Genomic DNA, 72,089 nt, shown 5'->3' on the forward strand with positions numbered 1-72,089 from the left:
AAGATCTGGAAAGAGGGACATGGGAAGATGAGAGGATCATTTAGGGGGATTATCAAATGAGGTCCATAATGATTAAAGGCTTCATATTACACTATTTTCTGATCTTGATCTTGATCACACAAACTCTGCATATTTAAGCTGAGTTCTTTTCTCAAACAGAAAATGCTCTTGTGATTTCACGTGGTCATACAGGAAGTGCTCCACTGTGTTAAAGTCCATACACCTTTGCTAAAATCGTCTGGATAATTTCAGCCCTGGAATTTCAAATCTCTCCTAAACAAAAGGTAAAAGGAGCTGTTAACTTAACTTAACTTAACTTAACTACTGCTTCATGACATCACAAGGTGGAACAGAGCATTTTGAGCTTTAAAGATGCAGACAGACAAAAAGTTAAGGATTACTCAAACAACTCCAAGTCAGTTTTTGATGAGGTAACAACATTCTAACACAGTTTAAAGCTCACAAGAGTCAATTTTTCACAGTATAGGACCTATAATAAAATATAAAAGGTGCTTTCCACTTGTGATCCAACAATAACTATATATTACAACAATTTTGAGAAATTTATACTACACAATGATACAAACTTTGAACTATATCTGTACTCAATATGTTATTCTTTTTGAAGTCCTCTCTGGTTCATTTGTTTTCCCTGTAGGCTTTCGAAAAATTCAAAAACGTATTAAGGAATGATAGGAATGATTAAGGAATGATGAAACTATCGATGTGGTAAGTACTGCTGTCACTTTACTAAAAAGCTTGATTTTGATACTAAGGAATACATCCGATACTCATTCTGATACCACAATGATAATAGAAACACTACTTTCTTTTATATTACCATGAGTTATATCTGTGTCTGGTCCATGGGTGTATACTAGTCTCTGCGCTCTTATACTTGTTCTGATACAGCTCAAGATCATTCTAAAGCTATTCAGGAAAAGTATATTTCTGTCCTGTGAATGTGACTCTTTTAGTATTGATACTGGATCAAATAAGTATCTAGTCTCAATTAGTATCTGACTTTCGATACTTTTGACAACCCTAGTGGTAACTGAGAGACCTGCAGTATATCCATAACAGGGTTGTTTTCAGTACAAAAAATACATTTAAATCCTAAACTTTGGTGTAATGTTTTAATAATGTAGCGCTTTACAAAGTGAGAAACTAATTTTATATAAAATTATAGCTCTTGCTTGTGGTCATTTGTTTCCTGTTTTTTTATTTTTTTTTATTATAAGTCTATGGGAAAAATGAATGGGAAATTGATGGTAAGTGTTGAGCTCCATTCTGCATTGGCTTTCAAAAATCATCAGGAAAAATACTTGTAATCCCTGCAATTTTTTACAAGGGCTTGACTGCTATGCTCATGGGTTTTTTTAATTCATGGCTGTATTTTCAAAAATGGAATTAACATTCTAAAAATAACGCAGCATAATCAACACATCTCGCCACTTCAGCAGCGTATTCCTCATTAAAGCTGAGTGCTATTAAAATGACACGGCCCATTCATAGGAAATTCTGACAGAATATTTTGAGCGTATGGCCCGAAGCGCTCCCCCCACTGTGAACTGTAATGTGCTACTCAATGTACCCCTTCTATGTAGCTCACAGTCTTTGTGCGGACGTCTTCACACATGGAGAAGTGGAGCCGCTATCACCGACATCAGAAAATACTGTACGTTTCATCACACTTACCCAGCAGAAATCTCTCTTTTTTTTTTTTTTTTTTTTTTACAGTGGTACATGTATAAAATGTGTTAATACCACATCTTAACAAGATAGAGTGTTCTTTGCAAAAATGGCATCCTTGAATGAAGTGGTGGTGAAAACCTTCTTTCCCAAAATATAAAAATGCCCCCAATGTTGTAAAAGCAGCTCAAGATCAAATTTAGACTGCTATGTGCTGCTTGCAAACCCAGAAGTACTGGGAGTGTGTTTAAAAGGTAAGGAATTAGTTTGGAACACGGCAAACTATTCAAAATGAATTCAATTTTCAGTTAAAAACAGGAACATATGCCCTTGCAGTATTTGTAAGAGTGTCTCCATTGAAAAGACAGGCCTACATTACATTGATTTCCCTGTAATTTCAACGGGAGACAAAGCTTTAGATTCTCAACACTGCAAACTCTGAAGGACTAGGGCTGTTTTGGTGACTGAAAATCATTTGAACAGATGTAACACCAGAGCCTTGTCAGAAAACACAAGCTTGTATAACATTGTTTTGCGTGATTTCTTGACGCAGCAACTAGCATCAACATGACTATGTAATTAAGGCTCTGTTCAGACTGCTCAGAATGCTCAATTCTGAGGTTTTTTTTTTTTAATCAGATTTTTTTGCGAGGTCGTTCACATTTACAATCAAATGTGACTTGTATATAATCATTTAAAGTTCACTTGTATGTGAACTTTAAATGCTCCAAAAGTGTCCCGCATGTGCATTGGAGGACATGATGATGTCAAACGCAGTGAGCATGCTCAGTGTTTACAGAAGTCTCCTAAAATGCTGGGCTTGTCTCTCAAAATACGGTCCAGTTCTTTGTAAAATGGACAGGTTACACGTCCATGGCCGCTTTGTTTGTTTGAGTCTTTAGCCTATATTTGGTTCACAGGCTCTTTATTTTTTGTTGACATTAGAGCCAGGACGTCTGTAGCCGCGCTCGGACATTTCTCTGGCAATCATTTCAAAAACTGCCCGGTTCCGATAAGGCCCATCCAATTTGGCCTGAACACAGCGATACCCCCAAATATCAATTAACTCGCTAACCTCGCTGTCTCTTCAATGACGAGACTCCGAGCCTGACGTGTAGGTGGAATGAATGCAACCTGACCGTTCAGACTGAAGTCACATGTCAAAAGATCATATATGTATCGTTTTTAGGAGCACATATCCAAGTGGCCTGGGTCGTATTTGAAAAAATCGGATCTGTGTTGTTCAGACTGTCATTAAAAGATCAGATACAGGAGCATGGGGTGAAAAAAATCAGATTTGGGTCACTTCAGGCTGCAGTCTGAACGTAGCCTAAGATTCTATTTGACGTGAGTAACATCAGAGCCTTGTCAGAAAACACAATCATGTAGCCTATTGTATTGTTTTGTGTAATTTAATGTGCAAAAATGACCGTAAATATTAATGACTATGTAATTAACATTTCTTAAAGGTTTGTCTCCATTGAGATGTTATTACTTCATTTGGAATATTTCACAGTTTGGCATTAAACCTTTCTATCTGCATGGAGACCAAACCAGACCAAGTTACAGTTGTTTTTGTAGGTATTTTGGAGCTTTAAAACCACCTGTAATTGAATAAATGTAAGGTAGAGTTTACATTAGTAGTATAGTTTAATGTCATACTGTGGAACATTCCAGGCAAAGCAATGACATATCCATAGAAACAAACAGATGACAGACCCCCAACCAAAAGTTACATAGTGTGCCTTGAAAATTAATGTTAAATTGACACCAAAAAGATAGCAGACAACGACAGTATAATTTTAGCGTGCACCACAAATCTTGTATAACTTTGTAAGCTTTAGAAACTGCAGCTGAAAGTTCGATTTTTACTCTTAATACTTGTCGGCAAATGTCATGAACGTATAAACAACAATTTATCTGCGCTGTCTAGAAACATTGATGTCCTATTAAAGTGAAAGGGATAGAATATCAATATGTGAAAACATTTTAAAGAGCCTATATTATGGTGTTTACGCTGTGTTCTTCTGTCAAACTGAAAACACTCATGTCATGTCCTGTGGCAATACACTGTGTTTTAAAATTCCATACACCTTCACTACAATCATTTGGATGATTTCAGCCCTGGAACTGACAATTTCTACTAAACTAAAGGTAAAGGTAGCAGCTTTTATACTACAACTTGATGTAGGGTGACCAGACGTCCCTATTTACCCGGGACAATCCCAGTTTTGAGCCCTGTGTCCCCTGTCCCAGCAGATTTATCCCAAAACAGTGATTTGTCCCAGTTTTATACAAGAAATGTCCCAAGTGTCCCTATTTTTAACAAATTTAATCCCTGCCAACAATAAAGAGAGGCATAAATTGAGATTTGTTTAGGTAAAATACAGAAAAGCTGCTTAAAAATGACCAAAACACTTATCGACTAAAAATAAAGGGTTACTCAAACGAATGTGCAAATGAATGTTTTTGAGGAGATAATTTTTTTTAACATTAACATTATAACATGTCTTAAAACTCACAAGAATCCATTTTGGGTAATACACAACTTTTAATCTATATGTCAATGTCTACTTTCTCAATTCAAGGATGCCAGTAATAGTGAAGCACACTCACAATCTTTATATACACGCAAGCTACAATATAGAAGCTATGAAAATATCAGTCACTGTACAGTATTGTTGAGTAAAATACTTCTTATGTACAAGTTTCCATGCTCGCAAGGCCAGAGCTACTTTCTTAGAACAGTGTTTGAGTCATTGTACAATTTTATGCCACAATTTTAGCCTGTCTCTTCTGTCCAATTTTATGTTCTATTTCCACTTCTTATCACAAAGTTTCAGAGGGGCTGTTTTCCTTGGCTCCTCTCCACTGAGCCATCCAACCTCACTTATAGACTTGATCTGGTTATGTCCCAAGAACTTAAACTTTTTGTATGACCTGAATTTTCCACAATCCAATAGAATCCATGAAAATATGAATTCTGCTCACAAGTTGGACGTGACTTCTCAACCCTGCAAGCTAGAACAGCACGTTAATGCCATGGTCTGGCATGAGCTCCTCGTACAGTATTGAAAATCACTACGTTTTACTCAAGGCCATGGTGCAAAGTTAGTGGAACGTTGCGTCACTGAGCCAATATTGAATGGGACTCGGTGAACCCTGGTAGCCCCCTTGAAAAATTGTTGGTTTAGGTTCGGACTTTGCCATCTGTAGGAACCATTACATCATATTCCAGCAATGTTTGTCCAGCAATGTAAACATCAGTTCAAATGCTAGTCTGCAATTCGCCGTTTAGCAAAGAAGCATTATGAGTCTCCAAGTTGGCGCCGATGATCACAGCGTCATGCACCATCCTGCTCCGGTCCGCTCTGCTGTCACTGCGCTCCATCTCGTCCAGCCCGGCCACTTTCTTCAAACACAGAACGTTTTGAAAGCTCTTCTTGAAGTTGTCCGATAAGAAGGCATACAGGATGGGGTTAGCGCAACTGTTGGCATAGCCGAGCACCACCACACAGTCAAAGGTGCTCTTGACGACCGGGGTGGGCTTGATGGAGCTGGTTACTGAGGTGACATTGAAGACGTAGAATGGGAGCCAGCAGAGGACGAACACGGCCACCACAATGGACACCATACGGGTGACTTTGCGCTCGGAGCGTTTGCGCTTGGTGGAGCCCACGCGCATGCCCGACGATTTCACCTGGAACAAAGGAACAAAGCCAGATTCAGTTTCCAATTCGATAGATTTACAATAGACTGTCATAGATGCTTTTGTTCATAACGATTAAGTCTAGTCTAGTCTAGTCTAGTCTAGTCTAGTCTAGTCTAGTTTAGTCTAGTCTAGTTTAGTCTAGTCTAGTTAGTCTAGTCTAGTCTAGTCTTAGTCTAGTCTAGTTTAGTCTAGTCTAGTCTAGTGGTTTAATTGAACAGGGACCATGTGCAAACACACCAGCTTTACACCTGATTTAGTTGAAGCTAGTATCTATGTTAAGTCCCTGGGAAGGTTAACAAACTAATAAAATAAATAATAATAAAAAATAAAAAAACTATTCATCCATTTACAATCAAACCATGCACTCTCCCATTCTTTAATTTAAAAACATCACACTCTACATTTCCACATTTGAAATTCAGGCTGTGCATTAGCGTTAAAGTGATTGCACAGCCCAAATTAAACCATGATGAGATGAATATTACATTCTAATATTCATTTAATTAGACAATAATTTTATTGTATTTTTTTTCAGTATTAGCTGTTTAAAATGCATGCCTATACAGTATATAACTTTGTAGAGGTGGCACGTCACCTTCATGATACAGAAAAAAAAAAAAGCTTCAGAACATCCCATGGAATGTATTACAGCCAATGGAGCAATAGTTCCATGGAAACAAGCAGGAGAAGCCCCTCCTCAGGCCAAATAAGTCAGGTTTGTGGAAATACAAGCCCAATAAACAATCAAAATGAACATAATCTTTTGGCTAAAAAGTCACATTCTGGGGCTTTGCATAGTTCTTCTTCTTTTTTTCATTTTATCTTTTTTCCAATAAGACTCATGATATTGAAACAAATATATTTTTGTTTTTTGGCTCAGTGCTCATCAAGATACCTGGGGCTGCGGGTTTGTTCATCTGGCTGTGCTTTTTAATATGACCAGATCAACAAGTTTATTTATCTGTATTATTACAAAAAAACAAGATTCATTATCCTTCGGAGCCTTCTGTTTTTGTATCTCCTTGCTAGGGCTTGAGTGTTGCTTGTCTGTCTGCTTCGGTTATATTTGTTTGCCGTCTGTAGTCCACACTGATTTTGAGCAGCCAACTCGCAGAGATGGAGAGGAGGACTGCAGTGTTTGGAGCTGTGCACAGTGTGGAAGTCCTGCATATGTTAAGGGATTACTGACAGGATCAATATGGACATGTGATCAGCTGACACTCCTCTCTTCTGTCATATGCAACAATCAACACCAATGGTAAACAGCATTCTAATGAGTGTGTGTTTCTGTCTCTAGGCAACATGACCTATAGTTTTCCAATGATCACTCCATACTCAAGAAGGTCAGCTGCATCCATCACACTACTGCAAGTTAGAGGTGGAATAAGTGCACTGAAAATTAGTTCTAAACTAGTAAACTACAGTGGCTGAACATGTTTACAATTACAAGTATTGCTGCTGAATGTGTACTGTTGAAACTTCTAGTGAGTGCATTTAGCATACATACAGTTACTTAAAAAATGTCCAAAATTGCACATACTTGGGACATATACATTAGAAATATGAATAGACCCTAGGTTAAATGGCAGTTAATGTTCAAAAGTTAAAGTTAAAGTTATATTTCTCAGTTTGTTTTGGTAACACATAATTTTAGATTATTTCATATTTGAATAAACAAAGTCTTACTGAAAATGTATTAATCTTCTTACTTAATAATGTTACTTAAAAACTTTTTGGGGGATAAAACTGGCTTGAAATTAGATCAACAAATCCTTCTGTACAATGTGTCATTTATATCTATGAGAAGATGACTTTAGATTCATGTATTAATGACACAAGTGCAAATAAAGCAAAAGTATATCTCCATGTTTCTGATGAGGGGACAGTATAACATGGTATGACAAAGTATTGTATGGTTTCAGATGACATAACATTCTATAGGCCTATATTATTTAATACACATGGGGGGCAGCTAAAATTATTATAGTTGGAATTCAGATTTTTGTTGATCAGGTTCAACATTTGTGCATTTACATTTTGTATATTTCATGGCAAAGTACACTGTACTCAATAGGAAAAATTGTATAGCCCCCATCTGGGAGTTTGGCATCAATCACATTCTAGAATCTGAAAACCATCAATAACTTTTTGAAAGTGGCACATCACGTGCATGATTCCATGGAAATAGTAAAGTAAAATACATACCTTTGGAACATTCTAGATTTAGTTTTATAGTTTTATGCCATACTGTGGAAGATTATTAGCCTGATTCATCAGCCGGTTTCACCGTCTGACCGCATTAGAATTTGTTTGCTCGACAGTAGGCAGGTATTTTTTTTTCATTTAACCGATCGCTGCTATTTGGTCGTGACGTATGTAGTGTGCTGCTAACAGCGCTAACTACGCTAACTGGTATATTAAGCTTTTCCCAAATCCCGTAGAAAGAAGGACAATAACGTCTTTCTCCTTGATAAAATTCACCAAACATTCTCTTTGTTCTGGATTTAAATCCTTGATCTCAGGAATTGTTGCCAACACAGAATGTATGGCTCTTCAATGATTGGCCAGTGCCCAAACTCGCACTTCTGGGGTTTTTGCGAACCGTCTAGTATATTCAGATTCCTGACCTGAGTCGCTGGAGGGAAATTAAATTTAGTGGAGGCACTAAATGGCGCTAGCCTCGCTAGAAGATTATAACCAAAGGAACAACATTTCCATTTCCTAAAAAGTTACATACTGTGGCTTCAAATAAAAGATCTGAAAATTTAGTGTTTGTAGATGCTACTTAGTTCACTATACTTCACAAAATGTGTTCTTGTGAGCTTTAAAGCTTGTCAGAATGCTGTTACTTCATCAAAAACATACTGGGAGTGGTGCTTTGTTTCATTCACACATGGTTGAGTAATCCTGCATTATTAGTCTGTCTACATCTCCAGAGATCCAAATATTCTGTTCAACCTTGTGATGTCATGAAGCAGTCATTTTCAAGTTAACAGTGACCTTTTACTCTTTGTTTAGTAGAAAAGGACAATTCCGGGGCTGAAATTATTCAAACGCACTGCAAGTTTCTCTGATCTGGCCAAGATTTTAAAACTTATATCAGCTTATTCATCTTGTTTTCAGATTTATTATCTACTTACTAGTTCTGGGACTGCTTCATTCTCATCGTTTATTTTAAGATAACTTCTCAAGTAAAATGACCTTGCTGCATGGACAAATCATTTCACTACTTTTAAGTAATTCTCTAATAGATTTAAGTGTTTTTATCTTATATTTTGGCCAAGCTTTTTTGCAGTGTCAGTTTATGGCTATGTTCAGACTGCAGCCTGAAGTGACCCAAATCTGTATCTGATCTTTTAATGACAGTCTGAACGACACAGATCTGATTTTTTTCAAATGCGACCCAGGCCACTTGGATACGTGCTCCTAAACCCACTACATATTCGATTTTTTGACATGCGACTTCAGTCTGAACGGCCAGGTCACATTCATCTCACCTACATGTCAGGCTGGAGGATGGAGGGAATGTGAGGTTAGTGGTTAATTAATATTTGGGGTGATCGCTGTATTCAGGCCAAATTGGAGGGGTCTTATCGGAACCAGGCGATTTTTGAAATGATTGCCAAAGAAATGGCCGAGCGCGGTACAGGCAGTCCTGGCTCCAATGTCAATGAAAAATAAAGAGCCTGTGAGCCAAACTGAAGGAGACTAAAGACTACAAGAAACGAAGTGGCCGTGGACGTGTAACCTGTCCATTTTACGAAGAACTGGACCGTATTTTGGGAGACAAACTCAGCCTTTAGGCTACTTCACAAAACATGCGGGACACTTTTGGGCATTTAAAGTTCACACTGGAGATCGCATACAAGTCGCATTTAATTGGAAATGTGAACGACCTCACAAAAAAAAAATGTATTTCACCAAAAAAAGCTGAATTGAGCATTAAGTTCTGCAGTCTGAACGTAGCCTAAGTCTCAATAAGAAAAAATGCATTATGGCACGACTACTTTTGAATGAGCCCCTTTCCACACCTGTACTGTCTCTGCACTGTTCCCCTCACCTTGATGATGATGAGCAGGTAGCACATACAGATCACCACCAGGGGCATGAAGAACCCGATGAAGAACGTGTAGACGATGAAGGCCGTGTAGTAGACATCTTGAGGCTCTGGCCAGACGATCCCACACACAGGAACGTTATCCAGCCCGCTGAAGATCATGGTGGGCAGGATCACCAGGAGAGAGACGCCCCACACGGTCAGGTTTATCAGCTTAGCAACGCGTGGCTTCCTCCATTTTGTTGACTTTATGGGGTGGACCACTGCCAGGTAGCGATCAATGCTCATCACCATCAGGCAGAAGATACTGGTGAACTGATTGAGAGAATCTAGAAGAGGGAGGTAGGAGTAAAGGATTAGACACGGGAAGGAAGTACGCATCAGTTGCATTAATTAAAAGTCACGCGCCGGGAGATATGATGGCCCACTGTGAAATGAGAGAATATCTGATTTGCATTCTAAAAGTTTAATGGTGAGATTTGAGCAGGTCTGAAAGTGGTGGAGTAGACGGGTCTTTGATGCAAACTGAAAATTGATTGGAGCTGTAATGAGTGGAATACCAAATGGGGGGATTTGGTAGTGAAGGTTAAAGGTACCAAAAGTGTAAGAAAGTTTGAAGTGACTTTAAAACCTCTTACCATTTCGGTCTATTTTTCCAAAAACGTCTCACTAAAATGAGTCAATTTACACTGAACCTGCACCCTTGGGAGCACACAAAAATGGCTGGACCCTTTGTGCAGCTGAGGTTCTGTAGTTTTGGCCCCTGTTTGATCACTTTTTATTTCAAGTGGGCACAAGCTCTACACAGAGGAAAGTCAGGTTTCAAATCTCACCTGAATTCTTTGGAGTAAATCAAAGACTGTATACAGAAGTGGACTAAGAGAGTGTGATGTCACCCATAGTGTTCAGTTTTGGTCAAATAGAGCTCACGAGGTCAGCAGTTATAGTGGCGAATTTGGAGCTAAGTTTCATTTTAGGAATAATAATTGATGTATGGACAAAATAGTGAAATACAAACAACAGGATCATGTAGAGCGGGTTAATACAAACATTTTAAGGCCACAGTAAGGAGCGTCACAGCAACAGTTACAGAGGGAGTAAAGGGTGACATTGTTTCAACACAAGGTGAAATGGAACCAGATTTGATAGAGCCGGAAGCGCGCCCCTGCTTACGTTCTAATTGGAACGCGACTGCTATCAGGTTAGTTGTGTCCATTTAGAGTCTATGGGGTAAATATAAGAAAAGGTATAGCAGGTGTCCCTGGAGATGATCTGACAGACAGCAGAATGAGCAATCAAAGCTGAAGCTAAAAATGAGATTTAGAGACTTGCAATTAATATAAAAGTCACATTTTGGGTTATTTTTTCATTTGTGGGTTTGACATACAGACTCGTCCAGACTTTTTGCAGAATGGTTGATTTGACTGCAGTTTGACTCCCTTTTATCAGAAGGAGAATGCACAGTACAAGGGCCCACGCATGGACATCTCAGAATAAGTACGAAATAAATGATCATACTTACAGCGTATTTAGATTTCACATTTACAGGACTCACATTAAATGTCATCTGAATCTAAGTTTCCTCTCAACTGTTTCACAAACATGTCCTTAAAATCAGCCAGTTTTTAACTTTCAACTGAAAAGCGATGAGTCACGACAGATGAAGAAAATGACGCAAAACTCTTTTACAAACCCAGTTTGAAATTGTGCTGCTTATTGAAGATCTTAGTGAGAAGTTTACTCACCTCAAACTGTATTCATTTTCATGGCACAAATTTGAAATTCGTCATGGAGAAGTTTTCTTTTTATATTTTCTGGTTTGACTGAAGATGCAGCGAACAGAATGAAGTCCACATTTGGATACCTGATTTTCAAACTATGAAATGAAGTGCATAGTTATTTAAATGTAAATGTTATCAGATTTTTACTGTCTTAAAAATGTGAAAAACAGAACTAGTTAATTTTAAAGGGACAGTTTTAAATTTTGGACATAGGACCTCATTTCCTAGTGAGCCAGAGTGTTGGAGACGTGTGGAGACACTTTTTTAAAATATTGCATCCAGTCCTTGTATTTGCAGAGGTCGCTGGTGCTAGGCTAGTGCTTGTCAATGGCCATAGTTAGCCTGCCACTAAAAACAGTCTTACCCACTCCACAAAGCACCCGAAGAAAATCTATTACTACGCCAGACTGTCGATGTAAAGGTCTGTGTTGGTAGAATAATGTCTGAAATAAAACTAACCTTGCATTGCATGAATCGTCACATGTTGAGGGACTATTTTCTCATATATCAGTCCGCTGCTGCCAAGCTTTCTATCAGGAAGTACAACTCGCTGCTGCTGCTCAGACATAAATCCTTCAAATGCAAGGTTGGTTATACTTCTAAAATTATTCTATCAACACAGACATTCGCATCGACAGTCTGGTGTAATAATAGATTTGCTTCGGGTGTTTTGTGGAGTGGGTAAGACTGTTTTTATTGGTAGGATAACTATGGCCAATGACATGCACTAGCTTAGTACTAGCGACTTCTGAAAATACAAGGACTGGATGGAATAATTTAAAAAGTGGCTCCACACGTCTCCAACACTCTGGCTCACTAGGAAATAATGTCCTATGTCCAAAATTCTGAACTGTTATTTTAAACAGTTTACAAGTGCTTTTCCAAACTCTCAGAGCAGTATTTTGCTGTGACTGTAAAGCTGACATCAACTAGCATGCTAACACACATCTCCTAAGTGCCAGCAGCACACAGTGGACTTATTTTCCTCTCAAGAGCAGCTTCTACAATATATCTGTACTGGGGCAAGACACATTTTGCTCAAATACATGGTCAAAAATAGTGTATAGTGTCTTTAAACTTTTTTGCATCACTTTCTATCAAATTGTGCACAAGTGTGGGCAATCAGAAAGAAATCCAATTACACACATCAGAAATCAGATAATGATCAGACTTTTGGTATGCATGTAAACAGGCACTGGTGTATCTGATCAGATTCAACATTAAGCCTGCATCGTCTTAAACGAGATCTATTCTGCAAAATGAACTTTTCAGACATTTTGGTCCTGTTATAGTTGTTATTCCTTCTCATTTCCCCTGTCAAAGTTGTATTTGGAGTTATTCATGCACGTTTGAGTAATCTTTATAATCCTGTATTAGAGATCTCATTGGTTTGATTTTCACCACCGCTGGTACATGTCCACTGCTCTGTGCTTACTTTGCTAGGAGGATAAGTATTGAGTGTAGCCAAATGTGGACTTAATTCTGTTCACCATAACCTCATTCAAACCAGAAAATATTAAAAGAAAATTGTGCTGTGAAAATGAAAATTTGAGGTGAGTAAACTTCTCAGTAAGAGCTTGGATAAGTAGCACAATTCATCTGCTCTTTCAAAACTGGGGTTGTAAAACAGTTTTGCTTCATTTTCTTCAGAAATAACTCATTGATTTTCATCTAAAATCACAATTAAACTGGATTATTTTAAGTTTATGAAAGAGAGGGAATTTATTGAGTAAACCTGAGCAGCCAGAAATAATAACACAGACAGTTAGACAGTTTTAGATCAATATTGTGATTGAAAATGTACCAAATCTCACATAATGATCCACAGGATATAACTACACAAGTAAAAGCACAATATGTCTTCTTTAAAAAACTGAAAACACAGATTTCCATTTGATACATGTAATAATATGACATAACCTAGTGTTACCGAACCAGTAAAAACAGCCATTTATATCAAAGGCAGTATTTTTCATGTATTTATCTCCGTAACCATCATTTTGAGCTATCACAGTCCATTAGGTTGGGCAATTTGTGAAGCGGACAGACTTCCTATGGACTTGCCTGTGCTTTCCGTGCTACTTTAAATGATTGCGTCAAGAAAATAGTACCAGGAGAGGGACCATTATATTTCAAACAGGGGTAATGTGTGTCATTTGCCTGGAGAAATTGCCTGAAAATAAAGGAGCCAACAGGGAAACTATCAATATGTGCTACCACTGTATTTTGAAGATGTTTAAAGGACCTGTATCTGCGTTTTTTCCATGTATTTCAGTAAAATGTGTTGTGGCCCAGTACAGATACAGTATATTTTAAAAGCAGCTCTTTACTGTAAAGCATGTAAGTTGTTGTTATCTTTACTGTGACGCCAGAACTGTACTTTTGTCTCTTACTCAAACTGGATTACTGTGTGAATGAAACAAAACAACTCCTGGTAAGTTTTGACACTGAGAACATTCCAACATCTTTAAAGCTTAGTAAATTTTGTGTAATATAGGACTTTTAAGATTTGGTGTTTACAACTGTATTAGACCTGGTTTTGTCTGACTTTTGAACCTCTGAACTCGAGTCCTCTTCTGTACCCTTTAGAAAAGAACCAGTTTGTGCTGGTTTGTGCTGTATTCTGGTTTACTCATGTTGATATTAATCGTCTAACTGTGGTTTAGAACCTATTTAGTCTTGGACGAGAGGCACATTTACACAGTAGTTAGTCCTCAATATCTAATGCTGGCTTGTAATGCTTTCTACGGGTGCTTAGTAGGGCCTGACTGATATATTGATTGATATGTGCACTTGGAGACATATCAATGTGGGCATTTTATACCTTGTTAGAAAGCTTAGGCTCCATCCACACTAGTACATATTCATTTTTGTTGCAGATGCAGTGTTCGTCCACACTAATCCGATGGAAACAGCTCCAGAGATGGAACGATTTGGTGCCCCCAGCTCCCATGAATTCATCTGAGTACAGATATGAACTGGCACTGTGTGGATGCCTGAAAACACTGATACACTGACGTAGGAGTTCTAGTTGTCATCCTTATTGGACCACGTCACTGTGACTTGCACCTTCCTGATTCGCTGGGCTCATGACATCAGTCACGTGACACTATTGCGGAAAACAGTTTAAACAAACCATAGACAAACGGGAAAAAGTGAAGCTAGAACTACTTGCACAGAACAGACTCACCATTAGCAGAACACCCCTCTGTCACAGAAGGAACACATATAGTCATGTCCTTTTTAAGTCTGACAGAAGTTGCCCGCCTTGGGGCACAAAGCTGTGTGGATAGGGAAGGATTGCGAACACAGAAACAAAGTGTTTTGGACGCAAATCGTTTCCAATACAGACATATGATGATTCGTTTCAGTGTAAACATAACCTTAGACTCTCTATATTGTGTCCATTTAATTAATTTTACAGACAGTTAATGTTCTAATAGCACCTCATCAATATTTATCTGCAGAGTAATTTGTCTGTGACGCTGTACTGTCCCTGAACACACCCCAAGAGTCACATCATGGACTTACGTGCTCTTGTTTACACCAGTGCGATTTCAGCATCCGCTTTACGACAGCACTGAGGTGTTCGGCTTTAAATGCTCACACATAAACAGCCTGTTTTCTTACATTGGCCTACATACGAGAAGCAAACATTTTAGCTTTTAGTCTTGACTCCCGGGACACATGCAGCATGTGTTCATCCATGTTTCACACTGCATTCATCATAGTCCGCGTCATGAGGTGGTCCACTCCTGTGTCCTCCACGTCTTTATTGATGATGTCTGTGTTGCATCATCCTGCATGACAGAAACCATGTCTAATGCTGCAGCAGTATCAGCTCCTCTGCTGTTTGGTACAACACCTTATATGATGCTAACAGAGCTCGGCTGGTTTACTAGGGCAGCATTCACAAAGCGGGATGATTGTTGGCAATAGTCGACACGTTTTGGCTGAAAAAACTCAAGTGTCGTATCAGCGTGATTGCGGTGTAATGTCTTTAAGTGACGCTGTAATTTATTTGGCTTCAAGCTGTCCGCTGCCAACATTTTTAGACACAGTAAACACAGTGGTCTTTCCTCCTTTCCCACTGTAGTCACAATGACGTCAAATGCTACATATGCTTTATATACAGTTTGTTCTCTGCACTTCATATCTCCTGCTCTGTGCTGTGTGTGCTGTGTTTCCTCTGTGCAAAAAACCCAACACTATAGCACTAATACTCTCTGTGCACACTCTGACAATGAGAGCGTCACTGCCAACTACTGTAGTGGATGTACAATTACACTTTATTCTAGTACAGCAAAAAAAAAGGTCACACGGCCCCCCCTGGCATCGCCTCACTATGTGAGAAGGACTGGCCTACTGTAAAGGGACTGTTGTGCCTGTACACACGTTACTGGACCAGCACTAATATGTAAATGAACTGTGAATAGAGGTGTCAATGTATTTATGCACATGATTAATTACCGTGGTGCTCACGCATTAACTGCTAATGGCTGATAGAGGTAGTTTTTACTTTGTTTACTGGCTAGAATGTTATGCACAAAAGCCAATAGGCCAATGTACTATGTTAAAATATGACGTAAAGAGGCAGAACAACAATAAATGTAGCCTAAACAAACCCAACTTAAAATCCAATAGAGCCACACCTAAGTTTTATATTCAGTTGAAGATTCACAGTACATTTTGACACCACTAAATATATTGGCAGTTATATTGGCTATCAGCACCTCCAAAGGCTGTTTTATCGGTATCATATTAGCTCCAAAAAAAAAAAAAAAAAAAAAAAAAAAAAAAATCCATATTGGTTGAGCCCTAGTGCTTAGTATAGAATTATAACTTAAAGGTGCATTGCATAACTTTTCTGGTGGAGTGTCTGTCAAATGCTTTTCTCCATGGAGATGTTATTCCTTTGTCTCGAATGTTTCACAGTATGGCATTAAACCTTTCTGTCTTCATGGAGACCAAACCAGACCAAGTTACAGGTCAGATCTGTGGAGAAGCGACCCTGCTCACAGCCACAATGTTTTTCTAGGTATTTTTGAGCTATAAAACCACCTGTAATTGAATAAATGTAAGGTAGAGCTGTTTAATGTCATACTGTGGAACATTCCAAGCAGAGCAATGACAAAAGTTACATAGCGAACCTTTAAGTGGATCATTCTTTTACATTTTGTTCATCGTAATCTGCAGTTATGATCTAAAACGGCCCAATAAGAGAAGCGGAAACATTGATTTCCTTTTCAAATCTGGATTGCCCAGGCCTTTATGTGTGAAGTTTACACATTTCTCCCCAAAACTAACCAATAGTTCTTCCTATAGATTTTTGCGTCTCATTTTTATCTGGTTCTTCATTTGGGTTTTGTCTGTTCTGAACTGTGTGAAACGTTTTTGAGTGCCAAGAAAAGTGCTAATGTATTGTTATTATTAGGATTTAGGTAAAGTCCTCCAGCTAAGATAGTCTGGATCTGGCAGTAAAGCATGGGTCAAATGAAAGGATGGGTCAAAGGATGAATTTCTCTGCGGGGACAGTAAAGTGCACCTCAACCATATCCTGTTCCAGACCCTCATGCATTCAAAGTAGGAAGAAATGGTTTACCAGGAAAGTGAAAAACAAAAAGAGTGTTGAGGCCATGAATTTCTCAGAATACAACTCTGAGTAAACTAAGGGAAATTTTGCCTGGGATCCAGAATACACATGTCTTTTTAGATGGGAATGACTGACATATGGACTAGCCAAACACGGAAATGGTCCATCCGTATCAGAAAAAATAAAGAAAAGAAAATCATAGGGAGCTGAAAAACCTGGCAGGTTTCAGCAGAATCCTTGAGCGCAACACTAAACCCTCTTAACGTGAGCTGAGAGAAATTTGTTTTTTGTTTGTAAATGATAAGTAACCAGTGAGCTCCTTTGTTTCACATGTGCCACAAAAAAAGAATACATCTGACTGGATGATTACGTTTTGGCTTGAGATGCAACAGAGGACGTGGTGACCAGATTGATGTCAGTCTGTAAGGATGTTCCGATCCATTGCTGTTATCAGTATCGGCCTGCCTCTGCTAACGCTCAGAGCAGCTTAAAAACACACTGAGGAGACTCTAAAACAGCTAAAAACATTATTCATGATGGAGATACTGTTTGTTTTACCTCTGTGATGTCTTCATGGTGAAAATGGAGCTTCAGATAAATTGGTGGGGGAGCAGAACCTATTATGTAAACTTATTTACATAAGTAGCCATGTGCTTGAGGCAGGCTTCTTGTCTTTTTTACAGGGCTCAAACATGAATATGGTTAAAAAAAAAAAAACTGCCATTAGAAACAGATACTAAACATCATCTAATGCCTGTGTCACTATGTGCTGAAGCTGCTGTGCTGTGGAGGAGTTTAAGACATTTTATGAAGCTATTTTTAAGTAGGCCTTTTTATCAGGTAATAATTGTATTAAATCAGATCAGTATTGAGAATAAGAAATATTTAATTAAAAATCTGATTCGTTCGGGAGCCAAAAAAACTGGACATCCCTCTGTATAAAATCTGTATAAAAAGCCCAGAGATATCATTTTGAATTTGCCAAGTGACGGAAAATCATTATTACACGGCAAAAAGGTTAATTATGCACAGTGGTGGAAGGTAACAAAGTACAAAAGTAAAAGTACAATATTTAAGAACAAATTTTAGTTATCTGTACTTTACTTAAGTGCATTTTACAGTGGATACTTTTTACTGTTACTTTACTTCGTCTGAGAACGCACTCCACGCTACTCCACTAGTTAAATCTGGACTGAAAAGTAAAAATATAACCTTTTTTTAATGGTTTGTGACCTGATGAAATGGTGGAGACCTTATTTTTTTTCCACACATTTAGTACACAAAGGCAGCTAGGAAAATTAAAAAATCAGTTCAATCACTTAAAATATGCTAAATTCTTTTTCAAAAATCTCTATATTTCATCTTTTAATTGTTAAAAAAATCTCTGAAAATACTTACTTTTTACTCTTAAAGTACCTTTTAGAGAGGTACTTTAATAATTTTACTTAAGTAGATGTTTTCATGAGATACTTTTGCTTTTACTTGAGTAACTTTTTACCTTTGTATCTGTACTCTTACTAACAAAATGGAGTACTTCATCCACCAGTGATTATTCATAACAACAACACCAAGCATTCCCACTCACCCACACTCATGATGATCCTGCACAGTGCCTCTCCGAAGGGCCAGTGCACCAAAGCTAACTGCAGCGCGATGAACGGCAGACTCATCATACACAACACGTCCGCCACTGCCAGGTTCAGGATGTAGATGTTGGTGACCGTTTTCATCTTGGCGTAGCGCAGGATCACGTAGATGACCAGAGCGTTGCCGCAGAGACCGATGATGCACACCACGAAGTAGATGAGCGTGATCACGACCGAGCTGGTGGTGTCTTGGTGCATGTTGGCCTGCTCCGTCATGTTGTAGTCCGAATCGTTGTCCGGGAAGTAGCCGTCGTACATCAGCGATTCGGGGAAGGAGATGTTGGGCGGGCTGGTGAGGAAGGGCCACTGTTCCATCGTCATGTTTGTAGTCTGTTTGTAGCACAAGGGGGTTCTGGGTAATGTGGTAGAATGTAGGATGGCGGTTACATTGTTGTTTGGATGGAGACGGAGTTTAAGGTTGAGATAAGGAGATGTTTGGGGGTGTTTTAGATGGATCGTAGAAGTGCTATATACATTTTGTTGGAATCTTCACTTCCCGTTGACCTAGAAACAAAGAAATAAAAATACGTTAAATATTTTTCTCCATATATTTGAGCAAACTTTGACTACGTTCACAGACTGCAGGACTTAAAGTTAATCTCGCGTTCCCTCCATTGACTAGACTCCGAACCTTCAGAGCCTAAAACTTCTCTTGCATTGTCATCTGTCATGGTTGTGGCTTTCTTCCACTTTTCACCTACTTCAGCTCAGAATAGTGACGTTTATGGCTTGTTGATGACGTGTAGGTGGGATGAATGCAACCTGGCCGTTCAGACTGAAGTCGCATGTCAAAAGATCGGATATGTATCGGTTTTAGGAGCACATATCCAAGGCTACGTTCAGACTGCAGCCTGAAGTGACCCAAATCTGATGTTTTTTTTTGCCCCTGTGCGACCTGTATCTTTTAATGACAGTCTGAAGGATACAGACCCAATTTTTTCAAATGCAACCCAGGCCACTTGGATATGTGCCCTTAAAACCAATATATATCTGATCTTTTGACATGCTACTTCAGTCTGAATGGCCAGGTCACATTCATCCCACCTACATGTCAGGCTCGGAGGGGAGGGAAAGCGGGGTTAGTGATTTAATATTTGGGGGGATTGCTGTATTCAGGCCAAACTGGAGGGGTCTTATCAGAGCTGTTTTTGAAATGATTGCCAAAGAAATGACAGAGCACAGCTATAGATGGTCCAGGCTCCAATGTTAAAGCCTGCGAGCCAAATACAAGGAGGCGAAAGACTCAAACAAATGAAGTAGCCGTGGACGTGTAAGCTGTCCATTTTAGAACTGAAGACAAGAACTGGACTGTTTTTTGGAAGACAAGCCCAGTGTTTAGACTACTTCCGTAAACAATGAGTACGCTCGCTGTGTGTGACATTGTCGTGTCCTCCAATGGACATGCGGGACACTTTCGGGGTGTTTAATGTTCACGCTCGAGATCATATACAAGTTGCATTTAATTGGAGATATGAACGACCTTGCAAAAAATAAAATAAAATCAGAAATGAGCCCTGCAGCTTGAACGTAGCCCAAGTGGCCTGGGTCGCGTTTAAAAAAATTGGATCTGTGTCATTCACTTCATTAAAAGATCAGATACAGGTTGCATACAGGTGAAAAAATCGGATTCGGATTTGATATATCATATAAGCAGCTCTTGAGGTCAAAATAGGTCCACTGTGTATTATTTGCTCAAATTAGAAAGTTGTTGTTTTGTTGTCAGTAAAACTCCATAGTGGTTTCTGAAAGTTGTGAAAAGCGCTTATAAACTCATTGCAGTGAATGATTAGGATCTTCTGAATGCATTAAGGTAAGTGAGGACTAAAAACTGTTTCAAATGAACTAGTTTTGATTTTCAAGTTTTTAAGACAGTAAAAATCAGGTACAACACCTTGAGATTTGCTCATCCCAAAGCTGGACAGGAGAACTGCAGCGTGAAATGAAATTCGGCAAAAGGTCAGGGGCAAGTAGATAATAACCACCCATAATGCTTTAAACCAGTTGGATTTTAAAGGAAAGATGGCAGTGTGTAGTATTGGAATATAAACTGTTGTTGTTTATCTTTCTAAACAATCATTATCATTAAAACAAGAAAATAGTTATAGTAGTTATAATTGGCAATATCCAAGTTATCCGATTTATAACTGCTAAAGAAAAGAAACCCAGTGCACCATATAAGTTACCAGACCAGTCAGAACCACACGCTTTGACAAAACGTTTACTAGACAAGAGACACATGATACAAATTAGCAGCTGTGGCTGGATCGTCTCAAGTTTGGACAGAGGATTTTCACCCTCTGTGGTCCAGTTCCAGTTCCTTCTGGATTCAGACAGAATGTAGATGGGACTGATTGCACAGGCAAACATTTAAGGGTTACTCAGAGAGAGATCTGAACTTTTTGGATCTGTTCACCACAAGCAAGCATGTGGTCTCTTTTGGACTAAAAGTCACACCTACAAATAAAGATCAAGTGTATTTTCAGCCTAAAAAACGATACTTTATGGGTGGCTTTGGATCAGTGTTGAGAGTCACACACCCAACACATACAAAGGTTGGTGATTTGATCCCTGCTACGAGCACTGCATACATATTGTCAGTGGGTCCTTGGGCAAGACATTTGGGTTAGACCTACCATGCCAGGTTTGTGAATGCAGCTCCTGTACACCAGCACCAAGAGTGTGGAGTGAATGAATAATGTATGAAATTGTAAAAGTGACATTGAGTGAAAGGGAAAGCGTAACATAATACAGGGTTTATGCTAACTGAGTGTGGGCTGTGGTTTGGGATTCATACAAGACTTAAGTGATTAAAATCTGACCTCCAGCTCGGGTCCAGAGGGAGGAGCAGGTCTACACAAAGAATCCACAATAAGTCTGATTTTCCCTGGATGCCAGCTGTGATCTGGAGCTGTTTTCAGGTTATTAGACAAGTACTTCTGTGTTATTGTATCAGCCTGCACGGCGCTAGGCACAGTGGCTGAGGGGCTACACTCAGGCTTCACAGCAACAGGCCACTCTGGTTTTCAACTCAAAACATGCACCACAGAACAAATCCTCCAGTTGTCCTGACCAAGCCTTGCTCAAGATCTGCAGATGGGCCCTGGGTACTGCTCCTGACAGGTTGCCCCAGTGGTACTGAAGAATGGGTGAAATGCAGAGAACCTGAAGCTCAAGTGCTATCAGTAGTTCTCCACCCCCTTCCAAGAAGCTTGCTAAGGGTCTGATTTATAAATATAGTAACTCAAATTTGATTAATTACCATTGTAAATTTCTATCTAACTGTGCCCTATCTAAGGTAAATATAAGCACAACAGCAAGACTCTTATATTTGCTTAATTTCTTGCCACCGCTAAAATTACTAAGCCAGGCTGGCATCACCTAGTGCCTCCGCTCAATTTCATTTCTCTCCAGTGTAGGTCAGGAATCAGAATACACTAGACAGTTTGCAAGAACTCTGGAAGTTGTAGACTGCGCACTGGCCAATCAGTGAGGAGCTGTGAAGCCGTGTCGTAAAACTCAAGCGCCTGTCTGGGTCCCTTTTGTGGTACAGCACAACAGTAAACAAAGTGGTCGAGATGGATGTAGACGAAGACAGACATTCAGTGTTGGCAAGGGGAAAGACGTTATTGCCCTTCTTCCTACAGGATTCGGAGCATTACATATGTCATGACCAAATGGTAGCGATTGGTTAAATAAAAAAAGTACCTGCTTACCGTTGAATGAACGAATCCTAATGCTGCGAAGTCACACCATTTCCACCAAGTGAAACCGGCTGATGAATAAGGCTAAAAATGAGTAGCACACCAGAGGAAAAAGGTTGGAGACCCCTGATCTCCAGGAACAGTAAAATTTACTTTATAAGGTAAACCTTATTTGAAATAGACTCAAAATAGACTCTTGCCAGTCTACATTATCAGCTTTCAGCTTAACTACCAAACTTATACCTTTTTTAGTAGAGACTGACAATTCCAGAGCTGAAATCATCCACATGATTCTAGAGAAAGTGTATGGAGTTTAAAAACGTAGTGGAGCACTTCCTGTATTACCACAGCATCACAAGGTGGAACAGAGTGTTTTCTGTTTGAGAGGAGAACTCAGCCTCATTATGCAGGATCTGTGTGTTAAACATGTGTGAATGACACAAAACAAAACTCCAGGTCTTGTGATGAGGAAAGAACATAATAACAAATCAGAAAATAGGTTAACATGGGCCCTTAAGCCATAAATATGCGTCTCATTATACTGTAGATGCTATAAAAGGAATTCTGTCACTCACCAGCTCAAATATGCCTGAGCACACATCATACTGAATGTAAATCCAGTAAGACTAATGCATTATGGGAGCTCTGGTGGTCCTCGTTTGGGGCCCTCCTCCCAATTAGACTCCTGTGTCCGGGGTCCCTGTCAAGTTTAAACCAATCTCATATATCCTCACGCTTCTCCCAGTTGTCCACAGTCCAATCCCTTTGCACATTTTCTACTAAATCTTTGATAAATGTTTGTAAAATAAAACACGTCCTTTTTATAATTCTCTCGACAGCCTCCACTTCGCTGCGACCCTCTCAGCCAAGGGTCATATTAAAAGCAGTAGTATTATCTGTCGCTGTCACTCCACCACTGCCTGTGTCTGTGGACCAATTATCCTCTGAGCATTCATTAAAAAAGCACACTTCCTGTTCCATCATTCCACCATTTTAGCTCCATCTCCACCATAGCCGCAGGAACTCTTCGCCAATCTCCATCCCTTTACCTGTGTCTGGTTCTCGGGGGAGTCAGATATTGGCTGAATTTGTCAAAGAACAGACTTGAGGTACCAAACATTTTGCCTAAAAGTGGTTTGTTTCTGTGCCCACTTCGTCTTATTATAAAGAGTTTTTTATCTACATTTCTAGTTGTTGTTAGTATTACCTTGAAACACAAAACCGCGCTCTGATCTCTGAAAGTTGTGTAAAGCACTTATCTTAAGGGACTGTCACGCCTTGACGATTTAGCCAGCGTATGCTGACGTATGAAAAATTTGGCAAATATGCTCAGATAAGTTATAGGTTTTATATAATTTATGAGCACCCGAAGCACATTGGCATACGTCAACATACAGCAAGGTCTTTGAAAAATTTTGAGCATGCTGAAAATTTCTCGGCATATGTAAGTGTATGCTTATACGTCCTGCAAGTTGTAGGTAAGTTATGAGATAATTGACACACGTTCACACACGTTAATTGTAAGTTACTTATAAGTTCAAATACATTGAGATAATGTATAGCGTATCCATAACTTATGAGTAATGTGCTTTGAACCTGTGTGTAACAACACCTATTGACGTATGCAGATGTATCTGACATGTTCTGATGACCACAGAACTTAGTGAATGTGTTTCTAACTTAGATCTACTCTAAAATGGTGTATTGGCAGCAAGTAGGGAAATTTGGTATATAAAAACGGGGAAACCATCAGTCCTCCTCCTGACTTCACAGTGAGCAGATCCCGTGGTACCACCCTCTACACAAATCATTCGAGAGGTGGAGGATCTGGCAAGGCTGAGACCAGAATACATACTAGCTGCCCTACAACATCAGCATGATCTCATCGATTTGTCACTGTAGAAGTTGTGTGCCAGTAGAACCAGGGAAGAAGAGATCACGCTGATTAATGTTGCTACTGCAGTGTCTAGTGCGGTTTTGAATCGTCGAGCAGCAGCCTTTTTATAGGTGGCAATATGTGAGTGTCAGCAATACGCTGCCATGTGCTATGCAAAAGTTAGACTGTCGCTGGGCATAAGTTGTCGACGCTGGCAACACACTAAACATTAGTTGGTTTAAGTTATATATAAGTTATCAAAATGTTCTAGTTACTAAGTTACTAAGTACTAGTAGTTTAGTAACTACTAAGTAGTTACTAAAGTTACTAATACATTATGTACTAATGTTACTAATACATTATGTATTAATGTTACTAATACATTATGTATACGTCCATCTTGTTATGTATATGTCCAGAAACGTTGATAGTTTACCGTATGCCAGCGTTTTAGTTAAGATCTGGTATGTCGGCATATGCTGGCTAAATCGTCAGTGTGACAGGGCCATTAGTGCGATGAATAATTAGTAGAGATGCACCAATACTAATCCTGGTTTGATTGAATATCGGTGCTGATACAGTAAATTTAGCGGGTTCAGGTATCAGTTCAATTCCAGTTCCACTGGTTGAGCCGATACCCTGGTTGGGCCTTTATCTGGATGTAATAAGACTATGCATAGGCTGATTTTATTCTAGAATGTCTTATAATGTTTGAATTTTTTTTGACTCAAAATTTTTGTATTATGGTATTAAAGCTTTCTATCTTCGTAGAGACCAAACCAGACCAAGTTACAGCTCAGAGCTGTCAGAGTGTCAGTTTTCTAGGTGCTTTTGAGCTATAAAAGCTAGAGCTGTTGAATGTCATACTGCGGAATATTTCAGGTGGACCACCGCAACCAAAAAGTTACATAGTGTACATTTCGGGAAATAAATGCCATTTGAACTCCCTACACTGGCATAGCTTAATGTTGGATATCAGCAGGCTTTTTAACTTAGAGTTTTTCTAATCAGAACTGAAACTGCTGAACTCATAATAATTGTGACAGTGAGGAATAAGTTTGGGCAGTCACAAAATAAACTAGTTCTGGTGTTCACATTTTTAAGTAAAAATCAGGCACAGAATCTTTGAATAAAAAAGATTTTGCAAAACCATTTTTTTCCCCATTTTCTACTATTTCACAGCAGAAGAGAGTCTATTATTTAGCACAAAAATATTGCAGACAGCAGAACAGATTTCTGCACAAACTTGCCCCATGCTTACAGTGTGGCAGACTTGTGGGCGTTGGCCATGTTGTTCACACAGAGGGACAGTCTGCAGTGGTCAGTCATTACATTTCTATCTCCATGGAGACAGAAGGTAACACAACCAGGCCAAGTTACAGGTCAGATCTGTGGAGAGGCCAATCTGCTCACAGTAAGATGCATGATTTTCAATGCATTTTCTGAGTAATGCACGCAAGATACAGTATGTAAGGGTCTGTATTACACTATTTTCTGATCTGTTATAATGTTGTTTCCTCATCAAAAATACCAACAGACAATGCATTCCATGTGGTAATACACGAAGTGCTCCACTGTGTTTTTAAACTCCAGATATCTTCGCTAGAATTTTATCATTTCAGCCCTAAAATTACCAATCTCTAGGCTATTAGGTTATTTTTTCAGACCAAGAGTTTGTTTTCATACTTGACAGTTTGAACTGCTCACTAGCGGTTATCGTCAGAGTGGTCACGTGATGTTGCTGTGATGTGTTTAGCCAGCTGATTTATACAGGTTTTGGCTCTATCATCCTAACGGTGGATTCAGGACGACATCTGCAGTCCCACTTCCTCAGGACAGAATCCTGGGTGTGTGAGAGTAAAAAAGCCCCTTTGCCCCAGTTTATAGTCCCGTGGGCACATTTTCATATTATGATAGCCTAGTCAGACTCCTCTGGTTGGAAGACAGCGCCAAAACCTGTTTAAATTATCTGACCGGACACGTCACAGCAACATCACGTGACCACTCTGAGGAAGACTGCAGGGAACATTCCAAACTGTCAGCTACGAAAACAAACTCTTGGTCTGAAAAAATAACGTAATAGCATAAATTATCGGGAGATCAAATGAACCTCATTTGACTACCACCAATCTCTACTGACAAAAAGCATGTAGAAATGACCACACAAGGTGAAACAGGACATTTTGAACTTTGGAGACTGATAACAGGTTTACTCAAACGTGTGTGAATGAAACAAAACACAACTCCAGGTATGTTTTTGATGCTCCATGGACACAAGTAAGTGGGAGAAACTCCAGGAAAAAAAATTGCATATTGCACCTTTAAAAGACTACATGCTTTCAAAATCTGACTTCTTGATTCTGTAACGTACGAGTTGACCAACCAAATTATAGAACAACTCTTAATCTGCATTTAATTGACCATAGTTTCTTGAACAATAATTCTCCTGAGCAGTATTTGGGTTTAGATTGAAGTGAAAATACAGGTACTTTGGTATGTGTTCTACAGTATGGAACTTCACTGTGTTTTTTCCTATACAGGCCTAGAACTACACTAACTCTGGGAGGAAAACAGCATGTAAAAAAAATGTTGAGGAGGGTGTATGTCAGAGAGAGAGCAGTGGGAGTCTGTCTGTATCTGTTAAAATATTTAAAGGAAACTTATATACACCACCAGCCCAAACTCTGGACCTGGGGTGTCAATCGATTTACATTTTTCATTGTCCTGAGTTAAATCACCAAATAATCACATTTAATTTGACTATTTTTTTAATATACATTTGGCTTTTTAATAACATATTCTGCATTTTTCTTTTTTTCTTATTGCTTACTTAACTAATGCTTTTATTTGTAAGTATGAGTACTAGAAATATCTTTTGGAAATAATATCTGACATCCAGTGTTGGGAAGGTTACTTTGAAAATGTATTCCCCTACAGATTACACACCCCAAAATGTAGTTTGTAACATAATCTATTAAATTACTTAAAATGAGTAATGTAATCTGATTACTTTGGATTACTTGATATTGTCATGTTTTTTTAAACGACATGAATGTAGCAACCACATCCTGAAAATTCTTGTTTGTTCTCTTCAAATTGTCTGAGCCCAAGTCTCCATGAATAAGCAACTGTTTGCTGTAGAGAAACAAAGACCACGATATCTTAATATAAGAGGTTTTGTCTGTTAAAAGACAATAACAAGATCAGCCTTTCCTTCACCATATTAAAAAATATTATTGATAGAGAAATTATTTTTTATATGAGATCACCTTAAATTATGTCAACCTACTGTTAGGTGTCATGTTGTTTAGACCTGGTTTTAGTCCTGGTTTTAGTCCTGGTGTTAGTTCTGGTTTAGAGGCGCACAGGAGGAAGCCCGGTTTACGCGAGAAAACACAGTCCACACGCGGCGCACGAGACGGCGGTGTCCGCGCAGTAACTATGGAAGGAGACGGGTTCTCAGGTTGATGACGATGATGAAGGTGTGTGTTTGTGTGTGTTTGTGTGTGTTTGTGTGTGTCTGTCCCCTCATGTGGCAGGTCACTATAGGACAGTGGTGCAGATATTATGAGTCTATGCAGGTTGTTTTCACCAGTGCCAGTAGCTCCTGTTTCACATTTAAGTTGTAGGCGATTTTATATTTGTTTATATATATATATATATATATATATATATATATATATATATATATATATATATAGTATATATATATCACATCAGGAGAAGAATTTCCAAGACACAAATGCGTTTTTACCAGTGCACTGCTGCTTCCACTGTGTGACTGACACCGCCAACTTTAACATGATGTTTACATCGCTCTTACTGTCGCGTTCTGTTTGGGTTTCCGGCAATGAGTGGAATTACCGAAATAAAAAAATAAGTAAATGGGATGCAGCACAAAATGTGAAAACAGGAAATTACCGCCTTGTAATCCACTTATTTCAGCAAAGTAACTGTAATCCAATTACCACTCATTGAAACAGTAACTGTAACGGAATACAGTTACTCATAATTTGTACTCTGATTACGTAACGGCGGTAAATGTAATCCGTTACTCCCCAACACTGCTGACATCTCATATAGGTCTAACTGTAATGTGATCCATTCTTTGAAACACTGCTGTGGATCTACTGTTGCGCAGCAATGTGCTCTGTGACTGTCTGACTCTTTCACAATAAAATTTAGTAGCAGTATGCAGAGATGTTTATTGCGTAAGAGCCCTTAAGGAAGTGATGGTTAAACTAGTGGAGCCTTGACAATGGAACTTGTAGCAGTGATCGTAATTTTGGATGAAAGGCTATTGTTTTGGATATTTTGGATATGAGAGAACAGAGCGCACATTTTGACATTTTGTATGCTGCTTCACGTGTTCGAGATAACCACACATTCTCTGCAATCCAGCACGCACACACACACACAAACCCTGCGAGATCAGAGGCAGCAGAGCCCAGTCTGAACCAACCCAGTCACAGCCACGTTTCAAATGGAGCTGCTAAACTGGGCAGTACCTGGAGGACTGAAGGGGGGAGTGAAGAGGGAAGAGGAGGCATGGTCTGGAGGTGTAAGGAACAGTGTGTTTGGTCTAACAGGTATCCACACTTCAAATTCCAACTCTACAACCAGATTTCACTTAATACTTGAAATTGAAGCGGCACCTGGGGGCAGCACACACTGAGTTTTTGACAGTTTTAGAGCAGAAAGCTGCAAATAGTTTACCCAGTTTGCACAAAAAGGACTAGGAAAAGTTGACAATTCCAGTAAAACACCATATAGTAGCAGAAACGGATGATTTAGTGTCATTCTTACGTACCAAAACTTTGGACATGATGACAAAGTTATGTTATAATTTGGTGTTTTGGTTCTCAAGAGTAAAATTTGTCTGTCTCCATGAAGATAGAAAGGTTTAATGCCATACTGTGAAACATTCCAGACAAAGAAATAACATCTGTCCATGTAAGAAAAGCATTTGATAGAAAAGTAACACAATGCACCTTTACAGTGTTTTTGTTCACGTGGCAATGTACCCCCACTAATTCCCCCATTTATTTGAATTTATACTGAAGTGAGAAGTCACAGTACATTCCACATAATTTTCTTGCAAAATCTGGAAATTCAACCCACAACCTTTTTGCGGGGTGTCTTGCAAGAAATAATACAATGACAATGTGAATGACAGGGCAGCTGGTGGTGAGTGCAGTGGGTAGGAGTCACTGTCACTGTCATGATTGGGACAAATTTCAGTAACACTTAAAAGCCTTCCATTTGTTCCTCAGTTTAACACTAACACCAAAACTTGAGAAATTAGAAAAATGATACAAACTGAATCATCAGAATAATAGTTGCTTTAAAGTGGAGGGTTCTGCCAGCCGTTTGTCTCCATAGCGATGTTAATGCTTTGCCTTTAAAGGTCCGATATTACACAAATCTGACTCTTGTGAGCTTTAAGTCATGACTGAAAGGACAAGATCACGGATACAAACGGTCGAAATGAGTTTCCTCCGCAGGGTGATTGGGAGCTCCCTTAGAAATAGGGTGAGGAGCTTGGTCACATGGAAGGAGCTCCGAGTAGAGCTGCTGTTCCTCCATGTTGAGAGGAGCCAGCTGAGGTGGCACCTGTTCCGGATGTACCATGTCCCACCGCGGAAAACCCAGGACACGCTGGAAGGACTATATCTCTTGGCTGGCCTGGGAACATCTAAAGAAAGTAAAGAAAGTCTGGGAGTCCCTGCTTAGACTGATGCCCCTGCAACCTGGCCTCAGATAAGCAGAAGAAAATGGATGGATAGAATGTTGTTACCTCCTCACAAACATACCTGGAGTTGTGTTTTGTTTCATTCACATATGTTTGAATAATCCTTTATTATTAGTCTGTCTACATCTCCAAAGCCCCATTTCACCTTGTGATGTCACGTAGATGTAGTTTTCAACTTAACAGTTACCTTAAAATTTTTACTCAGTAGAAATAGGCAATTCCAGATCTGAAATGATCGAAATGATTCTAGTGAATGTGTATAGAGTTTAAAAACACAGGGGAGCACTTCCTGTATTACCATATGACATCACAAAGTGGAAAAGAGTGTTTTCAGTTTGAGAAAGAACTAAATAACTATACAGGGTTTGTGTGTTAAACATGTGTGAATGAAACAAAACACAACTCCAGGTCTGTTTGTGATGAGGAAACATTATAACATAGATCAGGAGAGTCAGTTTCACCTCATATAGGACCTTTAAAGGTATATTATGTAACTTTTATGGAGGGGTTTTTGTCTGTCTCCATGGAAGTTAAAGGTGCATTGTGGAACTTTTCTGGTGGAAGGTCCTTCAAATATTTTCTCCATGGAGATGACTTTGTCTCGAATGGTTCACAGTATGGTATTAAACCTTTATCTTCAAGTTACAGGTCAGATCTGTGGAGAGGCGACCTCGCTTACAGTCAGAACGTCTGTTTTTCTAGGTATTTTTGAGCTGTAAAACCACCTGTAATTGAATAAGTGTAAGGTAGAGCTGTTTAATGTCATACTGTGGAACATTCCGGGTAGAGCAGTGACACATCCATAGAAACAAGCAGGTGACCAACTCCCCCCCAAAAAATTACATTGTACACTTTTAATGCTGTACCTTCAGTGTTTCACAGTATGGCATAAAACATACATCTATTACTTTATTTGATCTTTATTTGACTAATATAATTCAAAAATACCTTGAAATCATGCATTCTTACTGTGAAAATGACCAAGAATTTCTCTTTGAAATAGCACAAATGTACCAGGATTTTATCAGGCTTAATCTGCAAACATGGTCTTGTCTTTTAGAGCCTCTTAATCTTCTCACACCAACGTAGCTGGCACAATCGAACAGTGACGCCTCCAGCCAAACCCAAGAGTTACACACCACTGACTAAATACTAACAAAATCCTGAGACTAAATAAAAGCTTGTATTTATATTCAGTTACCACAAGTTTCACAAAATAATGATAAAATGGAAGCCCAAGGGAACCCAAGCACCAGGCTATGAGTGAATGAATCTGACAGTTTACAAGAATCCATGTATCATTCGTTCATTCTTTTTTCAATATAAAACCAAAAATAAGAAAACAAAAAACCCCAACTAGTTTCTACATTATTTGTCTCCAAAACCAAAATGAAAAAATGGATAATGATTTGTTTTTTCAGTTTTCGATTTTGAAATGAATCATAGAAAAACGGATAAAGGTCATTTCCTGTTTCTGTGACTTAAACCGGAACCAGGCCAGGTCTGAGTCCGAGACCAGGAAGAGGACTGAGACCGGGACTGAGACTGTGAACAGGACCAGGGTTGAGACTGGGACTGAGACCAGGACCAGACCAGGACTGAGACCGGGACCAGACCAGACTGAAAATGGTTTAGTACTAGTTTATCAATCAATCAATCAAACTTTATTTGTATAGCACTTTTCATAGATTTAAAATGTAGCACAAAGTGCTTCACATGCAACAGAAAAATTACAATACAATAATTAAAATCAAGAGCAACCCCCCACCCTATCCCTTTGTTTCATCCATATATACAACCATTTAAACATAAACATAAAAAAAACATAAAACTCCTAAAGGTTTATTAAAAATCAAAATGTTCAAATGGAGACAAAGTAAAACAGTAATGATAATTAATTTAGAATAAATAAATAAATATAATAATAATAATAATAATAATAATAATAATAATAATAATAATAATTTAAGTTAAGACAGATAAAAGTTTCAATTAAAAGCTAAATTAAAAAGATAGGTTTTGAGCTTACTTTTAAAAATATGAACACTCGCAGCGGACCTCAGATCCTCAGGCAGACAATTGGTTCCACAAACGGGGCCATAAAAGCTGAATGACGCCTCACCGTGAGTTTTAGTCTGGACTCTTAGGACAGTTAAAAGAAGACTATCTGAGGACCTGAGAGTCCGAGAGGCCTCATATGATAAAAGCAGATCAGATAAATAAATAGGGCTAAGTTTAGTCCTGGTTTAGTCCTGTTTTAGTTCTGATTCACTCCTGGTTCAGTCCGGCTTCGCAGTTTAAGTCACAGAAACGGGAAACATTCGTTATACGTTTTTTTTCTATGATTCATTTAAACACTAAAAAAACTGGAAAAAAAAAAATATATATATATATATATATATATATATATATATATATATATCCGTTTTTTTCATTTTGGTTTTGGAGACAAATAATGAAGAAAATCTTTTTTTTTTTGGTTTTATATTGAAAAACGAATGAAAGAATGATACACAGATTTACAAGTCGCAAAAAGGACTCCAATGAACACTTATCTGCAGGCTGAATAAGTGACACTAAAAATCATGTTGCCATTCACAAATAGAAGGTTCAGTGTCAGTGAAACATGCTATCTACATCCAAGTTAGCTTCCACCAATTAGTTGCTTGGAGATGTAGTTTTGCCAGGAATGTTCCACCAAATGTCATAAAAATTGTCAGTGTCCATGGAGACAAGCAGGAGACGTTTTTTTGACAATAAAAACACGTCCATTCTAGTAGATGAAATATAGATATGTTTAAACCACACTAGAGCATCTCCAGGCAAAGCAATAATGTTTTCATGAGACAAGCAGGTGGCAGGTCACCTTGCACAGCGAGATGTCTGACAATATTTGTGACTTCATAAAGTCTTAGTGAAGGTGAAGACATAGACTGTATATATAAAAAGACATCGCAAATAGGAAGTTATGAGGGCACTTGACTTACACTGGAATATTGTGCCCCCTCTCTCTGTAACTGCTGCAGAGATCATCGTGCTTTTGTTTTATTTTCTGCTATTTTGCCCATTAAATCCTATTCAGAATATTGAGCCCGGCTCCAAATTCACCCTGTAACCAGCATCGAGAGTTTCATTTGAGCTATGGGTAATGTCACACATCACAGAAGGTAAAAGCTGGACACAGAAGATGAATCTGTGTATCATTCGTTCATTTGTTTTTCAAAATGAAACCACAAATAAGAAAATGAAAAAACAACTATTTTCTTCATTATTTGTCTCCAAAACCAAAATGAAAAAAATGGATAACGATTTGTTTTTTCAGTTTTTGATTTTGTGTTTAAATGAATAATGGAAAAAATGGATAATGACCATTTCCCGTTTAGTCCTGAACCAGGACTAAAACAGGACTAAAACAGGTCTAAACCAGTCTCAGTCCTAGTCTGGTCCCAGTCTCAGTCCTGGTTTGGTCCTGGTTTCAGTCCTGATCTTGTCCCGTCTCAGTCCCATCTTAGTCCCAGTCTCAGTCCCGGTCTCAGTTCCGGTCTCAGTCTCAGTCCTGGTCCTGGTCTCAGTCCTAAACCAGAACTAAACCAGGAGAGTTGGGAATGATCAGGAAAACCGGCACCAGACCGGGACTGAGACCGAGACCAGACCAGGACTGAGACTGGTTTAGACCTGTTTTAAATTTGATTTAGTCCTGTTTCAGTCCTGGTTCAGTCCCTATGCGGCGCGAAAGTCCGGCATCGCAATTTAAGTCACGGAAACTAGAAACGGACATTATCAGGTTTTTTTTTTTCATTATTCATTTAAACACAAAATCGAAAACTGAAAAAAACAAAACAAAAAACAAACAAACAAACAAACAAAACAAATCATTATTCTTTTTTTTTTTTTTTTTTTACATTTTGGTTTTGAAGAAAATGGTTGTTTTTTCATTTTCTTACTTTTGGTTTTATTTTGAAAAACGAATGAACGAACGATGCACAGATTAAGATGTTAGATGATTAAGAAGTTAGATTTTTTTGGATTGTTCCAATGGTGCAACGCTTCGACCAGTCACATTCAAATAGTCGTCATGACGCACAGTGTGTTCTGATCACTTTGAGCGAGAGCTATTCCAGTTTTATAATGTGAAGAACAGTTCAGAGTGACACACAGCTCAATCTGGCGTGAGCCAGGTTAAGATGACAGACAGAAAACTTACACAGTGTACCTTTAAAGGATCTGTCCACAGTAAACTCCACTGTGGTCTCTGAAAGTTGTGAAAAATCTATAAACTCAGCATGGTGAATAATAGTCAGAAATGCATATAAGCAACAAATACGGATCACTGCAAACTTTTTTCTTTTTTTTTAATTTGCTAATGAAATGTAAGATATTAACTCTCCATTTTCTTTGTTACTTTATTGTCTGTCTGAGCCCAGTCACTCAATAGATTTTGGAAACATAATCCTGTCTAAATCCTTGTAGCTGGTCAAATGTGTGCTGTGTGCTGGTCAGGTTTGCATACATGTAAAACTACACCTACACCACACACACTCCTGTTTATTCAATCGATCCATGAGACAAACAGCAGGTCCAGGGAGAGCTGACGATCAAAACCCTGGCTCTGCTCTTGTCCCTGGCTCCCACAGGAGAGCAGGAGGTGGCCTGGTGAAGGGAGGCATGAGCTACGGTCTTATTATTGGGAAATTAAAGAGCGGGTATTATGAAGAATTTACTTTTTGGAGCTTTCTACCATGTTACAATGTGGTTTCCTCATCCAGAATAAGCCTAAAGAGGTTTGAGATGACGTTCATGCATGTTTAAGTAATCTAGTGATCTCACGCAGGGCCTATTCAAACTCTATTCAGTCCACAGGTCATCCAACCTCACACATGACAATTAGTATGATACAAAACAATACACTACAACTCTACAAACCTGATGCGATGTGCAGTATAGCAGGATGCATGCTGTTTGTTGTATTTTCTTTTTTTATTAAGTGCTCAGTAGATTTCTGTCCTCACCTACAGCTCTGTTTTTGTGATTCAGACTCCAGGTCAAAAAACATGCATGCCTTATTTAAACCAGTACAGAGTAACTTTAGTGACTCTCTGTAAGCCTGCTCACAGCAAGGGCACATGTTTTTCAATCAAATAAAAACATCCAAATGAATAAACTAACTTTATTTTTGAGTATTTTTTATGCAAAAAGTTTCAATGTAGCACTCTCCAGTTTTCCTGGCCATTCCAAGTTGTCGTGGCCTGATGTTGTCAGATCTCAGAAGCTAAGCAGGGCTGGGGAGGTCTCCGTTTTTGGTTTTGTTTTGTTTTTTTTGGCAGTAAAAATGGTACTGGCCGAGGACTGGGCAATGACATGTACAGATGCAGCAGGCTCTGGAGAATAGAATTATACAAATAAGTCAATTTGGCCAAAAAAATGAATGAAGCAGTCATGTCCAATCAGGCCAGATCCTGAATGATACATTCATTTAGTTGGATGAGAACTATAAAGAACCAGGGCCACACAATTTTATCCAAACATTGTTCAAAGGGAATTTTGTGGAAACAACTGTGCCTACTAACTACCAGTGTCTATGTCAATCCTTCTCCGATCATTTACAATGGCTCTGGTGTGAAGGTGCTGAAATTGCCTGTCGCCCTCAGCCAGACGACAAGCAGAAGTAAAAGGTAAATGGTCACAGCATTTTTCCACCTCCAAGGCACTCAAAGCGTTTTATATCAAAGAACCACTCACCCGTTCACACACACAGTCAGGTGGGTTTAGTATTTTGCCCAAGGACACAACAACGGCATCCATCTGTGCGAGCTGGAATCACATCGCCAACCTGTGGGTCAGTGGATCTGTCCGCTCAAGCAGTGATGTTTATGTCGAGAGCGGGATTTGAACCGCCAACCTTCAGATCAGTGGACAAACACTGAGTAATTCTATCATGAAAGTAGAAAAAATGTTTTGCTTTTGTTGCTGATAACATTCACTGAATCCAATTTCCCACCCTGTATATTTTTCTAAAAGACTACCAGTTTTTAGATTCAGGTTAATCTTTATCCAAATTAATAAATATATTTCAGTGAATTTGCGCATAAACCTTGAGGCACTTTACACATGCAGTTTTCACCCCTCACATGCTTTAATACAGTAAAATACTGTTCAAACCTCAAATTCCACAGCCAATCAAATGTGTGGGAGACATGCAATCATCTCTTCCTTTCAGTGTGTGGGATTTTGAACCTGAGGCCTGTTAGAATACACTTGCAAAGTTTTTATTTTAGCAAAGTTACTTGATACATAGGTTAAAAGTCCTATCTCACACAACTTAGACAAACTTTATTGATTTACAAGGGAAATTACTTAATTACAACATTGGTTCTTTTGAGTTTTCAGCCATGTTATAATGTTTTACCTCCTCAAAAACAGACCAGGAGTTGTGTTTTGTTTCATTCACACATGTTTGATTAACTCTTTATTATTAGTCTGTCTATTTTTCTAAAGCTCAAAATACTGTATTCCACCTTGTGATGTCATGTAGTGGTAGTTTTCAAGTTACCAGCTACCTTTTACCATCCAAATAATTCTAATGAAAGTGTATGGAGTTTAAAAACACAGTTCAGCACTTCCTATATTACCACATGGCATCACAAGGGCTGTTTTAAGAGAAGAACTCAGCCTAAATCTGCAGGGTTTGTCTGTTAAACCTGTGTGAATGAAACGAAACACAACTCCAGGTCTGTTCATGATGAGGAAACATTATAACATAGATCAGAAAATAGTGTAATATGGGATCTTTAACTCTGTAATGAGGAACATTCTAGACCAGAAGTCTCCAACTTTTTTTTACTCTGGTGAGCTACCTTCACAAAACGAAAATGCCAAAGAGCTACTTTTAGCACTTACAAGCAAGCTTTATATGGGGTACAGTTAATCTTGTGCACTAATCGAGACCAAGACCTGTCCGAGACCACATGGTCCAAAGACCAGGACAAGACCAAGACCTCTGAGGGTCGAGACCGAGACAAGACCAAGACTTTTAAAGTCCGAGACCTAGACAAGACCGAGACAAGACCAAGACCACAGCCCACCGAGACCAAATCAAGACCGTCTTTGTCATTTTCTACATCTATTTTTATTTTACAGTTATTTTGGCACATTTACTGTATATCAGTGTTTTAAGAATCTATCTCCGTTTTATCTGATAAATGATCATTTAAGCCTAACATAGGCCAAGCAAACTGTACTGCACTTAAACACTCTGCGCCCCTTTTTTGGACCCTCACCCACAGTTTGAGAACCCCTTCTTTAATCCCACTTCCACGGACACGTTACAGAAAACAACTTCAAAATGAATCAAGTGGGTTTTTTCAAGTTTGTAACATTTATAGTTACATTATCTTACTATCTTACTTTGCAGTGATATTTAGCAGCTTCTGCACATTTACTGGCCCTAATGAAATACAATGGCACTCGTCAAGTGTTAGATCTCGAGTCCTAGTGCCATCAAGACTGAGACCAATACCGGTCTCAAGTACTACGACACTAGTTAATAAAACATAAACCATTTTTCATTTATGAGTGCACAAATCAGAAATCAAAGTGATACACTTAGAATAGAAATAAATGTAATTTGAGTAATTCATCACAATATATATAATTCATAAACCCCTTGGCGGGCAGGAGGTGGAAAGCTACTGGCAGATTTTCTCTACATTATGTTCATTTAATCCAATTTACAGACAGATAAATGTCCTAATATGTGGCTCTGCGTCAGTATTTATCTGCGGAGTCATTTGTCTGTGTCTGTGTCTGTACTGTCCCTGAACACACCCCCAGAGTCACGTGTGTTTGTTTACACCCGCAGACACAGATCCAAACACTGGGATTATATTCTTTTTACAGACAATCGGTTTGAGTCTGGATTAAAAGGACATTTATTAGTGCAGACTTGTGATGTGAGGAGAAGCCTGTGTGAGCGGTGAGTGTTGGAAATATGTCGACTTTGAAGCTAGTTTTTGGTTAGCGATTAGCTGCTGTAGCTCCCGCACATAAACAGGCTGTTTTCTATTGGCCTATTGTAAAGTGACTATATTGGCCATATATTTGTTACTGGACCTGCATTGATCTGTAAATGAGCTGTGAATAGAGGTGTGAATTATGAAATTTGCGCATATAATTAATTACCGCGGCGCACACGCATTTACGGCTAAAGGATAATAGCGATTGTTTATTTACTCACTAGCAGTGAACGGTAAGCGGAACTGGCTCTTAGAGAAGGCTCTTTGAACGACGGGAGCCTGATCCTTATTGGGAGTCGTGTTTTCTCTTTCTCTCACTTTTTTCTCTTCACGTCGTGTGCAGACTTGTGGTAGTTTGACAGCGGCAGCGGCTAAAAACAAAACTTTCAAAAATCTGCGTGTGCATAGGGTTAAAAAAAAAAAAACGTGCATAAATATATTCAGCATAAAATAAATAAACCAGGACTAATCTTGGGGTCGAGAGAGGGAGAGAGATAGAGACCGAGTCCCGACACTCAGTCCTGGTTAAGTTCTGGTTTAGTCCTGTTTTACACATGGTTTAGATCTGTTTTAGTCCTGGTTTAGTCCTTTTTCAGTCCTGGTTCAGTTCTGGTTTAGACCTGCTTTAGACCTGCTTTAGTCCTATGACATATCATGTAAAGAGGCAGAATAACAATAAATGTTGCCTAAATAAACACAGTTTAAAATCCACAAGAGCCAAACCTAAGTTTTTTTTAAATAATTCAAGATTTACACTGAATTTTTACATCACTAAATATATCGGCGATTATATCGGCTATCGGCAGCTTCGACTCACATTATATCAGTATCATATCGGCCACAACAATCAATCGGTCGGGCTGTACCTTTAATGCTCAAACAGCTACCTATTTTTACTCCATCCACAGTAAAAAATGAAATAAATCATTTTTGTTTAGGCCTAAGAGCAGGTCCATATAGGTCCCTAGCCCCTTTGAGTAAAGTGCATGGGGGACCACTGGCTCCTTTCAAATCTCCATAGACTCAATTAGTCCAGTCACTTCCCTCCACTGCATGCCATTAACCAGTGCAAGTCCTGAGAAATTATATATTTATATATAAAACTATGTATTCAACCATAATGTTAAGACTAGCATTTCAGTGACGTGAGGGACAGTGTTAAAGGTCCATTGTGTAATTTTGCCTGATATAACAGTTTGACAGTATGACATTAATTATATTTATTTCCATGGTAACGCCACCAGGCCAAGTTAAAGTAATATCTATGGAAATGCTTCCATGCGTACAGTATGAATACATGTTTTTTGTAGAACTTAGGAGCAGTAAAAACACATATTTCCATGGTAGTCCAGTGAGGTTCATTTGGTCTTCCCATAATTTATGTTGTTGTCCAAACAAAAGACAAAATAAAACTGGAGCATAAATGTAATGTACATATATTGGGAAAACAGAGAGGGCGTTCAGTGCACGGAAAAAGGAACATATTACAGAATGTGAGAAGGAAACAGCAAAGGCATTATGGACTGGAACAGCACAAACATCACTGGGACAAAGAAAAACAAACACTGTTGCTATATTAAAGAGACAATCGAAATGTGTAAACGTGGCCACAGGACTATAAACCGTGACGAGCGGGCTTTTTTACTCTCACACACCTGGAATACTGTCCTGCAGGAAGTGGGACTACAGATGGCGCTGTCGTCCTGCCTCCACCAGTAGGAAGACAGCGCCAAAACCTGTATAAATCAGCTGAGTGACATGACACATCAACATCATGTGAGCACTCTGAGGAAGTCCCCAGGGAGCAGTCCAAACCGTCAAACCGTCAACCGCCATGAAAACAAACTCTTGGTCTGAACATACAGGTATTTCCATGGTACGTAAGATACATGGACATGTTAACGTGCTTACAGTGAATGCATGTTTTTTTGTAGAACTTAGGAGCAATAAAAAGATGAATGTGATACCATTCAAGGCAAAGCAATATCATCACCATGGAGACAAGCAAGGGGCAAAGCCTCTGCCACAAACATTACACAGTGCACCTTTAAAGAGCGTATAACAGGTTTTCATGTTTTTCTAACTATTATTTAGTTTGGTGGTAAATTTTCTTCATAGTTTTACATTTAATTAGCAATTTGTGCAGAAAAAAATGCTTTTGATAAGGAAATACCATTATAACATAGATCAGAATGTAGAGTGATATGGGCTGTTTAAGTACATACAAGTCCACAGGGGGCTGTCATTCTGCGGTTACAGCAGGTTTGTTTCCTTGCTTTGTCAATAACTAGGTGATAAAATGGTGTGTAGAGACCGCTGACCTCCTAATTAAAAGTCAGGGTTAATGACTGAGTGGTTAAGCCTGTAAACTAATGGCGTAATTAGACCTCCTGACAACAGCCACAGATCAGTCATTTATTATAAGACTGATGGGTAAAAAGTTAGGAAGGAAAAGATTAAAGTACGAGTTTGAAAACTTCTGTTCTTGGAGATGTTCTTGTTTAAAAATAAAATGAAAATAAAATTGGCACAAAACTTTTAGAGACCAACAAGCAGCCATAGGTATGAAGAGTAGACAAAAATTGTACTCAAAAAAGTAAGATTAATGTTACTTAAAAATAGTATTACTCAAGTAGAAGGACAAAGTAGCTGCTGGTGAATGAGCTGGATTTTTGTGGTGGAAAATGAGGCCAAGGTGTCACAGAAATCAGAAGAATAGAGGTGAATTGGAAGAGAGTCAGGAGGTTTTGTGACGTTAGTGATGAGAGAGAAAAGGGCTTTGGAATTCTCTTCGTTTGTGCTGATTAAACTGGCAAAATAAGTGAGTTTGGCTTTGGAGATGCTGTCTTTGTAGTGGAGAGAACGGTTTGTGTACGTGTCTTTGTGAACAGTCAGTTTGGGTCAGTTAGAGTCTTTCGAGTTGGCGGCCTTTTGCTGCGAGTGAACTAAAGTACTGTGTGAGTGAATGAGACAGATCTGGTTTTGAGTGGTGCAAGAGTGTTGAGAATGTTTTGGAGAAGCATGTTGTAATTTAAGACTAGGTGATCTGGAGCTGCAAAACTGTTAGGGTTGGATAGGCTTCTGATCTGATCCTTAAAGAGACAGTTTGGAATTTTGGACATAGGACCTCATTTCCTAGTGAGCCAGAGTGTTGGAGACGTGGGGAGACACTTTTTAAAAGATTCCATCCAATCCTTGTATTTGCAGAGGTCGCTGGTGCTAGGCTAGCCCATGTCAATGGCCATAGTTAGCCTGCCACTAAAAAAGTCTTACTCACTCCACAAAGGACCCAAACCAAAACAATTATAACGCCAGACTGTCGATGTGAATGTTTGTGTTGATAGAATAATTTTACAAGTATAACCAACCTTGCATTTGAAGATTTATGGATTTATGGATGTAAACAAGTCATATATGAATTTTATCAAGGGGAAAGACGTTATTGCTCTTCTTCCTACGGGATTTGGTGCATTACGTATGTCACGACCAAATAGCAGCGATTGGTTAAATTAAAAATATATCGGCTTACTGTCGAGTGAACGAATCTTAATGCTGCAAGGTCAGACGGTTTCCACGAAATGAAACCGACTGATGAATCAGGCTAATTGTATACTGGTAAATGGTCACATTTTTCCACCTTCAGGGCATTCAAAAGTCTTCACAACAAGGAACCACTCACCAATTCACACATTCACACACCAGTGTACGCAGACACTAGAGGCAAGGTGGGTTGCCAAAGGACACAAGGACAGCATTCACCTGTGGGAGCTGAGATCTCACTGCCCACCTTCCGATCAGAGGACAAACGCTCTTACCAATTGAACTACTGTCGCCCAACACTGTGTCCACAGTTATTAGGCAAATGGGTATTTTGAGGATATCATAATTTTGATGCATATTCTCCAACTCCAAGCTGTATAAACTTGAATTCTTAATGGATTTAAGCGGATCCGGTGATGTGTATTTGTCTGAAGAGGGAGAGTGTGGAGATCAACACCCTATACCAAGATGTGCAGAATTATTACACTGCTTCTTTTCCTCTGGCAAAATGGAACAAAAAAGCAATTTAACTGTCTCTGAAAAGTCAACAATTGTTAAAAGTTCTTCAGAGGGATGCAGCACTCTTGAAACTGCAAAGATATTGGGGTGTGATCACAGAACCATCAAACGTATGCTGGAACTGCAACCTACCTGGAGTGCCCAGAAGTACAAGGTATTTCTTGCTCAGAGATGTGGCCAAGGTAAAGAAGGCTGAAACATGACCACCAGTGGACAAGAAACATAAACTGAAGCGTCAAGACTGAGCCAAGAAAAAACTGAAGACATATTTTTCAAAGGTTTAATTGATTGATGAGATTAGAGTGACTCTTGACGGACCAGACGGATAGGCCTGTGGCTGGATCATTAATGGGCACAGAGCTCCACTTTGACTCAGACGCTGGCAAGGAGGTGGAGGTGGGGGTACTGGTACTGGCTGGTATGATTAAAGATGAGCTTGTTGGACGTTTTCAGGTTGAAGACTCAAAACAAACTCCCAAACCTACTGCCAGTTTTTAGAAGACTCTTTCTTCCATGGCATGCACCCAAGTACTCCACTGTGTGTCTAGCCAGTAAAGGCCTTTTGGATGAAAAAATAATGACAAGGCCTTCGCCTGACCTAAACCTTACTGAGAACTTTCTTTCACCTATTGATTTACGGTGAAATACAGTGTCTGGAGGTTAGAAAAGCTGACATCAACAGATCAAGAAAGAGACAGACTCCATGAATGGAAGGCTTATGACCAATTGAGAAGAAGGGCAGCTATATTGGTCACAGATTTTTTTATTTTTAAATGTCAGAAATGCACATAAATAGCTTCCTGATAATTGTGCACACATAGATTTTCTCCTACAAAAGCCACAACTTCTCTTTTACTTTCTTAAATATTCAGTTTTGAGGTTTATGAACATTTTACATTGACCCAGAGCACTCTAGTTGTTCAGTTATAAAATGAATCCTCATAAATACAACTTGCTTAATAAGTATGCACACAGTATAATTGACATTTAAAGGTGCTATATTACACAAAATTGACTCCTGTGAGCTTTTAGCCATGTTAGAATGCTATTACCAAATCAAAACATACATGGAGTTGTGTTTTGTTTCATTCACACATGTTTCAGTAATGCTGCTATTAGTCTGTCTACATTTCCAAAGCTCAGAATGCCTTGTGATGTCATGAAGTGGTAGTTAACAGCGACCATTTACCTTTACTTCAGCAGAGATTGGCAATTCAAGCACTGAAAATCGCTCATAAACTCATCACAGTGAATAATTAAGATACTCAAAATGTATAAAGTTAAATGATGAATAACTTTGGACCACCGCAAACTATTTCAAATGAACTACTTCTGTTTTACACGTTTTTAAAGCTGTGTTCAGGTACACTGCCTTTAATTGGAGAGGTTCAGAAACTTGACGGTGTACAAACCCACATAGACATATTTTTACCAGTTAAATATATTCCAGAGGCTGCTGTGAGTCATGCTGGGTGCACTCAAGGTTAAAATGCACTTCCAAGGCATAAATTACCAACAACCTTTGAAAGGGCTATTACTCCAGCTGTCATTAAAAACTAAAAGACAGACCATTTATAAAGTTAAAGATTTGGGGAAAATATTTAATAGTGATTTTTTGACAGATTGCGATTGTATTTGCTATTTACTGTGGTTTAATAATAGAATACTGTTTGAAGTAAGGTCTCCAAAAATCAAATACTACTCGATACAAAAACGAGGAACTACAAAAAAACACTCAGACTTATTTGAACAGGTATCAATACTAAAAAAAAGTCACAGATATAAGGCCACATGGGACTATAAAAGAACACACTCAAATTTAATGTTGGAAATCACATTCTATTGTCTAAAGAAACAGCATTTTTATGATCATTGTTGTAATGAAAAGCGTTTATACACTAATTGTGGTAAATAAGAAGCATATTCGGAATGCATAAGCTAAGTGAGGAATAACTTTGGACCACTGCAACCATTTAAAATAAACTACTTCTGTTTTTCACATTTTTAAGACAGTAAAAATCAGGGTGTAGGTTTAAATAAGAGAAGTTCCAGACCCACCATTTTATTATAGACTACTGTTTGTTCTGTATTCATTGTTCAATTTAATTATTACTTTTTCATTCTTACAATAATTAGTAGCCGATACCATATACAACAATAATTTTCAAAAATACCTTTGTCTTTATCACATCATTGACATCAGTACCTGCTAGGAACAAGACACCAAAGTTCACCCACTGAATAAACATGCACCCACTCTATTTGCATTACAAGACATTATGAAACACTCGGAAATGAACTCTGAATGAATGAATACAAATAAATAAATGGGAATGTTCTGTTGTTTGATATTAAAGCTCCCATATTACAAAAAAAATGACTGGAGTGAGTTTTAAGCCATGTTATAATGTTACTTCATTAAAAATATACCTGGAGTTGTGTTTTGTTTCAATCACACATGTTTGAGTAACCTGTTATTAGTCTGTTTACATCTCTAAAGCTCAAAATGTTCTATTCCACATTCTGATGTCATGAAGTGGCAGTTTCCAAGTCAATAGCTACCTTTTACCTTTACGTCAGTAGAGATTGGCAATTCCAGAGCTGAAATTGATCCAAATGATTCTAGTGAAGGTCTATGGAGTTTAAAAACACACTGGAGCACATTCTATATCACCACATGACATCACAAGGTATAACAGGGTGTTTTTCATTTGAAAGAAGAGCCATATTTGCAAGGTTAGTGTGTTAAACGGGAATGAGACTTATGTTTGTGATGAGGAAACAACATTATAACATAGATCCGTTCAAAAATATAGTAATATGGGCCCTTTAAAAGTATCTGTCTTGTATTTATCTTTTTATAGCTCAAAAATACCTTCAAAATCATGTATTTTTAGAGTGAGTGAGGTTGCTGCTCCACAGATTTGAGCTGTAACTTAGCCTGGTTGGCATCACCTTGTCTCCATAGAAGTAAATATGTTTAATGTCATACTACGAAACACTCCAAAGCAATCACATCTCCATGGAGATAAACAGGCAGCTGACCCTCTTTTTTTCCCTGAACATTAACAATACAGACTTTTAATAATTGCAATTTAACACAAAATAGTCTGAATTTTGCTCCAAACCACATACTTTTACTGACAGAAGATTAGGTGTACACTTCTCCATTACAACTTATTGAAAATCTGGAAAATCAAACAGACTTACTAATCAATATGAGAACTAGGATTGAAACTAGACTCATTTGAGCTGGTATTGATACTAAAAAAGTCACATTCACAGGACAGAAAAGAGCCTTTTGAATGATCTTGAGCTGTATCAGAACAAGTATAAGAGCACATAGACTAGTATATGCTCACTGACCACTATGGAACCTACCTGGACCACTGAGGGATTACACAGATGCAAGACCAAATGTGAATATAACAAAAAAAAGTACAGATTTAATTTAAAGATTGTGGTATTGGAATCGGTATCGAGTCCATTCCCTAGTATTGAGAATAGCCTATCTCCTTTTTAGGGCAATGACATAAGCAGGTGACATTTAGTGCAAAGGTACAAATCACGTCTTCTGTCACTGGACTCTGATCCATACGGGGAAATCATTCACTAATACGCGCGTTTTTATGCGTTAAACCCAAAAACTAGTTAAGTACTGCTTCTGTTTTAACGCGAATGTTGACGTGTTGGTTCAAATTAACGTAAATTTTTTTTTTTTTTAAATAGCTAAATAAAAATAGGCCTATATGTTACGTAAAATATTGTTTAAAATACGTGACAGTGGCGGGGATTGATGAGTATAACCAGTCTGAAAGAACATTGTTGAAGGAAAAAAAAAAAAAAAAAAAAAACTAAAAAAAAAAATAAATATTCAAAATACACAATCAAAACACATTACCAATCATTTAAAAAATAAAAATTAAAAATTTCTAATTAGTTTAATGTGCAAAGTCGTTATAGGTCATTCAGAGTTGTTGCCAAATAACGTCAATTTTATCTTTCTTTTTTTTTTTTTTTTCTGTTTTTCCCAATTACAGTGAAGTGAAGTAAGTAATTTTAGGCTATATATTGTATCTTTAAATATAAAATGCGTGGTTATAGTTATTTAGGCTCAATAATCAGTGCGCAAAAAGTTCGTGCCAAGCCTTGTGAGAATGGTGCGAATCCACGGACAATCTGGCACGCGTGAAACCTCCACAAATCGTTATCTAAAAGCTAAATTTGCTCAACATAACATTCCCCTCATCATATTTATAGCTCCCAAACCGAAACATACATTTTTACGCACTTACTTCAACCGCCGCGCTTCATCCGTGCGTCAGATCCATCGCTGCGTGTCCTCCTTCAATGGCACACGAACCTCTCCATCTATGCACCTGCTCCGATGCGCCGACCTTTACGCACGGACGTTTGCCAGAAGTCGCGCGCTCCCCTTCTCCCCTTCACCTTCACGACAAGCGAGTTTCTCTGAGCGTTTTTTTTTTTTTTTTTTTTTTTTTTTTTTTAACGAAGCATCCGCGCGTAAATCCGAGTGGGCTTTTTTGGAGAGGAGCGAGCGCGTGGTGTTGGAGAGTGCGCGCGAGTGGGAACAGGGACGTTTTGGCACTGAAGCGGCAATAGAGGAGAGGAAGAGAGGGATAGAGGGATAGAGAGAGAGAAAAAGAGAGAGAGAGGGAGAGAGAGCTCGTACGTCACCATATACGTGCTGCGTCGGTGTTCTTCGGCACATCCACACTTTTGAGTCACGCATGAGTTACGTATCGGTGACAGAACGATCAGCGGGACACCACACCAGCGGAGTGGCATCAGACCGTAACGCGCCTCTCTGAACTGGCCCCGGACTTCGCGCTCGACAGGCTCCTATGATTTTTTTATTTTTTTTTTCCTGCAGATTGCGTAAAAGCTATGACCAAAGTGCTCCCAAAACTCAATTTATGCCTTAAGCGATAGTGGAGACAAGAAGGAGGAGACGTTTATACAAAAATTGCATAAAAATAATTTGTAGATGTCAGATTTATTAACATGCAATAAATCAAATTGACTGTAAACAATAACAGGCAAGAAAGTTAAAGTTAAGTATATCCATTGTAGGCTAAACACTGTCCAAAAAGCTATCTTTGGTTTTGATCTTAAATCCATGTTTTAATTTGTTATCTCCTCAAAAACAGTTTGAGTAACTCTGGTTTATGGTCTGTTCCAACTTGTGATGTCATGGAGTGGTAGTTTTCAAGTTAACAGTTACCTTTTACTTACGGTTCAGTGGCACAAGGCTGAAATCATCCAAATGATTCTAATGAATGTGGATGGAGTTTATAAACACAGTGGAGCACTTGTATAAGAACATGACATCACAAGGTGGAACAGAGTGTTTTCTCAGCCTATAAATGTGCACGATTTGTGTGTTAAACATGTGTGAATGAAACAAAACACAACTCCAGGTCTGTTTGTGATGAGGAAACAACATTATAACATAAATCAGAAAATTGTGTAATTGGGCCTTTAATTTGTGATTTTTTTATTAAATCATTTGCATAATGGTTTGACAGGATGCATGCTACATGCCCTTCTAGCTCTTGGTGAAATGTCTTGCCCAAGCACACAACATCAGTAAGCACTACATATTTAGCTCCATAGTACATAGTACTATAGTACTTAAAAATTGTTGCTTTGGTTGAAGTTTCTTAGCTGCATGTTTGGTATTTTGACCACTGTGATTTGTAAATGTCTGTGATAATTTATTATACACTGCTCAAAATAATTAAAGGAACACTTTGATGGATGCCACCTCTTTTACTGGAAATGAACAACAAGTCACTAGAGTGGCAACAATGAGAAAGCCCCTAAAACAAGACTGGAGTTGCATGTGGAGGTCTTTTCAAGTTTCTCCCTCTTGGTCTTTTTTTTGGCTGTTTTTCCACTAGTTCTGCATTGCCTAGAGTGATTATCATTACTGGGAGTATGAGGCCATTCCTTAACCCTGCCGAAATTGCACAGAACAATCTCCAGAACATTGAGGGGCTTTCAGGAGACAGGCAGTTACTGTAGGAGAGCTGGACAGAGCAGCAGAAGGTCCTCAACCCATCAGCAAGACCAATTTCTACTCCTTTGTGCAAGGAGGAACAAACTGAGCAGTGCATTTGCCCTACAAAATGACCTCCAGCCAGCTCACTGGTGTGAATGTCTCTGCCCAAACAATCAGGAACAGACTTCACCAGACCAGAATTGGCCACTTCACCATTGGTGCCGTGTTTTTCTCACAGAGAGTAGGTTCACCTTGAGCACCTGTGATAACTGTGAAAGAGTCTGGAGAAGAAAAGGAGAATGCTCTGCTGCCTGCAACATGGTTCAGCATAAGCGGATTGGTGGTGAGTCAGTAATGGTCTGGGGAGGCAGATCCATGAAGGATACACAGACCTCTATCGGTCAGAAAACAGCAGTCTGACTGACATTAGGTATTGGAATGAAATCCTTGAACCCACTGTCAGATCCTACGCTGGTGCAGTAGGTTCTGGCTTCCTCCTGATGCACGACAATGCCCGGCCTCATGTGGCAAGAGTCTGAATGATGAAGAGATTGTTACCCAGTAGATCACCTCTGGAACATTATGCTTGCTCCTCAAACTCTACAGGAGCTCAGTGATACTCTTACACAGATCTGGGAGGACATCCCACATGACACCATCTGTCGTCTCATTAGGAACATGCCATTACCTTGTCAAACATGCACATAAGCACGTGGGGGCCACACAAGACACTGAGAAGCATTTTGAGAAATAAAATTTTGGTAAAATGGATTAACCTGCCACATCATTATTTCACTTAGATTTCCTGGATGTCTATAAAATGAAACCCTCTGCACACTGTATTTTCATTAGAAGCGATGGCATCCTTTTGTTCCTAAGACATTGCTCTGTCCATATTTGTATATATTCACATTGAGATCTGATGCGTTTTGTGTTCCTTAAATTTTTTTTGGAGCAATGGATATTTGTCATATCCATATAATTTCTCTTGTGGATCAAACAAGTTTGTCAAAGTATGAGTCTGAAGAAAAATATGTCTCACAAAATCAGTGTTGTACATGAACTAAAAGGATCTTGGTCTAACTGGAAAATGCCCTGAAGCCAGTCCCCAAAGTATCTCCCTATAGTCCCCTGTTCCTCCTCTGTGCAAATATGTAAAAAGAGGCCTGTATCAGTGCTATTTTGTGGACTAAAAAATATTTTGTCCTAGTTTTTGTCTACCTTACTTTGTAACCTGGTGTTCACACCAGATTCACCCTATGTGTAGCACTCAAAAATGAAGTACCATTATCAGTCTGCAATGGCTCTCAGGACAAAGCACAACGACCTCAGCCTATTTTAATGTCACAACAGACTATGTTTGGGAAAACATCCACAACGGAAGTGCTTTGTACATTTGTGGACAGGGAAGATGGTTGTGCTTTTCTCTCAGCTGAATGTAACAAAAGTTAGATTTTTCAGCTTGTTCTGCTGTTGTGATGCTTCGACCAATTAGATTCAAATAGTCGTCATTACATTCTGCATTTTCTGATCTCTTTCTTTGAGAGCTGTTTCAGACTGATAATGTGCAGAACTCAATGCAGAGTGACACACAGATCAATCTGCTGTGAGCCAGGTTACAGACACCTTTCCTGTCCACAAATACACAAAGTGCTTCCCTCTGCACATTATTTACAAACTAACTAGTCTGTATTTCTGCTAAAATAAGTTGAAGAATTGTTTTTTTAGTTGATTTGGACACTACACTTTTGGTTTTGCTCACACCACAAAGCTGCCTGTGACTGATCTGGACCAGTAACCAGCAGGTACCTGACCAGATGGATTCTTATGAGTTTGTGACCTCACAAATATTTTGAGAATTAACCCTGCCTCCAGAGCCTCAAGGCAGATTATAAACAAATGCAACATCCATGCAACACGTATTTCCAATAAAACAATGCAATACAATTTAGCAAAGATAAAACAACAAACACATGCCTGACTATTATGATTTTGTGATTTTCATTGACTAAAGCTAACTAAAAAGAATGGTTTGAGGAATGGGCTGGACTCACAGGGATGACGTCACTTCTTCTTCATTCATTTTCAATGGCACTTGTGTGACAATGTGAAAATCACCTGTGTAATTCAGTAGCGCTGCTGAAAACGTAGTGCTTGTGCATGTGGACGTGCACATGAGGACCTGCGACGCAAGATTGAACATTGTTCATCTTTTGTCACTGTGGCCAACCCAAAACATGCTACATAGGTCTCCAAAAACAACTGATAGTCATGGTCAGTTAAATACAAACAATTCAATCATTGTGTCCTTAGGCAAGACACTTCGCCCACATTGCCTAGTATGAAAGTGGTGTGTGTGAGTGTTGGTGGTTGTCAGAGGGACCATTGGCGTCGAGTGGCATGGCAGCCGTGCTTCTGTCAGTGTGCCCCAGGGCAGCTGTGGCTACAATAGTAGCTTATCATCACCAGGGTATAGAATGAATGAATAATGCTGAATAATGCTCTGTAAAGCATCTTTGGGGACAGAAAATGTCTGTGAAAGCGCTATATAAATAAAGACTTACATACTTACTTACTTACTATAGTCAGTTAGAGAAAGTTTCTTTAATAGAGCGATGAGCTCACACAAAAGCGTTATGATTTCGCACACTTTATAATAATAATGATAATAATGCATCAGTTTTATATAGCGCTTTTCTGGACATTGAAAGACGCTTTACAGAGCATTATTGTTTCACTCCACACTCGGTGGTGGTGGGATTATAGGATATTTTTCAAAAGAGATATATGAAAGAAAGCTTCTGCCTTTTAGACCCAGGATCATTTTTTTCTTTCATTTGTGAAGCAGAGTTAATACAAATCTTTCAGTCAGTTTGTGCAAAAACATGTAAATATTCCTAAAATGTCTGAGCCAGTCTAATGCCCCTAACCTGCCCTGGCGTCTGTCTTCTGCAGGTCATCGCTCCCATCCTGTGCGTTGGATTTTTCACCTGACATGATGAGTGTCCCTGTCATTTGCCGCCCGCTGTGTATGGAGCCCATTCATCCACAAATATTCATTAAGGCTTAGTAACAATAAGGGGGTTAAGAGTTAGGATGAAGGTCTTCCATGCTTCATTACAGGTGCACTATATATTGATTTGCTTTGAATGTTCCCCAGGAATCAGACTGGCGCTACCTAGTGCCTCCGCTCAATTTAATTTCTCTCCAGTGACTAGATCAGGAATCAGAATACACTAGAAGGTTTCGCAAAAAAAAAAAAAAACCTGAAGTGCAAGTTCGCGCACCAGCCAATCAGCAAAGAGCCATATATTCTGTGCTGTCAACAATTCCTGAGATTGAGGATTTAAAGCCGGAATAAAGAGAATTTTTGGTGAAGTTTATCAAGGGGAAAGATGTTATTGCCCTTCTTATTATGGGATTTGGGAAAAGCTTAATATACCAGTTAGCCATATTAGCAGCACATTACATACATCACAACCAAATAGCAGCGATTGGTTAAATAAAAAAAGTACCCGCCTACTGTCGAGCAAACAAATTCTAACACTGTGAGGTGAAACCGGCTGATGAATCAGGCTAGTTCCCCAGTATGGCATAAGATAATACCCAGAAAAAATGCAATCTTACTGTGAGAGCAACAGAAAAGTTACATTGTGCACCCTTTAAAAGCTAAGTAATTGAATTTATTATAAAGTGGCACTATTCTTCTCAAAATAATGGCACAGCCCTATAGTCAGATGAGGCCAGTACTCACCTTGAAGTCAATCCAACTCTTTGAGAATGAATGCTCTTTTCAGTTGTACCTCCTTTTGTCGCAGCTCCGGTCTTCTCATCCAAAAAGCCATTCAGATCACAATCTCAATCTCTCATTTCTGTCCAAGCTCCCGGCCGCTTTATACAGGCAGCCTCTCACGCGCCGGCATCTTCCACCTCCTCCATGAGAAAATAGTCCCCTACCATCCGTCTAAAGTGCTTTCTAATAATACCGACATGCATGCAGCTGTGTTCTACGGAGATTGATGGTTGCACGATAAGACACGACGAGATTGGTGATTCACAGAGCGTAGTTTGTTGTGTGTGGAGGTTTGGGGGGTCATTCAATTCCCTGTGTTACTATATTGAAGTGCGTGCATCTGGGAATACAATTTTGGCAAGAGTTTTGAGTGCTGCTGGAGCGGTAAGAGGAGGAGGCTACACTCAGGACAAGACAAGGAAGAGTTTAGTTAAGAATAGGGTTGTGAAAAGCATTGGAAAACTGATACTAATCAATGCTAAAACTAGTATCAAAACTAGACTCTCATTTGAGCAGGTATAGGTACTAAAAAGTCCCATTCACAGGACAGAAATGAACCTTTCCTAAATAGCTTTAGAATGATCTTGAGCTGTATCAGAACAAGTATAAGAGCACGTAGACGGGTATACACTCATGGACCACTATGGAACCTACCTAGACCACTGAGAGATTACACAGCTATAACTCCACATGGTAATACAAAAGAAAGTAGTATGATTTAATGTTGAAAATCACATTCTATTCCCTAAAGAGTGTTTTTTTTTTTTTTTTTTCATTGTTATATTGGAATTGGTATTGAGTATGGAGTTTGAAATTCTATCTACTATCATGACATGCTTTATCCATTGGTACACTCTGGGTTGTACAGGAGATGTTATTCATAGGGGTGTCAAATTATTGCGTTAATTGCGATTAATTAATTACAGTCATATTTAGCGCGTTATGTTTTTTAATCACGTTAATCTCATTTTTAATCTCTAACTTTAGTGTTTCTGTATGTGAGTTTCTTTATTATAAAACCTGTTTTTATGTGTTGTTAGGACAACAACACACACACACACAAAACACATTTATACATTTTTTTATATCGGTAATTCCACTCATTGCCAGAAAGCCACACAAAACGCGCGCAGTAACAGCGTAAGTAAACGTCATGTTAACGTTGGCGGCGTCAGTCGCACAATGGACGAGGTCGTAGAGCCAGTAGAACAGAGTCAGCAGCGCACAGGTAAAAACACATTCGTGTCTTGGAAATTATTCTCCCGACGTGAAATATAAAAGAAAATAACAAATATAAAATTGCCTGAAAATAACCTGCATAGGCTCATGATCTCTGCACTACTGCCCTATAGCGACCTGCCACATGAGGGGACACACGCACACAAACACACACAAACACAACACACACAAACAAACACACCACCTTCATCATCGTCATTAACCTGAGAACACGCGGACCACGTTTCCTTCCGTAGTTACTGCGCGGACATCGCTGTCCTCCCTCCGTGAGCCGCGTGTGGATCGTGTTTTCTCGCGTACGCGGCGTAAACCGCGCTTCCTCCTGTGCGCCTCTAAACCAGAACTAACACCAAGACTAAATCCAGGACTAAACCAGGTCTAAACCAGGTCTAAACCAGGACTAAAACCAGAACTAAAACCAGGACTAAACCAGGACTAAACCAGGACTAAACCAGAACTAAAACCAGAACTAAAACCTGGTCTAAACCAGGTCTAAACCAGGACTAAACCAGGACTAACACCAGGACTAACACCAGGACTAACACCAGGACTAAACCAGGTCTAAACCAGGACTAAACCAGAACTAACACCAGGACTAAAACCAGGACTAACCCATTCCAGGACTAAACTAGGACTAAAGTAGGTCTAAACCAGGTCTAAACCAGGACTAAAACCAGTGATTTCATATATAAAGCATTTCTCTATCAATAATATTTTTAATATGGTTAAGGAAAGACTGGACTTTTTATTGTCTTTAAGTCGACAAAAGTTATTATGTTCAGATTTCCTCGTCTTTGCTACTTTACAACAAACAGTTTCTTATTCATGGAGACTTGGGCTCAACAGCCAATTTGGAGAGATTTGTTAAACAATAAATGACTTTATAAAGTCACTTTTTTAAATCTATATCAGTCTTTTGATCTGCCACAATAATGTAATAATGAATTTAAATGAAAATACCTCAAATTGAAGCTTTTCTCAGCAATTTTTAGGTGAGATTAAAATGAGATTAATTAGATTAATTAATTACAGATCATAATTAATTAATCTCTCAATTTTTTTAATCGCATGACAGCACTAGTTATTCATATGCCTAAAATGTTCCACAGCATGGCATTACAGGGGTGACGGTAGCTCAGTTGGAAGAGCGTTTGTCCACTGATCTAAAGGTTGGTTTGAATCCCGTTCTCAACATAAAAAAAACATCACTGGTTCAGCATCTAGATCCATTGACCCACAGGTTGGCCATGTGATTCCACCTCCCACAGATGAATGTTGTTGATGTGTCCTTGGGCAAGACATCTAACCCAGTGTCTGTGTACACTGGTATGTGAATGTGTGTAGTGCAGTGTTTCTCAAAGACTGGGTTGTGACCTCAAGTGGATCGCAAGAGATTTTTTCTGGTCACTTTTGTCACGATCTGCATCTGACATTGATCTGCTGTTACACTCTCCTCCTGCACCCGGACTGGAACACACTACAAAAACACAGACAGGCCCACCTATCTCATTAGAAATGTTGAAAGACGTGTTTTGTATAATTTCAATTCTTTTTGTATTTACTTTATTGACTATTTTGTTCCAGTATTGCTGGTTCAACTGAATGTTGAAAAGAAAAAGAAATGAGCTACATTTAATGTCTTAATAGGCGACTTATGGATATTTTTATATTTTATTTTATTATACTTTTAGTGACTGTTTTTCATTGTTTAAAGTAATGCTAATTGTTCACAGAGGCACGATCACTCAGTCAACAATAAAATAATATCATTAATGTTCAACAATGGTCAAATCCATGTTTATTTTGTGATTTACAAATAATGTCTATTGACTTGGGCCGCGAAGGTTTGTGACTTTTAAAATACAGGTCCCCAGAAAAAAAAAAAAAAAAGTTTGGGAAACACTGGTATACTGGATGTAAAGTGCTTTGAGTCCCTTAAAGGTGGAAAAGTGCTGTATAAAAATGTGTCCGTTTACCATTACATATACTGTCACACTATTTGGCATTTATGTACAGCACAGGTGTGAAATAAAAATGCTTTCTTTCTGTGAGTGTTACTTTAATGCAATATTGTACATTCAAGGCAAAGCAGTAACATCTTCATGGAGACATTGAGCCTGACCAGCCAGTCCCTTTCATTCTGTTTAAATCCAGAACGGTCTGGACCTCTTTCTTCAAATGCAGAAGACATCTCCTCTTAAAAATTCTTCTAACATTCAGAACAAAAAATATAACATCTTTCATCTGAGAAAAATAAGAGTTTGGTGATTCAACTGATGATTCAGCAGAAATATGCTTCCTCAGAAACAGACCTGGAGCTGTGTTTGTTTTCTTCACACACATTTGAATAACCCTTTGTCTGTCGACATCTCCAAACCTCAAAATTCTCTGTACCACCTAATGATGTCATGAAGCAGTAGTTTTCAAGTTAACGGCTACCTTTTACCTTTCGTTTAGCAGAAATGGGAAATTCCAGAGCTGAAATTATCCAAATGATTCTCGTGAAGGTGTATGGAGTTTAACAACACTTCTTGCATTACCACATGACATCAGAAACACAAGTGTTTTCTGTTTGAGAAAGGGACTATGAGGGACTATGGTTTGTTTTTTAAACGTGTGAAGGAAACACAGCTCCAGGCATGTTTTTGACAAGGAAACATTATGACATAGATCAGAAAACTGTGTAATATGAGCTCTTTAAAAACAATCTCTCTTCTTCTTTCAGATACACACTGCTACCACTGTCTGTCCCAACTCCACCACAGCAGCAGAACCATCATCCACCTCAGTATCCCCACAGGACAATCTATCATTATCACTGATATCTCTAACATGCCAATTCAATGTGGAAATTTCTTCTCCACAAATCTGTTTCCTTTTGCCTTCCCATTAAATCACACCTCATAAGTCCACACAGACCCATACTACATCATCAGGATACATATTACAGCAGTACATGTTTTATGGCCCACTGGTTTTAAAATCCTGAGTGGGTTTATTAGAGTGATTAAAGGCACCACACCTGATTTTTACTGTCTTAAGACATTGAAAAAACAAAACTAGTTCATTTTAAATGGTTTGCAGTTGTCCAAAGTTATTCCTAACTTACTTCATGCTTAACATTACACAGCAAGATGTATTCTCACCATATTTGTGAGTTCACAACTCACGAGAATCCATTTTGGTCCCGCTGGTGTGATAAGGCCTGACAGGTGGTTGCCGGACCAATCACGCAAGCATTGAGGTTTGTGTGGAAGCCAAAAATGAAGCGCCCAAATGAACCAAAACAAACATGGCGATGCTGACAGATGTACTTCAGCCTGTTTTAGCTTCAATATGACTATTGTTTGTGGAAAATGTGCAGAAGATAAGCGCTTTGTGTATTTGTGCACAGGGAAGATGTCTGTGCTTTTCTCTCATCGCTGTTTCATTATGTTCCGCTGTTGTGATGCTTTGACCAATCAGACTCAAATAGTCTTCATGACGCTCTGCAATTTCCGCTCGCTTTCAGTGAGAGAGATTGATAATGTGTAGAACTCAATTGAGAAGGCTAGAATCTGAGAGACGATGTCACATCACAGCCACCACACATAGTGGGATAATCTCACACTTAGTTGTGGGTGGCTGACCTAAAACAAATTGCAAATATTTTTATTGGAGCAGGGAAGAGCAGTTTAAATCTTTGGCACTTCATTGGGCTTTGGGTCACCAGAGTTTTGTCAATTAGCTAACAACACCTTTGGGGGCTTGACAGTGGAACCAGCATCCCATGCGCCTTCCACAACGACTGCCCTGGGAAACCCCAACAACCCACTTCCACTTCCACTGGTGGGTTCCAAGCTTTCCAGCCCTGCTTGATTTCAAAGACCAAGGACTGATATTTCCCTCGCTTTCGCTCATGTGCCTCTTCAATCCTTTCCTCCACGAAAGCCACTTGTTTGGTTGCCTTTGACCAAATGACAATGTCGGGGTGGAGGTTGGTATCAACAATCTCTGCTGGGAATTTAAGCTGTCTTCCAAAAACTACTCTCATGCCCCAATCATCTGCAGATGTGAAAATCCCCATGGTGCCAGTCTCTTTCCCGGCGACCTCCCCTGGTCTAAGAAAAGTGATGAACTGGGATCTTTGGTCTTTAGTCTAGTCCTCTTTTTCTTCCTTTCTTTCTCCAATCCCTCAACACCATGCTGCCATCTAAACTCCCCCTCTGTCAGGCTGGTACTTACTTTTGTACTAATCTGTCGTGAGACGGGTTAATTTATTTATTTCCAGCATCCACTGCAAAGAGTTTGTAAGTGCTTTTCACAACATTCAAAGACCAGAGTAATGTTTTGGTGTGATTGTAAAGTTGACAATAACAAGCATGCTAACGCGCACTTCCAGATGATCTGACAATTCTATACTTTCTTATTAGATGCAGAGGGCATACAGCAGACTTATTCTGTATATCTGTACTGGGGCAAGACACATTATGCTCAATTACACAGGAAAAAAATCTAGTGCAGGACCTTGATTTTCACATACCATAGAATAAAGCTAGAAGTTTCTCTCTTTTATAACTACCTCCACATGAAACTAAAACATGGAAATTTAGCTAATTCTCATGCTAAGTATTCACTCCTCTCCAAGTTCAAATCTCAGTTGCCCTCTGCTGGTTGTTGCCCCAGGAGCCTGGCAGAACGGATCTATCTCCATGGAGACACGTAGGTGACACCACCAGGCCAAGTTACAGGTCAAGTCTGTGGAAAAGCACAAAAAAGGTATTATTGAGCCACAAAAACATCTGTAATTGAATTCCAGAAAGACAAATAATTATTAAACTCATTCCTGTCAAAGCAATAACATCACCATGGAGATAAGCAGGTGGCGGACCCTCCATCAGAAGAGTTACATAAAGCACCTATATGACCGCAGACTCTCGCTTTCTGACACTGGAGCGCTTAATTTTCGAACATATCCCTTCTAATATAAATGTAATCAAAACTGCAGCCTTATATAATGACATACATTATTTAATCAAGAAATGACATTATTAAAACACTATACGCCATTGGAAGCAATAAGCTGGAGTCACGTTGAGTCTTGGTTAATAAGAAGCTGATAGGGTTTGAATTCAGTGCACAGACAGCTCTTAGAATGATGAGTGTCAAACAGAAAGAGCGCGTTTCAAGCTTAACACAATAGACATAAGTGCGCTTTATTCGACTGACCCTTTTAACAGATAATCGCTGCTTTTACTCAAAATACCAAATGTTCCCAAAAAATAATGATGATGAGATAATTGCTTTTTTGGGGTTAAAAAAAAACCAGATATCATGGAGAGATTGTTTTAAATTGGTATATGTTAATTTTCTTTTCTTTATTTTTACATGTTATAATGTGTCTGTTTAATCCTTCAGTCGTCCAGGTACGATCCAAAGCAAAAACATATCTGGAGTTTTGTTTCAGGCATGTTTGTGATGAGGAAACAACATTATAACTAGGGATGTAACAATAACTGAAATATCATGACATTGTACCGTTAAAATCACCCAATAATATCAAAGCACTCACAATATATTGAAATACAAGTCTCTGATTAAATTAGGTTATTTTAATGTTCTTCTTATTCTGTAAAAAACTTGAATTACTTTGTGTTAGAATTGTGCTATACAAATAAACTTGTCTTGCCTCACAATGGTGCAGCAATAGCAAAAAAAAAACAGAGGGAACTACATAGACCATGATCCTTTGGTGTTGTAATTGCAGACTACATGAAGGAATATTATTATTAAGCACTTTTAAATCTTAATTCTTCATATTATAACAGTACCAAAGACTTTTCAAGGCTTTTCCAAGGGTTTAAAAGGAAAAAGTAACATATGAACAATTTGGTAAGCCTTCACAAAATATCACAATAAACATCAAAATATCATGAAAATATCATATTGAGAAATTCTGATACCGTTACATCCCTAATAACAACATAGATCAGAAATTAGTGACCATTCAGATCAGAGAGAAGCAATTTAGGTTTAAACCAACTAGATTTCAGAAATAGAACTGGCAGCTCAAATGAGAGACTGTTGTCATGTTCATTCTTGAGAACCAAAACAAAAAATGCTAAAATAAATAATGTGTTTATATGATGTCCAGTGTTTTTGTAAAGAAGAATAGATCATCATTATAATTGTTAAACAGTTAATTTGATTTGTACATGTTTACCTCATATCTGGAGACACAGGTCAAGTTTATTAAATTAAAATTCTTAACTACAAAAATCTTAAAATTTCTCTAGGCTGTCCCACCACATACAACAGACAGCATGACTTTGTTTGCTGCAATCTGAGGCCTAATACTGTTGTCATGATACTAACATTTCCAAATTCAAAATTTTTATACTAAGAATAATTTAACTAATAATTAATTAACTAATGATTATTAATAATTTAATTTAACACTTATAAATAAAACACTCACATACCTGCGCAGACAGACCCATACTCACCTGCGCAGACAGACCCATACTCACCTGCGCAGACAGACCGATACTCACCTGCGCAGACAGACCCATACTCACCTGCGCAGACAGACCCAGATTCACCTGCGCAGACAGACCCAGACTGAGACAGACTGCGCGCAGATAGACCCAGAGTAACCTGTGCAGACAGATCGATACTCACCTGCGCAGACAGACTCATACTCACCTGCACAGACAGACCCAGACTCACCTGTGCATACAGACCCAGACTCACGTGCCCACACAGACCTATACTCATCTTCGCAGACAGACCCATACTTATCTGCGCAGACAGATCTATACTTATCTGCGCAGACAGACCCATACTCATCTTCGCAGACAGATCTATACTTATCTGCGCAGACAGACCCATACTCATCTTCGCAGACAGATCTATACTTATCTGCGCAGACAGATCTATACTTATCTGCGCAGACAGATCTATACTTATCTGCGCAGACAGACCCATACTCATCTTCGCAGACAGACCCTACTCATCTTCGCAGACAGATCTATACTCAGGTTCGCAGACAGATCCATACTCATCTTCGCAGACAGATCTATACTTATCTGCGCAGACAGATCTATACTTATCTGTGCAGACAGATCTATACTCACCTGTGCATACAGACCCAGACTCACGTGCCTACACAGACCTATACTCATCTTCGCAGACAGACCCATACTCATCTTCGCAGACAGATCTATACTTATCTGCGCAGACAGATCCATACTTATCTGCGCAGACAGATCTATACTTATCTGCGCAGACAGATCCATAACCATCTGCGCAAATAGACCAAAACTCCTGTGCAGACAGAGGCTGTAGAATAGAGTTGTTAAAGAGTGATTAGTTTTATCTTATCCCACCATTTCTATTCACAGATGGATTGTCTTTCCAACTAAAAATAGCCTCTTTGACCCCCTTCTCAAACCACCCAGGACAGCCAGAGTATGCTAGTTGGTGTTAGCTCACCCATAGCATTCATATCCTCTTTGGGAACATGACTCCCAGAAAAAATCCAGTCCATTTGAAGTCGTGAGTCGCTTATGGCACCCTCCGAAATCCATCACAGGGAGTGAACACTGCTGAGAATATAGAACCAAGAACACTTGTGCCCCCCTCTTCCTCTTCCTCCTGTTCCTCCTCTTCCTCTTCTTGAATCTTTCTGCATTTGGAGTAAAAGTCAGCGCACTAATTCATTGCCACGTGAACGCACTAATGGGTATAATTGCGCTTTCACATATCTCTGGCATATCGGAACATAACCTCTGATGAAATGTCTTATTTAAATACTATTAGCACCCCCTGCGGTTACCCCCCACTGCGCTTCCTACCCACTATTACATTGAAACAGATCGGGAGAGATATTGGAAGTGGAAATAATATGGTAATGTGATATTGCTGTGTTCCATCGGTTATATTGCAGAATGAGCGGTGGGAAGTTATATTTACTGTGTAACTTTTGAGCCAAAAAATAGACTACAATTTTAGAAGATTTTTTTTTTTTACACTGAACATTTTTTAATATTGTTCCTTTGGTTATAATATTGGCCTTAAATGTATTTATGTCCACAAATTATTCTGAAGCCCCACATGAAGTTGTAAATAATATTCATGCATGTTTGAGTAAACTTTTTACTACTGTATTCAAGACGTCATTGATGTTCTTGCATTGCTTGAGACAAAAAAGACACCTCCGGGCTAACTTACAGGTAAGATCCGTAGAGAGGCAACCATGCTCACAGTGGGAATGCATGTTTTTTGAGGTATTTTTGAGCAATAAAAACAACTATAACACAACAACTCTTAATATAGTTTGTAACACCGTACTGTGAAACATTTCAGGCGATCAATAATATTTCTATGGAGACAAGCACATGGACCCTCCTCAGTTACAATCCCAGTGCTTTTACCCTACTACAATTTTACCAACATCTGAAAGAGCATAGAGTATATGTGCACACAGTTTGCAGGCCTTGACCTCTGACCCAAACAAGGTCCACTACAGATAAGACAGGCATCAAAAACACACTGTGAACCAGCAGGACTATAGACTCCCGTGGTAAGTAAGAGCCATAGACTGCATATATAAATGGACATAACCTCCTAGCCGTGTTCCAAATAAGAAGTAAGCATAGGCGCACTTATGGCTCCATCGACATTCAGTTTGTATACACGCATCCCGAATTTAGGGCTTCCAGTCATCGCGCAATACATACTCTGAAGGATCCTCTGAAAAGGTGAGCATCAAACCACCATGTTTGTTTTGCCAGTGGGATGTGGGATCTTTTGAACCATATCTCTTTGGTTTTGGGTTCTGATATTGTCATATTTTAATTATGGGATTCAGAAAACGTAATTGTGTGGTTCTTGGATGTTCTAACAATGGAAAATGGCTTGAAAAATCGGCTTCGGAATTTTGCAAACTTCATAACTGCAAAAGGGAATCAGATCTGAGTGACTGCAAACCTCCATTCAAACTATTTCCCTTTCCAACGGAATTGAAAAATAGTGAAAGGCAAATGCGATGGGCAGTATTGATACACAGGAAGTACGAAAAAGGTCACCTTTTGCTGCTTAAGAAATCATCAGTTTATGGCGAACATTTTGTATGTGGAGTGCCATCAAAGCAAAATCCCGATCCCTCGGTCCACCTTGGTTACGAATTTAAAAAGTCAACGCCAAAGCAAAAGGCACCAGCTGTTCTCCAAGAAACACCTTCCACTGCAAAGTGACCAAGACGTGATGTTGCTGTAAAGTCAGTCGAACAAGAAAGTGCGAGCTCAGCCTGTTTGTCTTTTGTACCTCTCACTTAACAAACGGGATCCCGCTTTAATGGGGCTCCACATACAAAATGTTCACTGTAAATTTGGGATGATTTCTTACGCAGCCAAAGGTGACCTTTTTGGTCCTTCCTGTGTATTAATACTGCCCATCACCGTCGCCTTTCACTATTTTTCAATTCTGTTGGGAAGGGAAACAGTTTGAATGGAGGTTTGCAGTCACACACATCTGATTCCCTTTTGCAGTTATGGACTTTGCAAACTTCGGAAGCCCATTTTCCATTGTTAGGACATCCAACAACCACACAATTACAATGTCCGATTCCCATAACTAAAATATGACAATATCAGAACCAGAAACAAAAGCATGGTTTCAAAAGACTTAAAGAGTGGCTTTGACAATAAACACTTCCCTCTGGGAAAACAAACATGGCGGTTTGATGCTCACTTTTTCTGAGAATAATTCCCAGTATGCATTGCGCAATGACAGGAAGTCTGAAATTTGGGACGCATGTACTGAAAAAACGTTGCCTTTCTCTGTAACCACTGCTGCCAGGTTCTTCATTTTACTTCTAAAATGTTCATATTAACCCGCTCTGCATGATCCTGGTGTTTTTATTTCACTATATTGTCCATAATCAGTTTCTATTCCTAATATGAAACTACAAATTCGCCCCATAACTGCGAGCCTCAGTAAGCTTCATTTGACTGGAACTGGAACGGGAAAAAAAAAAAAATGTTGAAGTTCAAGCCATAAATTACAAAAACATTACGATATTCAGTATTTTTCTTGCCTCCATCTCATAGGCCTTTATTTGTCAGCCATGTAAGGGTACAAAATGCTTAGTCATTTTTCATCAATAAAACTGTTTGCTGGAATGAAATGTGACCATGAAGAGGCAGGTCTTATCAGTTCTGCATTTTTATCTGTAAGTCAATGGTCTCATTTCGAATACGTTTTAGATCAATATAGCATGTTATAGTAAACAAAATGTAAAACAAAATAATGATAAGTACTTCGAAGAATGAAGCAGCTTCTTTAAAGGTCATGTATAATTTTGTTACTTCCACGAAAACATCATCCACACATAATCTGTCTAAGAGGTAGTTTTCAAATTTACATTTTTCTTTTGAGAGAAAAACTGCTGTGTGAATGAAACAAAACACAACTCCAGGTATGTTTTTGTTGACGAAAACAGTGTAATACAGGCCCTTTAAAGCATCTGTAAGGGATTGTGAAAGCTCAGAACCTCCAGAATTTCCTCCCTGCAGTTATTGTTGTTGTTAGCAGTAAAACTATAATTGATTGAACACGTTTACATGGTACACTACAATTTGAAGTGGTCACCTGAGTAGTGTTGTCACGATACTAAAACTTCAAACTTGATTTCAATACTTTATTTAGACAACAGAATGATTTTCAACATTAAATCACAGTACTTTCTTTTATTCCCATGTGGTCTTATATCTGTAATTCTTCAGTGGTCCAGGTAGGTTCTGTAGTGGTCCATGGGTGTGTACTTGTCTATGTGCTTTTATACTTTTTCCTGATACTGCTCAAGATCAATCTGAAGCTCTTCAAGAAAGGTTCATTTGTGTCCTTTCAATGTGACTTTTTTGTAGTGATACCTGCTCAAATAAGTGTCTAGTTTTAGTATTGATTAGTATCTGATTTTTCATACTTTTCACAACCTTACACCATAGTTGTACATTGCCTTCGAATTGTAGAACATCACACTGCCAGTTGTCCTTTTTTTTTTTTTTTTCACACACAATGTGTCAGAGTCCAACCTTTTAGTGCAGCTATGTTTGGCCGGAGCCTGTTATTACGGACCTATGTTGAGCCAGATGCCCTCCCCTGAGAAAAGGTAAAGAGGTGAGCGGAGGAGCAAGACAACACCATTGCTGCAACAAGATTCCAAGATGAATTTTTTACCTACTGCTGTGTAAGAAAACAGTTGAAACATGTTTGAAAATTCAATATCCTTGGAATGGAAAACAAGGTTGTGCTGTGAGAAAGGTGTTGTGTTTACGTTCTGTTTTTTGCCTCCTTGTATCCATAGAGATGTTATGGCTTTGTCTGCAATGGCCACAATGGCCACATTTACATGATGTTTTCTGAATTAATTATTTCAAATTAAATCATTTGGAATTAAATTATCATCCTTTGAGTTTACATGGAAATAAATGAAATGAAAAACACGTTAAAACGGCTTTAGTTAATTCCACTCAATGCCTGAGGGTCGGAAAGAGTCCCGACTGGACAGAGACACAAATGTATTTACGTCGACCAGAAGAAAACACACACTTCAGTTGCTACCGACTTTTTTGTCATCTCAGTTTGTCGTTACACCATGGACACAAACATGATTCAAACTTTTTTCACACTCGTTCCGTTGATAATGAAGCAGCAGCTGGAGAATTCTCTCATTGCGCTTTACGTCTGAGCTGAGGAGAAGAAGGGAGGAGTGTCGGAGAAGGGAGGAAGAAGACAAACTGAGTCATCAGCTGCTCTACCTCAGCCCACTCCTGCATCCCGCTCACAAATCCAAAGAGGCGTGGATGAAAGCATCATCAAGCATCATCATAATCATTAGGAATTAAGTGTTTACATGGTCTTTTCAGAATTCATTTTTATTCCAAATTCAATTATTTTTAATCGGAATTAAAGCACTCATGTAAATGTGCCAAATATGGCATTAAACCAATCTATCTTGCATTTATTAAATTACAGGTGTTTATACACTCTCTCCATGGAGATACAGAGGCTTTTGCTAACTGGACCCACTAATGGGTCCGGTCAAGTGGTAACGGAGGGAAACGGGGCAGATTTTTTACATTCAAATAGCTCTTATTCAGAAACTAGAGGGACTATTGAAATAAGTAAAGTATCAGAATGTAGGAAAGAGTTACACTCCAACAGGGTAAAGTTAAACCTGTGATATTCTTTCAAGCTGTTGACAAAAAATTTAAAAACTCATGTCGATAACACAGGGAATGAAATATGCAGCACTTTTTGGGCAATAAACACAAACAGCGATAACTAGTGGTTCTCACTTACATATCCTCAACAAACTGGTTTGAATATTTGCTTCATATAGTTTTCTACCATATGGTACAAGATTAGGTTGAAAAACCTCTTACTTTTTGAGTAATGAGATTTTTTATTAAGAAAGGCCATGGTAACGGAGGGAAAATTGTGCAAACAAGTAGAAGGTGCATGATTTTGCATAATTTGTCGCTTTTTTCTTCTGAATACTTTAATATTACTTCAAAATGAAAGGAAACTATTTCTATAAAATATGTCAGTCCTTCCAAGCTAATTTTTTCATTTTAAATACTTTTTTTTTTTAAAATCCTGTACCTTCATCAACAGTTCAAAGATGGAATAACACAAGATATGATGAAATACATCCATTTATTTACATGATTTGCAGGTCTTTGAAATTTGGGAAATAATTTTTGTTCCATGTTTCATACATGGTCTGTTTAAAACGTATGTAACTTTAGAACCAAAAATGGTACAGAAAAAAGGTAAACAGTTTCATAAACTAGAGTACATATGTATCTGTTAAATACATTTTTATATCAGATGCATTTACTTGAATTTTTGGCCTTGCTGTTTACTTCTGCTTGACCGGGCCCTAATATTTTGCTTGCGTTTTGTTTCATTCACACATGTTTAACTCACAAACCCTGCATATTTAGACTGAGTTCTCTGAAACAGAAAATACTCTGTTCCACCTTGTGATGTCATGTCATAATACAGGAAGTGATCCACTGTGATTAACTTCAGTACACTCATGATGATTTCAGCCCTTGAAATGCCAATCCTTACTTAAAAGGTAAAAGGTAGCTATTGAAAAACTTTCAAACCATCACTACATGACATCACAAGGTAAAACAGCATTTTGAGGTGTGGAGATGTGCACGAACTAATAATAAATGGTTATTCAAACATGTGTGAATGAAACAAAACACAACTCCAGATATGTTTTGAAGAGGTAACAACAATATAACATTGCTAAAAACTTATTTTTGCAACTAATATAGGAGGTTTGAGGTAGCCTTGGGGAGGAATACCTTAGCTGCCAAGTCACTAATAGAAACATATGTGTATTTTTGGATATTTCATGACCTCTCTCCCATCTGACAGTATGACATCATCACATTCTAGTATCTAAAAACCAAATACGCGCTCTCTCCCATTTCACGCTACACTGTCTTGTCTAATAACGCCTATAGGCCCGGTCAGTTCCAATTCAACTTTTTGCTATCTCCCCGTGTGCCGTGCCAGAATAAAGTCCCCAAATGCGAGTGTTTTGAGCCTGTACAAAATGTCCCGGAGAAAAGCAGTCTTCACAGGGACACGGTTTATCTGCTGTTCGTCACCTTGACTTGTGGTGACAGCGATGCACAAACTGCACTGCGGTGTCTGGAGTGCAAGGACCCACAGGTGGAGTGATGCTGTCAGGGAAAATATGAGTGAAAATCTGCATCTGAAAATCTACTGTGAAGGAGACAGTGCACAAAAAAATAACTTTCAGCGAAGTCATAAGTTCTATATAATGAAGTTGTCCCGTTAGAATTTTTTAGTTCTATCAATAAACTGTATAAAAAGTGGACTAAGGGAGTGTGACGTCACCCATAGCGTCCGGCTCTAGTCAAATGAAGCTCACTGAGGCTGACAGTTATAAGGAGAATTTGGAGCTCTATATTTGGAAAAGGAATTGACTTAAAAACACCTGGATAACACCAGGATTAGTTGGCACAGCTTCACAACATGAGTTCTATGAATGAAAACTAAAGTTCACTACACTTGTTGTGCCTAGTTAGATGAAAGAGGAATTTACTGTACTCTACACTGAGGAGTTACTTATGGGCTCAGCTTTAGAGTCACAGTCCACGTAAGTCAGATTTTTCAAGGCAAACTATTTTATTGATTTTTTTCATGTAAGATTTCCCAATGTAGTGGTACTTTTCATAGTAACAGCTCCTTTTACCTTTTGTGCAGTAGAGATTGGCAGTCCCAGGGCTGAGATCACCCAGATGATTCTAGTGAAGGTGTATGGAGCACTTCCTCTATTGTACTTGGCAAGTCGATTGGAATCGATTGAGCTGGATGTGCGCCCATGCTCACTTCCTAGTTGGAACACAGTGGCAAGCAGGTTAACAATGTCCAATTATATATATACAGCCTATGGTTCTATCTGATGTTTTAGTCAAAATTAAGTTATTCATATATTCCTGTTCCTTCTGGACTCTTTTATCACAATTTTGCTGAAAGTGAAACTGCCCTGCGCTGTCTGCATCCATAATTATCCCTGGGTTTCAGAATGATAGAAAATCTAGACCAAATTTCATAGACATTCACTAAAATCATTTGGATTTTCAACACTGGAATTGCCAATCTCTACTGAACTAATGGTAAAAGGAGCTGTTAAAGGAACTTTTAACTTGAAAACTACCACTCCATGACATCATAAGGTGGAACAAAGCATTTTGAGCAACTCCAGGTATGTTTTTAATGAGGTCACAACATTATAACACAGCTTAAATCTCACAAGAGTCCATTTCATGTACATTTTGAATCGGAAAACGTCCTCAAAATGTTGCATATAACAGGAATCTGAAACCTATGAATAAAGTGTGTTATCATCAAAGAACCAGGAAGTGTGCTGTTAGCATGCTGGTTGTATTTAGCTTTACCAATGAAAGTTGTTAAAATGACTTAGAACTCTCTGTAAGAATGCATAAGGTAAGTGAGGAATAACTTTGGACCACTGCAAAAACTGTTTAAGACGAATTAGTTCTGTTTTACTTTTTAAAACAGCATGGTAACCAGGTACAGCACCTTATGTTATTTAAATATTCTTGTTCCTGATTACTTTCTGTACACCTTTTATCACATTTTTGTTTGGTGCATTTTTGTTTATATGAGCAAAACCCCATTTTCCAATTCAAGTATGATCTATGTCTACTCTGAACTTTAAACTTCAATATTCAAAGGTGCACTAACTTTCTGGTAGAGGGTTGGCCATCTGCTTGTCTCCATGGTGAGGTTATTGTTTTGCTTGGGATGTTCCACAGTATGGCATTTAAAAAAAAAGTATATCTTGTATTTATTAAATCAAGGCGTTTTTATTTCTCAAAATTACAGCAAAATCATGCATTATTTCTGTGAGCTGGCCCACTTCTCCACAGATCTGACCGGTAACTTGGCCAGGTGATGTAAATTGTTTGTCTCCATGTAGATAGTGAAATTAAATCTCATACTGTAGAACATTTCAGTTAGAAAAGTTACACAGTGCACCTTTAACAGCTATGTAGCTACACTGGATTTATTTGCAAATAAAAGGATTTCATGCTCTGTACTGATGATCATGTGTCAATATTTATTCTCGGTCACCTCCGTCTTTTCTTTACACTTTCCACTTCTGCGTTTCTCTCTATTGTCTTTTTCTCTCTTTCACTGTGACTATTTCTCACTCATTGTTTACCTTTTGTTTGTTCCAGTGCTGAAATCATCCACATGATTCTAGTGAAGTTGAGTTTAAAAAGCCAGTGGAGCACTTCCTGTATTACCACATGACAACACATATCACTAAGTTTGCAGGATTTGTGTGTCAAACATGTGTGAATGAACCAAAACAAAACTCCAGGTAATTTTTTGATGAGGAAACATAAGATCAGAAAAGACCGTAGTATGTTTAAAAAAAAAATAAATTTATTATTATGTTGTGTTGTGTATTATGTGAGATGCTCCAAAAGAAAGACTCCAGCTGGACTCACGGATCTATTATCAAATCTGGATAAAGTACTGTTTGCTTGAAGATTAGACACAGAACACAGTGTAAACACACACTGTATTGTATTTGCACGTATTTGCATGTATTTAGTTAATTTGTGTTATGTAAGATGATCATTACGAATCACGTTTGTTCAGTGATAATTAACTACACTTGTGTACAGCTGAGGTGGGTAGTACTTAGATACATTTACTCATTTAGTTTTGAAAAGAAGTTGTACATTTTTACTTACTTCAGTAATATTTTTATTGAAGTAACAGTACTTGAGGAATATATTGTACAGTGTAGCAGTACTCTTACTTGAGTAAAAGTTGTGGTTACTCTTCACACTGTGAGTAAGTCTACAAGACAAAGGCTCTTGCATCGCTCTTTAAGATATGATTTACTTTTACATTTGTGGTCTATCTTTGGGAAACAACAGATTTTGTGCTTAATTTGTGTTTTGTCCTTCAAATTACATTCACTTCAAAATAGATGTTATGTCCTGACATTTACTTTTGAAGGTATTCTTACTTGAACAGTAGTTTTCCTAAATACTTTTAAGTTCTACTTTGTACGTTTACTTGTACTATTGGGTGTATTATTTTGAAGTAACGGTACTCTTCCTTAAGCTCAATCTGCACCACTACTTCTAGTAAATAATATGTAAGATAGGTCATTTTGCTTTTATTGTTTGCAGTTTTGTTCACAACCTCTTAATTCTATTCATGTATTCAGTATCATGTTCCTGTCTGGTACAGTAAACATTTTGGTGTGTTTCTTTTATGTTTAAATCAGGTGTTGCCATAGTAACCAATAATCATGCACAATGCATCTTTTCTGGTGGAGGCCACAAAACAAAACTCTAGGTATGTTTTTGATGAGGAAACATTATAAGAAAGATCAGAATTTGGTCGTTTGGGCCCTTTCATTTAATTTTACAGCAAACTCATCTACAAACCTCTACACTGCATCTGTACACTGAAAATGAATAGGTGTTGTTGAAATATTTGAGTGAGAACGAAATAGAAATCATGAGTCAAACAACTGTCTTTGTGTGTTTATTCTCTTGCAAGAGAAAGAGCAAGTAGAGAAGAGAGCAGATGAGGTAGAAGAGGGAGACAGAGAGAGGGAGGGAGGATGTGGCAGCCTCACACTGGGTTTTATACAGGCAGTACAAAGGTATGTACACAGGCCATCGTGACATAAATAATGAAGGGAGGACTGGACAGTGAGGAGATGCACCTGACACAGGAATGCCTGTTTCAAAGGAAAAGTACTGACTGAAACTAGGGCCAGATAATTATAAGATTAAATATGTTTAAGAGCATGTTAAAATGTATTTTGCTACTACATGGGTCCTAGAACAGTCCCTTGTGGTACACCTCAGAATATCTTTGAATTAAAAGATAATTTGCTGTTATTCCTCTGGTAGAAAAGTACACAGATATTTAAACTTTTTGGTAAGTTCAGAGTTTGCAGAATCATGAAAATCCTGGAAAAATCATGGAAATTGAAAATGTCATGGAATTTTGTAATGTGACCAAGACGGATAGAGCGGCTGGATTGCAGTGAGAAACACGGTACAGATGATGGAGGCTGGGTTATTTTTTTTTCAATTCTCCAAAAGTGCTGGTGCAAAAAGTGCAGTGCAAAACAAAAAGATGCAGGGAGGGTAGGGAGCAGGAAATCTCTCCAGCAGCAGAATACAGAATGGTACAATCAGGCACGTAACATACCCCTGGATAAAACCATTAAAACTCCGAGAACTCTGATGTAAAATAACCTTAGCTGCATAAAACTAAGTTAAAATCCTCCACTAAAATACCCATACCAAATAAATCATGTAAAACCCAAATACAAAAGAGAAAACACAACGTGAATGACCTAATTAAAAACAAGCGCCATTTCCCCTCCAATGCCCGCTGTCATGAGTTGGCCCGGAACTCTTAAAACGGTGTCTGGTCCCCCGGGGAATCTTTTAGACAGAAGACAGGACAAAAGCACTAACAAATAACACACACGTACATAACACTCTCACACTTTAAAATATCTACATGACACACACAGGGACACACACAAGACACAACCAATTTAAAATACGGCACATATATTGCATGATTCCCAGTTGTAATGCTCTGGTATATCACCCTAACCCTAACTCGCCATAACAGGAAGTGCCTGTCTGACTGGCCCATGTGACACCCGCTAAAAGTTTTCAATACATATTTTTAAAACAATACAAATGTGCAATTTTTAATATGTGCAAATTAGCGTATCTTTTTAAGTGCTGCATGCTATAAAAGTGCAATGTAAATATATATAAAGTGAATGAAAGTGCATGTGTGAATATTACTATGGCAACAAACAGGCTGTTCGTTACAGTAAATTCAATGAAGGTTTTGGAAAAGTCATAGAATTTTAGTATCTCTTTCATAAAACTGCAGCATTCTGTTAAGTTCTCTTTAGGCTATTATGATTATTTCTGAACGTCTGCGCCCTTTGTTTAAAAGAGACGACAATAAATGCACTGACAGTATTTTGAATGTTAAAAAAACTATAATACCAAACCATAAGGAGAGTGGAAGGAGTTATCATTTCATATTTAGTTCTAAAAGTCTGATCAATTCTACACATGTAAGATGCTGTAAAGTCATGGAAAATTCACTTTAGATCATGAAAAATTCATGGAAAAGTTTAGAAATTTTGTCTGTGAAAAAGAGTGGGAACCCTGTAACACAGCAAACAAATATGTTTTTAATTTCCAATTTCCATTCCTAGCCATCTCATAAGAGGCATATTCACTGACCCACAGAATGACATAAGCCTCTAGAGATCTGGGGATGAATCATGACTTTGGGTGACAGCTGAACTAAGTGCTTAAGTGGTACGACTATCTACGGATTTATTGTGCAACGTATACAACAGACATACAAAAATAGGGCTGTTAAGAGATGATGTCACTTAAGGGCCCAACCAGAAAATTCCCAGCTGATTTTTGTTCTTTTCAAACAAGAGATAGTTACCTGTCAAAAGTGTATGTTTAACTACAAAACCACCAGTGTGTATATTTCACTAA

General features: G+C 38.6%; 1 protein-coding gene across 2 annotated transcripts; it reads right to left on the reverse strand.

The window, feature by feature from the left end:
• Positions 1–694: 694 nt before the first annotated feature.
• Positions 695–46,699, reverse strand: sstr2a (somatostatin receptor 2a). Of its 2 annotated transcripts, none has more exons than XM_020939705.2 (4): positions 46,177–46,699; positions 18,421–18,985; positions 9,465–9,790; positions 695–5,392 (listed from the first exon to the last, which is right to left on the reverse strand). In XM_020939705.2, exons 2-4 carry the CDS (start codon positions 18,800–18,802, stop codon positions 4,961–4,963), a joined length of 1,140 nt encoding a protein of 379 aa, XP_020795364.1. In that variant the 5' UTR covers positions 18,803–18,985; positions 46,177–46,699; the 3' UTR covers positions 695–4,960. The 2 variants fall into 2 exon arrangements, with proteins under 2 accessions (XP_020795364.1, XP_020795365.1); XM_020939706.2 differs by having other exon boundaries at positions 46,173–46,699.
• Between the last annotated feature and the right edge of the window lie 25,390 nt (positions 46,700–72,089).

This window comes from Boleophthalmus pectinirostris, unplaced genomic scaffold (assembly GCF_026225935.1).
Source record: "Boleophthalmus pectinirostris isolate CB_2022bp ecotype Guang Dong unplaced genomic scaffold, ASM2622593v1 HiC_scaffold_14, whole genome shotgun sequence".
Taxonomy (NCBI): domain Eukaryota; kingdom Metazoa; phylum Chordata; class Actinopteri; order Gobiiformes; family Gobiidae; genus Boleophthalmus; species Boleophthalmus pectinirostris.

What these genes read in the sequence shown, in the direction of transcription:
- sstr2a (XM_020939705.2), bottom strand. Translation starts at nt 18,802, where the DNA reads ATGACGATGGAACAGTGGCCCTTCCTCACCAGCCCGCCCAACATCTCC. An exon ending in CAGGATCATCATGAGTGTGG is followed by an intron (nt 9,791 to 18,420) that starts GTGAGTGGGAAT and finishes TCCCTCTTCTAG; the next exon opens with ATTCTCTCAATCAGTTCACC. An exon ending in ACCTGCTCATCATCATCAAG is followed by an intron (nt 5,393 to 9,464) that starts GTGAGGGGAACA and finishes CCTTTGTTCCAG; the next exon opens with GTGAAATCGTCGGGCATGCG.